The sequence below is a fragment of the Triticum urartu genome, chromosome 6A, assembly GCF_056163025.1.
Source record: "Triticum urartu cultivar PI428250 chromosome 6A, HENAU_Tu73, whole genome shotgun sequence".
NCBI classification, from domain to species: domain Eukaryota; kingdom Viridiplantae; phylum Streptophyta; class Magnoliopsida; order Poales; family Poaceae; genus Triticum; species Triticum urartu.
Window position 1 is genome coordinate 590,538,920 of NC_141878.1, and position 72,089 is coordinate 590,611,008.

The following is a 72,089-nucleotide window of genomic DNA, read 5'->3' on the forward strand; positions in this document are numbered from 1 at the left end:
GGCATGGAGGCCGCGGCGGTGTAGGGCAATAAGCCGCGGCGGCGAGCCGAGCGCGACTGGTGTGTGTTATGGGTGCGCATCGGACGCGTCGGGCGTGTCGGGACCGCGGGAGTGGACCGCGTCGAGGCGCTGGACCTGGTTGCGCAGATCGCGTACGTGCGCGGCGGGAGCGCGGGGACATGGGGAGTGCGCGCGAAGGGCACGGCGGTCGCGGAGACGAGGAGGTCGCGAAGGACCTGCGTGGTGGCGCAGAGGTCGCGACGGCTCGGCGCGACAACCGTGGAGGCTTGTGGCACGGACCCGCGGCGCTCGTGTCGGATGCGTCAGGCGCGTGTATGGGCGCGCGCCGGGCGTGTCAGGCGCGGCGGGACCGTGGTGTAGGGTGGCCGTTGACGAGCGGGGGTGTGCGCGTTGAGCTAGTGCATCGCGGGCTCGCCGCGCCCAGACATGTGCGTGCATGTCGGAGGGGGCGCGGGTAGAGCAGGCGGGACAGGCGCTTGACGTGGGCTGGGACGCGGGTGCGTGCCCGGCGCGTCCCTGGGTATAAAACCCCCCCTGTACGTTGTAATGGCAGTGCCCGGAGTTGAGTTCGAGCTCGAGGTAATCAAGGCCGTTGGTGCGCCAGGAAGAGAAGCTGCGGCATTTGTCGACGGAGATGAAGAAGGGCGTTCTCCATGGCGGTCAACGACGATCCATGTCAAGATTATGGGGGGAAATTGTCAGCATTAATCTTGATCATGTAGATGGCGGTTGGGCGCTGCGGCTGTTGGTAGCGGCCGTTGGAGTCAGTTGAAGGCAGCCGCGTCGTGCGCGCGGCCGGAGCTGCATGGAGTTTGATTGTGGGTTAGTTAGTGCCCGGGTGTGATGCGTGCATGCAATGGTTAGTGGCTGTGTGGTAGCCAGGTAATACGTGCGTGTGTGTAGTGTGTGTGCACAAGTCTGGGTATAAAAGCCCTTCGTGTATTGATGTAAACTCGAGCGCGGGTGTGTGCGTCAAGGTGTTATAGTGATGTAGCCTGAGGCTGAGTCTGTGCTCAGGGAAATACAAGCGGCCGTTCGTGCGGCCGGCGGCGTACGTGCGCCGGGCAAAACTACTTGTGTCTTTGTGTCCATCTCCTTTCCCTAGTCTTCTTCTTTCTCAAAAGCTGAGCGAGGCAGGGAGGTCGAGCTCCGGCAAGCAGGGGAGGAGGCCGGCGGCAACAACACCATAAGCTGCACACTCTTTGACAACCTGGGCACTGGAGGATCATAATCTCCATTTCATTTTATTGTGTACTTTCTATAGCGGAAGCCAACAAGTGGCTTCAACACACACGATAACTGGGGTTAACAAGTGGCTTCACACGCTCTCCGTCGATGCCAAACAACATTCTTGGAATGAGGACGGGATGGAGATGGTTCAAAAATGTGTTTGCAGAAGGGGGTTTTAACCGTGTGTGTGATGGTCCAATCTGCACTAGTACAAGAGCTAGTACAAGCTTTGACTCTATCGCACAATATGTGGATACCTAAGATTTTCCTGATTCGAATTGAATATGTCAAAAGATACACTTCAGAAAATAATTTCTTTTTATTTCATAGTAGAGACATCGTCATTACTCCATGTATTCGAAAATACACAGGTAATAGGGTTTTGTTATTATGATGTACTTTTATGATATAAAAAATCGTAACAAGGAATAAGCTTCTCACACTTCGACAATTTCGACACAGGAGGATCACCAAGAGGAAAACAATTGGTGCTTTCCATTTCATTTATTGTGTTGGTTCTATACTTCTATAGCAGTATCCAAGAAGTGTCTTCAACACACAAGATAGCAGGAGCTAAGAAGTGGCTTCGACACAAGTTGGTATGTTCTTCCTTCCTCCGCTTTCTCGTGAGATCACCTGTGCCCCTTGATCGAGTTGTAAGCCATACTTTTGCTCGAAAATTACTGTAGCCTTTGTTTTGGAAGATTCATCAGCTACTCACTCTTTGACAACCGAGACACTGGAGGATCACTAAGAGGAAACATATCTTTGAGATAGAAATGGTTTTATTTCATCCGATTCATAACTTAAAACAGATGATGAACTCCAACCTTTACAGTTTAGTTTTCTGCCCTGTTTGCTGCAAATTAACAGGACAATTCTCTCTTTTCTTAATTAATGAAAATGCAAGTCTTTTGCCTTGTTAAAACAAACTTTACAGTCAAAGGTAGAGAGAGGGAAGCTGTTAACAATATTAATGTATCTCTCCTGGCATATGAGCATGCCATTATCTTTCACAACTGTTTCCAGTTCGATGATTGTTGCACATTTTGTAAGTACTTAAGTTTATCATTTTTGCTGGTTTGGATTCCTGCACAAACAATTCACTACTGATAATTTCCATTACATGCTTCCTGGATGTTTGCTATAGCAGGATCCAAGAAGTGGCATCAACACACAAGATAGCACGAGCCAAGAAGTGGTTTCAACACACAAGTTATGCTTGACTCGGGTTGACTAAATATATGCATATCCATCACATCCTGTGTCGAAATATTGTCGAAACAAACACATATGTCATATATTCAACTCTCTCTGATCCCTAAAATTAATCCGAGCATTTGGAGATAGTCTGTTCATAACATCCATAGGCTTAGATTCCTTAGAAGTCCATCTTCTGTGCCAGCTAGAAGGGACATGAAACTCCATTAAGTAGAGCACTCATGCACAAACAAAGAACATGGCAAAGTTAACATCTGCTATGTTATATGAATAGTTTCTCACTACTACTTGCTAGAGATGTTTATCAATCCACTCACCCGTACTATCTACAGGATTGTCATTCGGCTTGGTTGGAACATGGCTCATCGGTGACTTAAAATGATGCCAGATGTGGCAAATAAATAATTTTGAGTAGAACTCAACATAAGGATGAATAGAGAGTAACACCTAAGGTGATAGAAACAAATACTCGGATAATTTCAACTGAACAGTATGTGAAGCTGGTGTAAGTAGGGAAAGCATTTAATGACGTCAATGACATGATTTTGCTTCAGAGCCTTGCTTCCATGATCATGAGCTACAAGATCTTTACATTATGCGACAATGACATCACATTGTTGTCAACCATTGCCTGGATCAAACATCAAGACAATAGAAGGTTGCAAGCAGATACATAGAAAACTAGGTTTTAAGAAATAAATTGACATCATGTTCCTGTGCAGCCAACCCAAAATCTGATGTTTGGTGCAACCATGACATGTATGACTTGTGGAATGTTACCTAGCCAGCGCTACAATCAATGGGATCGTTTTCCCTTATATCTGATTTGGGGCTTCACTTTTGGATCAACGTTTACTTTGCTTTAATTAGGAGAGTGAGTATGTCTATTGTGCTTTCAAGCATTATGCTCTTCATACTCCGTTGATGTGAAGTAAGTCTCGTGACATTAAATAGTGATGTTGAGCAGGCTATATAAATTCTAAATAGTCATAGAGGTATGTTTTTTCTTATTTGCCTTCTCGAGAGATCACTTGTCTCCTGATCAAGTTTTAAGCCTTACTTTAGCTCCAAAGTTACTGCAGCCTTGGTATTTGGAAGCTTCATGAGCCACTCACTATTGGAGGACCACAAAGTGGAAAACTATTCAAATTTCCATTTCATTTTATTCTGTTGTTGGTATAGCAGGAGCCAAGAAGTGGCTTCAACACACAAAATAGCATGAGCTATACCTGTGCTTTCTGCATTGTAAGGTTTATTACCCCACTTCTTGGTCCAGAGTCCAAGGCTCCACACTCAAGTGACATGAAACCACCATCCATGCTTCCTAGTGGTAGTGATTCGGACCGTGACGTTGTATGATTGAAAACTCGCTTCATTTTGTTCACGGTATTAGATCCACCCTGCTGCTGCAGGGAGGATTTGCAGTCCAACATTGTGCCAATTTTCCCATGTGGTACAATGTCGCTAATGCTAAGGAAAGACCAAATTGAATTAGCAGAGCTGTGTAGCGCTGCAGGTGATGAAGATCTTATCTGAGGTTACATACAAAACAAGCACAGAACTGTCAGTATAAGTGATTGCAACAATTCATGGACTATGACTGAGCTCAGCCATGTGGTACACTCACCACAACCATTAGGAGGTTGATGGGCTTCTTAGTCACCGGTGTTCCGTCTCCACCTCGTGCCCGAATCTCTCCATGACCAGCTGCTATGTCTTCCTGAAGTGATGAGGCTGGTGTTATTTGTTCGGTAGGAGTGACTTGGTTAGAACCATTTGGTGGTGCTGGTGCTGGTGGTGCTGCATTGCCATTCATCAAGATGGCAGTTATGTTGTCAACGTCCATTGAAATCATGGACATTGGAGCACAGGGTGATGTTGGTGCTACGACTCGATTTGCAACTGGTGAGGGGCTCAAGGACTCGAGCATACTGGGAGACCACGTGTTGGAAATATGCCCTAGAGGCAATAATAAAATGATTATTATATTTCCTTGTTCATGATAATTGTCTATTATTCATGCTATAAATGTGTTATCCGGAAATCGTAATACATGTGTGAATACATAGACCACAACACGTCCCTAGTGAGCCTCTCGTTGACTAGCTCGTTGATCCACAGATAGTCATGGTTTCCTGACTATGGACATTGGATGTCATTGATGTTGGGGAACGTAGTAATTTCAAAAAAATTCCTACGAACACGCAAGATCATGGTGATGCATAGCAATGAGAGGGAGAGTGTTGTCTACGTACCCTCGTAGACTGAAGCGGAAGCGTTGACGCGACGTAGAGGAAGTAGTCGTACGTCTTCCCGGTCCAACCGATCAAAGCACCGTTACTCTGGCACCTCCGAGTTCTTGGCACACGTTCAGCTCGATGACGCTCCCCGGGCTCCGATCCAGCAAAGCTTCGGGGAGGAGTTCCGTCAACACGACGGCGTGGTGACGATCTTGATGTTCAACCGTCGCAGGGCTTCGCCTAAGCACCGCTACAATATGACCGAGGTGGAATATGTTGGAGGGGGGCACCGCACACGGCTAAGGAACGATCACGAAGATCAACTTGTGTGTCATGGGGTGCCCCCCTGCCCCCGTATATAAAGGAGCAAGGGGGGAGGGGCGGCCGGCCTAGGAGGGGGCGCGCCAAGGGGAGTCCTACTCCCACCGGGGAAAGAGGGGGAGAGGAAGAAGGAAAAGGGGGCTGCGCCCCATGTCCAATTCGGACCAGAGGGGGGCACAGGCCTCCTTCCTTTTGGCCTCTCTCTTCTATTCCCGTATGGCCCAATAAGGCCCATATACTCCCTGGCGAATTCCCGTAACTCTCCGGTACTCCGAAAAATACCCGAACCACTCGGAACCTTTCCGATGTCCGAATATAGTCGTCCAATATATCGATCTTTACGTCTCGACCATTTCAAGACTCCTCGTCATATCCCCGATCTCATCCGGGACTCCGAACTCCTTCGGTACATCAAAACTCATAAACTCATATATAACTGTCATCGAAACCTTAAGCGTGCGGACCCTACGGTTCGAGAACAATGTAGACATGACCGAGACACGTCTCCGGTCAATAACCAATAGCGGAACCTGGATGCTCATATTGGCTCCTACATATTCTACGAAGATCTTTATCGGTCAGACCGCATAACATCATACGTTGTTCCCTTTGTCATCGGTATGTTACTTGCCCGAGATTCGATCGTCGGTATCACAATACCTAGTTCAATCTCATTACTGGCAAGTCTCTTTACTCGTTCCGTAATACATCATCCCGCAACTAACTCATTAGTTGCAATGCTTGCAAGGCTTAAGTGATGTGCATTACCGAGAGGGCCCAGAGATACCTCTCCGACATTCGGAGTGACAAATCCTAATCTCGAAATATGCCAACCCAACAAGTACCTTCGGAGACACCTATAGAGCACCTTTATAATCACCCAGTTACGTAGTGATGTTTGGTAGCACACAAAGTGTTCCTCCGGTAAACGGGAGTTGCATAATCTCATAGTCATAGGAACATGTATAAGTCATGAAGAAAGCAATAGCAACAAACTAAACGATCAAGTGCTCAGCTAACGGAATGGGTCAAGTCAATCAAATAACAACTCTTTGTCCATGGTTAGGAAACGTAACCATCTTTGATTAACGAGCTAGTCAAGTAGAGGCATACTAGTGACACTCTGTTTGTCTATGTATTCACACATGTATTATGTTTCCGGTTAATACAATTCTAGCATGAATAATAAACATTTATCATGAAATAAGGAAATAAATAATAACTTTATTATTGCCTCTAGGGCATATTTCCTTCAGTCTCCCACTTGCACTAGAGTCAATAATCTAGATCACATCACCATGTGATTAACATCGATAGTTCACATCGTCATGTGATTAACACCCATAGTTCACATCGCCATGTGACCAACACCCAAAGGGTTTACTCGATTCAGTAATCTAGTTCACATCGCTATGTTATTAACACCCAAAGAGTACTAAGGTGTGATCATGTTTTGCTTGTGAGAGAATCTTAGTCAACGGGTCTGCCACATTCAGATCCGTATGTATTTTGCAAATTTCTATGTCTACAATGCTCTGCATGGAGCTACTTTAGCTAATTGCTCCCACTTTCAATATGTATCTAGATTGAGACTTAGAGTCATCTAGATTAGTGTCAAAACTTGCATCGACGTAACCTTTTACGACGAACCTTTTGTCACCTCCATAATCGAGAAACATATCCTTATTCCACTAAGGATAATTTTGACCGCTGTCCAGTGATCTACTCCTAGATCACTATTGTACTCCCTTGCCAAAATCAGTGCAGGGTATACAATAGATCTGGTACATAGCATGGCATACTTTATAGAACCTATGGCCAAGGCATAGGGAATGACTTTCATTCTCTTTCTATCTTCTGCCGTGGTTGGGTTTTGAGTCTTACTCAATTTCACACCTTGTAACACAGGCAAGAAACTCTTTCTTTGACTGTTCCATTTTGAACTACTTCAAAATCTTGTCAAGGTATGTACTCATTGAAAAACTTATCAAGCGTTTTGATCTATCTCTATAGATCTTGATGCTCAATATCTAAGCAGCTTCACCGAGGTCCTTCTTGAAAAACTCTTTTCAAATACTCCTTTATGCTTTGCAGAATAATTCTACATTATTTCCGATCAACAATATGTCATTCACATATACTTATCAGAAATGCTGTAGTGCTCCCACTCACTTTCTTGTAAATACAGGCTTCACCGCAAGTCTGTATAAAACTATATGCTTTGATCAACTCATCAAAGTGTATATTCCAACTCTGAGAGGCTTGCACCAGTCCATAAATGGATCGCTGGAGCTTGCACACTTTGTTAGCTCCTTTTGGATCGACAAAACCTTCTAGTTGCATCGTATACAACTCTTCTTTGATAAATCCATTAAGGAATGCAGTTTTGTTATCCATTTGCCAGATTTCACAAAATGCGGCAATTGCTAACATGATTCGGACAGACTTAAGCATAGATATGAGTGAGAAACTCTCATCATAGTCAACATCTTGAACTTGTCGAAAACCTTTTGCGACAATTCTAGCTTTGTAGATAGTAACACTACTATCAGCGTCCGTCTTCCTCTTGAAGATCCATTTATTCTCAATTGCTTGCCGATCGTCGGGCAAGTCAACCAAAGTCCACACTTTGTTCTCATACATGGATCCCATCTCAGATTTCATGGCCTCAAGCCATTTCGCGGAATCTGGGCTCATCATCGCTTCCTCATAGTTTGTAGGTTCGTCATGGTCAAGTAACACGATCTCCAGAACAGGATTACCGTACCACTCTGGTGTGGATCTCACTCTGGTTTACCTACGAGATTCGGTAGTAACTTGATCTGAAGTTTTATGATCATCATCATTAGCTTCCTCACTAATTGGTGTAGTAGTCACAGGAACAGATTTCTGTGATGAACTACTTTCCAATAAGGGAGAAGGTACAATTTCCTCATCAAGTTCTACTTTCCTCCCACTCACTTCTTTCGAGAGAAACTCCTTCTCTAGAAAGGATCCATTATAAGCAACGAATGTCTTGCCTTAGGATCTGTGATAGAAGGTGTACCCAACAGTCTCCTTTGGGTATCCTATGAAGACATATTTTTCCGATTTGGGTTTGAGCTTATCAGGATGAAACTTTTTCATATAAACATCACAACCCCAAACTTTAAGAAATGACAACTTTGGTTTCTTGCCAAACCACAGTTCAGATTGTGTCGTCTCAACGGACTTAGATGGTGCCCTTTTTAACGTGAATGCAGTTGGCTGTAATGCATAACCCCAAAACTATAGTGGTAGATCGATAAGAAACATCATAGATTGCACTATATCCAATAAAGTACGGTTATGACGTTCGGACACACCATTATGCTATGGTGTTCCAGGTGGCGTGAGTAGTGAAACTATTTCACATTGTTTTAATTGAAGACCAAACTCGTAACTCAAATATTTGTCTCCGCGATCAGATCGTAGAAACTTTATTTTCTTGTCACGATGATTTTCCACTTCACTCTGAAATTCTTTGATCTTTTCAAATGTTTCAGACTTATGTTTCATCAAGTAGATATACCCATATCTGCTCAAATCATCTGTGAAGGTTAGAAAATAACGATACTCGCCGTGAGCCTTAACACTCATCGGATCGCATACATCAGTATGTATTATTTCCAATAAGTCAGTTGCTCGCTCCATTGTTCCGGAAAACGGAGTCTTAGTCATCTTGCCCATGAGGCATGGTTCGCAAGCATCAAGTGATTCATAATCAAGTGATTCCAAAATCCCATCAGCATGGATTTTCTTCATGCGCTTTACACCAATATGACCTAAACGACAGTGCCACAAATAAGTTGCACTATCAATATTAACTTCGCATCTTTTGGTTTCAATATTATGAATATGTGTATCACTACGATTGAGATCCAATGAACTATTTTCAATGGGTGTGTAACCATATAAGGTTTAATTCATGTAAATAGAACAACAATTTATTCTCTTACTTAAATGGATAACCGTATTGCAATAAACATGATCAAATCATATTCATGCTCAACGCAAACACCAAATAACACTTATTTAGGTTCAACACTAATCCCGAAAGTATAGGGAGTGTGCGATGATGATCATATCAATCTTGGAACTACTTGCAACACACATCGTCACTTCACCCTTAACTAGTCTCTATTTATTCTGCAACTCCCGTTTCGAGTTACTAATGTTAGCAACTGAACTAGTATCAAATACTGAGGGGTTTCTATAAACACTAGTAAAGTACACATCAATAACATGTATATCAAATATACTTATGTTCACTTTGCCATCCTTCTTATCTGCCAATCACTTGGGGTAGTTCCGCTTCCAGTGACCAGTCCCTTTGCAGTAGAAGCACTTAGTCTCAGGCTTAGGACCAGACTTGGGCTTCTTCACTTGAGAAGCAACTTTCTTGCTGTTCTTCTTGAAGTTCCCCTTTTTCCCTTTGCCCTTTTCTTGAAACTAGTGGTCTTGTTAACCATCAACACTTGATGTTTTTCTTGATTTCTACCTTCGTCGATTTTAGCATCACGAAGAGCTTGGGAATCGTTTCCGTTATCCCTTGCATATCATAGTTCATCACGAAGTTCTACTAACTTGGTGATGGTGACTAGAGAATTCTGTCAATCACTATTTTATTTGGAAGATTAACTCCCACTTGATTCAAGCGATTGTAGTACCCAGACAATCTGAGCACATGCTCACTAGTTGAGCGATTCTCCTCCATCTTTTAGCTATAGAACTTGTTAGAGACTTCATATCTCTCAACTCGGGTATTTGCTTGAAATATTAACTTCAACTTCCTGGAACATCTCATATGGTCCATGACGTTCAAAACGTCTTTGAAGTTCCGATTCTAAGCCGTTAAGCATGGTGCACTAAACTATCAAGTAGTCATCACATTGAGCTAGCCAAACGTTCATAACTTCTGCATCTGCTCCTGCAATAGGTCTGTCACCTAGCAGTGCATCAAGGACATAATTCTTCTATGCAGCAATGAGGATAAACCTCAGATCACGGATCCAATCCGCATCATTGCTACTAACATCTTTCAACACAATTTTCTCTAGGAACATATCAAAATAAACATATGAAAGCAACAACGCGAGCTATTGATCTACAACATAGATATGCTAATACTACCAGGACTAAGTTCATGATAAATTAAAATTCAATTAATCATATTACTTAAGAACTCCCACTTAGATAGACATCCCTCTAATCTTCTAAGTGATCACGTGATCCATATCAACTAAACCATGTCCGATCATCACGTGAGATGGAGTAGGTTCAATGGTGAACATCACTATGTTGATCATATCTACTATATGATTCACGCTCGACCTTTCGGTCTCCGTGTTCCGAGGCCATATCTGTATATGCTTGGCTCGTCAAGTATAACCTGAGTATTCCGCGTGTGCAACTGTTTTGCACCCGTTGTATTTGAACGTAGAGCCTATCACACCCGATCATCACGTGGTGTCTCAGCACGAAGAACTTTCGCAACGGTGCATACTCAGGACCAAAGCGGATGCCACTGTTATACTCGGGTATGACTTGTATCGCCCACAACTCACTTATGTTCTCCTCGTGCATATAACATCAACACATAAAACCTAGGCTCGGATGCCACTGTTGGGGAACGTAGTAATTTCAAAAAAATTCCTACGCACGCGCAAGATCATGGTGATGCATAGCAACGAGAGGGAGAGTGTTGTCTACGTACCATCGTAGACCAAAGCGGAAGCGTTGACGCAACGTAGAGGAAGTAGTCGTACGTCTTCCCGGTCCAACCGATCCAAGCACCGTTACTCCGACACCTCCGAGTTCTTGGCACACGTTCAGCTCGATGACGCTCCCCGGGCTCCGATCCAGCAAACCTTCGGGGAGGAGTTCCGTCAGCACGACGGCGTGGTGACGATCTTGATGTTCAACCGTCGTAGGGCTTCGCCTAAGCACCGCTACAATATGACCGAGGTGGAATATGGTGGAGGGGGGCACCGCACACGGCTAAGGAACGATCACGAAGATCAACTTGTGTGTCATGGGGTGCCCCTCTGCCCCCGTATATAAAGGAGCAAGGGGGGAGGGGCGGCCGGCCTAGGAGGGGGCGCGCCAAGTGGAGTCCTACTCCCACCGGGAGTAGGACTCCCTCCTTCCTTGTTGGAGTAGGAGAAGGGGAAAGAGGGGGAGAGGAAGAAGGAAAAGGGGGCTGCGCCCCTTGTCCAATTCGGACCAGAGGGGGGCGCATGCCTCCTTCCTTTTGGCCTCTCTCTTCTATTCCCGTATGGCCCAATAAGGCCCATATACTCCCCGGCGAATTCCCGTAACTCTCCGGTACTCCGAAAAATACCCGAACCACTCGGAACCTTTCCGATGTCCGAATATAGTCGTCCAATATATCGATCTTTACGTCTCGACCATTTCGAGACTCCTCGTCATATCCCTGATCTCATCCGGGACTCCGAACTCCTTCGGTACATCAAAACTCATAAACTCATATATAATTGTCATCGAAACCTTAAGCGTGCGGACCCTACGGTTCGAGAACAATGTAGACATGACCGAGACACGTCTCCGGTCAATAACCAATAGCGGAACCTGGATGCACATATTGGCTCCTACATATTCTACGAAGATCTTTATCGGTCAGACCGCATAACATCATACGTTGTTCCCTTTGTCATCGGTATGTTAATTGCCCGAGATTCGATCGTCGGTATCTCAATACCTAGTTCAATCTCGTTACCGGCAAGTCTCTTTACTCGTTCCGTAATACATCATCCCACAACTAACTCACTAGTTGCAATGCTTGCAAGGCTTAAGTGATGTGCATTACCGAGAGGGCCCAGAGATACCTCTCCGACATTCGGAGTGACAAATCCTAATCTCGAAATATGCCAACCCAACAAGTACCTTCGGAGACACCTGTAGAGCACCTTTATAATCACCCAGTTACGTTGTGACGTTTGGTAGCACACAAAGTGTTCCTCCGGTAAACGGGAGTTGCATAATCTCATAGTCATAGGAACATGTATAAGTCATGAAGAAAGCAATAGCAACAAACTAAACGATCAAGTGCTCAGCTAACGGAATGGGTCAAGTCAATCAGATCATTCACCTAATGATGTGATCCCGTTAATCAAATAACAACTCTTTGTCCATGGTTAGGAAACATAACCATCTTTTATTAACGAGCTAGTCAAGTAGAGGCATACTAGTGACACTCTGTTTGTCTATGTATTCACACATGTATTATGTTTCTGGTTAATACAATTCTAGCATGAATAATAAACATTTATCATGAAATAAGGAAATAAATAATAACTTTATTATTGCCTCTAGGGCATATTTCCTTCAATTGATAACGGGATCACATCATTAGGAGAATGATTTGATGGACAAGACCCAATCCTAAGCATAGCACAAAGACCGTGTAGTTCGTTTGCTAGAGCTTTTCCAATGTCAAGTATCATTTCCTTAGACCATGAGATTGTGCAACTCCCATATACCGTAGGAGTGCTTTGGGTGTGCCAAACGTCACAACGTAACTGTGTGTCTATAAAGGTGCACTACGGGTATCTCCGAAAGTGTCTGTTGGGTTGGCATGAATCGAGACTGGGATTTGTCACTCCGTATGACGGAGATGTATCTCTGGGCCCACTCGGTAATGCATCATCATGAGCTCAATGTGACCAAGTGTCTGGTCATGGGATCATGCATTACGGTACGAGTAAAGTGACTTGCCGGTAACGAGATTGAACGAGGTATTGGGATACAGACGATCGAGTCTCGGGCAAGTAACGTACCAATTGACAAGGGGAATTGTATACGGGTTTACTTGAATCCTCGACATCGTGGTTCATCCGATGAGATCATCGAGGAGCATGTTGGAGCCAACATGGGTATCCAGATCCCGCTGTTGGTTATTGACCGGAGAGTCATCTCGGTCATGTCTGCATGTCTCCCAAACCCGTAGGGTCTACACACTGAAGGTTCGGTGATGCTAGGGTTGTGGACGTCACGAGGAGTTCCGGAATGGTCCGGAGGTAAAGATTTATATATAGGAAGTCAAGTTTCGGCCATCAGGAGAGTTTCGGGGGTAATCGGTATTGTACCGGGACCACCGGAAGGGTCCCGGGGGTCCACCGGGTGGGGTCACCTATCCCGGAGGGCCCCATGGGCTGAAGTGGGAGGGGAACCAGGCCCTGGTGGGCTGGTGCGCCCCCCTTGGACCTCCCCCCGCGCCTAGGGTTGGAAACCCTAGGGGTGGGGGGCGCCCCACTTGGCTTGGGGGGCAAGCCACCCCCCTTGGCCGCCGGCCCCCTTGGAGATTGGATCTCCTAGGGCCGGCGCCCCCCAGGGGGCCTATATATAGTGGGGGGAGGGAGGGCAGCCGCACCCTAGCCCCTGGCGCCTCCCTCTCCCTCCCGTAACACCTCTCCCTCTCGCCGAGCTTGATGAAGCCCTGCCAAGATCCCCGCTGCATCCACCACCACGCCGTCATGCTGCTAGATCTCCATCAACCTCTCCCCCCCTTGCTGGAACAAGAAGGAGGAGATGTCTTCCCCAACCGTACGTGTGTTGAACGCGGAGGTGCCGTCCGTTCGGCGCTTGGTCATCGGTGATTTGGATCACGATGAGTACAACTCCATCAACCCCGTTCTCTTGAACGCTTCCGCTCGCGATCTACAAGGGTATGTAGATGCACTCCTTTCCCTCTCGTTGCTAGAAGACTCCATAGATTGATGTTGGTGATGCGTAGAAAATTTTAAATTCTGCAACGATCCCCAACAGTGGCATCATGAGCTAGGTCTATGCGTAGTTTCTATGCACGAGTAGAACACAAAGTAGTTGTGGGCATCGATATTGTCAATTTACTAGCCGTTACTAGTCTTATCTTGATTCGGCGGCATCGTGGGATGAAGCGGCCCGGACCGACCTTACACGTACGCTTACGTGAGGCAGGTTCCACCGACTGACATGCACTAGTTGCATAAGGTGGCTAGCGGGTGTCTGTCTCTCCCACTTTAGTCGGATCAGATTCGATGAAAAGGGTCCTTATGAAGGGTAAATAGAAATTGGCATATCACATTGTGGTTTTGGCATAGGTAAGAAACGTTCTTGCTAAGAAACCTATAGCAGCCACGTAAAAATTTGCAACAACAATTAGAGGACGTCTAACTTGTTTTTGCAGCATGTGCCGTGTGATGTGATATGGCCAAAAGGATGTGATGAATGATATATGTGATGTGTGAGATTGATCATGTTCTTGTAATAGGAATCACGACTTGCATGTCGATGAGTATGACAACCGGCAGGAGCCATAGGAGTTTCTTAATTTATTTATGACCTGCGTGTCAACATATAACATCATGTAATTACTTTACTTTATTGCTAAACCGTTAGCCATAGTAGTAGAAGTAATAGATGACGAGACAACTTCATGAAGACACGATGATGGAGATCATGGTGTCATGCCGGTGACGACGATGATCATGGCGCCCCGAAGATGGAGATCAAAAGGCGCAAAATGATATTGGCCATATCATGTCACTATTTGATTGCATGTGATGTTTATCATGTTTTACATCTTATTTGCTTAGAACGACGGTAGCTTAAATAAGATGATCCCTCGCGATAATTTCAAGAAAGTGTTCCCCCTAACTGTGCACCGTTGCGAAGGTTCATTGTTTCGAAGCACCACGTGATGATCGGGTGTGATAGATTCTAATATTCGAATACAACGAGTGTAAGCCAGATTTACACACGCAATACACTTAGGTTGACTTGACGAGCCTAGCATGTACAGACATGGCCTCGGAACACGGAAGACCGAAAGGTCGAGCATGAGTTGTATAGAAGATACGATCAACATGGAGATGTTCACCGATGTTGACTAGTCCGTCTCACGTGATGATCGGACACGGCCTAGTTCACTCGGATCATGTTTCACTTAGATGACTAGAGGGATGTCTATATGAGTGGGAGTTCATTGAATAATTTGATTAGATGAACTTAATTATCATGAACTTAGTCTAAAATCTTTACAATATGTCTTGTAGATCAAATGGCCCACGCTAATGTTGCCCTCAACTTCAACGCGTTCCTAGAGAAAACCAAGCTAAAAGATGATGGCAGCAACTATACGGACTGGGTCCGGAACCTGAGGATCATCCTCATAGCTGCCAAGAAAGATTATTTCCTAGAAGCACCGCTAGGTGATGCACCCATCCTAGAGAACCAAGACGTTATGAACGCTTGGCAGCAGCGTGCTGATGATTACTCCCTCGTTCAGTGCGGCATGCTTTACAGCTTAGAACCGGGGATCCAAAAGCGTTTTGAGCAACACTGAGCATATGAGATGTTCGAGGAGCTGAAAATGGTTTTCCATGCTCATGCCCGGGTCGAGAGATATGAAGTCTCCGACAAGTTCTTCAGTTGTAAGATGGAGGAAAATAGTTCTGTCAGTGAGCACATACTAAAAATGTCTGGGTTGCACAACCGCTTGACTCAGCTGGGAGTTAATTGTTGGGGAACGTAGCAATAATTCAAAATTTTCCTACGTGTCACCAAGATCAATCTATGGAGTCATCTAGCAACGAGGGAGGAGTGGATCTACATACCCTTGTAGATCGCGCGCGGAAGCGTTCAAGAGAGCGGGGTTGATGGAGTCGTACTCGTCGTGATCCAAATCACCGATGATCCTAGCGCCGAACGGACGGCACCTCCGCGTTCAACACACGTACGGAGCAGCGACGTCTCCTCCTTCTTGATCCAGCAAGGGGGGTGGAGAGGTTGATGGAGATTTAGCACCACGACGGCGTGGTGGTGGAAGTAGCGGGATTCCAATAGGGCTTCGCCAAGCGCTGCGGGAGGAGGGAGATGTGTCATGGGAGGGAGAGGGAGGCGCCAGGGCTTAGGTTGGGCTGCCCTCCCTTCCCCCCACTATATATAGGCCAAGGGAGAGGGGGGAGGCGCAGCCTTGGCCCTTCCTCCAAGGAAGGGTGCGGCCAGGGGAGGAGTCCCTCCTCCCCAAGGCACCTCGGAGGTGCCTTCCCCCTTTAGGACTCTTCCTTTCCCTCTTCTCTTGGCGCATGGGCCTCTTGGGGCTGGTGCCCTTGGCCCATATAGGCCAAGGCGCACCCCCTACAGCCCATGTGGCCCCCCGGGGCAGGTGGACCCCCGGGACCCTTCCGGTGGTCCCGGTACAATACCGGTGTCCCCGAAACTTGTCCCGATGGCCGAAATAGCACTTCCTATATATAATTCTTTACCTCCGGACCATTCCGGAACTCCTCGTGACGTCCGGGATCTCATCCGGGACTCCGAACAACTTTCGGGTTACCGCATACTAATATCTCTATAACCCTAGCCTCACCGAACCTTAAGTGTGTAGACCCTACGGGTTCGGGAGACATGCAGACATGACCGAGATGACTCTCCGGTCAATAACCAACAGCGGGATCTGGATACCCATGTTGGCTCCCACATGTTCCACGATGATCTCATCGGATGAACCACGATGTCAAGGACTTAATCAATCCCGTATACAATTCCCTTTGTCTAGCGGTATGATACTTGCCCGAGATTCGATCGTCGGTATCCCGATACCTTGTTCAATGTCATTACCGGCAAGTCTCTTTACTCGTTTCGTAACACATCATCCCGTGATCAACTCCTTGATCACATTGTGCACATTATGATGATGTCCTACCGAGTGGGCCCAGAGATACCTCTCCGTTTACACGGAGTGACAAATCCCAGTCTCGATTCGTGCCAACCCAACAGACACTTTCGGAGATACCCGTAGTGTACCTTTATAGCCACCCAGTTACGTTGTGACGTTTGGCACACCCAAAGCACTCCTACGGTATCCGGGAGTTGCACAATCTCATGGTCTAAGGAAATGATACTTGACATTAGAAAAGCTTTAGCATACGAACTACATGATCTTGTGCTAGGCTTAGGATTGGGTCTTGTCCATCACATCATTCTCCTAATGATGTGATCCCGTTATCAACGACATCCAATGTCCATGGTCAGGAAACCATGACCATCTATTGATCAACGAGCTAGTCAACTAGAGGCTTACTAGGGACATGGTGTTGTCTATGTATCCACACATGTATCTGAGTTTCCTATCAATACAATTCTAGCATGGATAATAAACGATTATCACGAACAAGGAAATATAATAATAATCAATTTACTATTGCCTCTAGGGCATATTTCCAACAGTCTCCCACTTGCGCTAGAGTCAATAATCCAGTTCACATCGCTATGTGATTAACACTCAAGGTCACATCCCCATGTGACTAACACCCAAAGAGTTTACTAGAGTCAATAATCTAGTTCACATTACCATGTGATCAACACTCGATGAGTTCTGGGTTTGATCATGTTATGCTTGTGAGAGATGTTATAGTCAACAGGTCTGAATCTTTCAGATCCGTGTGTGCTTTACAAATCTCTATGTCATCTCCTAGATGCAGCTACCACGTTCTATTTGGAGCTATTCCAAATAACTGTTCTACTATACGAATCCAGTCTACTACTCAGAATAATCTGGATTAGTGTCAAAGTTTGCATCGGCGTAACCCTTTACGACGAACTCTTTTACCACCTCCATAATCGAGAAAATTCCTTTGTCCACTAGTTACTAAGGATAACTTTGACCGCTGTCCTGTGATCCATTCTTGGATCACTCTTGTACCCCTTGACTGACTCATGGCAACGCACACTTCAGGTGCGGTACACAGCATAGCATACTGTAGAGAGCCTATGATAAAAGCATAGGGGACGACCTTCGTCCTTCCTCTTTCTTCTGCCGTGGTCGAGCTTTAAGTCTTAACTTCATACCTTACAACTCAGGCAAGAACTCCTTCTTTGACTGATCCATCTTGAACACCTTCAAGATCATGTCAAGGTATGTGCTCATTTGAAAGTACCATTAAGCGTTTTGATCTATCCTTATAGATCTTGGTGCTCAATGTTCAAGTAGCTTAATCCAGGCTTCCATTGAAAAACACTTTCCAAATAACCCTATATGCTTTCCAGAAATTCTACGTCATTTCTGATCAACAATATGTCAACAACATATATTTATCAGAAATTCTATAGTGCTCCCACTCACTTCTTTGGAAATACAAGTTTCTCATAAACTTTGTATACACCCAAAATCTTTGATCATCTCATCAAAGCATACATTCCAACTCCGAGATGCTTACTCCAGTCCTTAGAAGGATTGCTGGAGCTTTGCATACTTATTAGCATCTTTCAGGATTGACAAAACCTTCCGGTTGTATCACATACAACCTTTCCTCATGAAAATCGTCGAGGAAACAATGTTTTGACATCCTATCTGCAAGATTTCATAAATAATGCAGTAATTGCTAATATAATTCCAACAGACTCTTAGCATCGCTACGAGTGAGAAAGTCTCATCGTAGTCAACTCCTTGAACCTGTCGGAAAACATCTTAACGACAAGTCGAGCTTTCTTTAATGGTGACATTTACCATCATTGTCCGTCTTCCTTTTAAAATCCATCTGCACTCAACAGCCTTACGACCATTGAGTTGTTCTGCCAAAGTCTACACTTTGTTTTCATACATGGATCCTCTCTCGGATTTTATGGCCTCGAGCCATTTATCAGAATCCAGGCCCACCATCACTTCTCCATAGCTCGTAGGTTCATTGTTGTCTAGCAACATGACTTCCAAGACAGGATCACGTACCACTCTGAAGTAGTACGCATCCTTGTCATCCCACGAGGTTTGGTAGTGACTTGATCTGAAGTTTCATGATCACTATCATAAGCTTCCACTTCAATTGGTGTAGGTACCACAGGAACAACTCCTGTGCCCTGCCACACACTAGTTCAAGAGACGGTTCAATAACCTCATCAAGTCTCCACCATCCTCCCACTCAATTCTTTTGAGAGAAACTTTTCCTTGAGAAAGGACCTGAGTCAAGAAACAATCCCTTATTGCTTTCAGATCTGAGACAGGAGGTATACCCAACTGTTTTGGGTGTCCTATGAAGATGCATTTATCCGCTTTGGGTTCGAGCTTATCAGCCTGAAACTTTTTCACATAAGCGTCGCAGCCCCAAACTTTTAAGAAATGGCAGCTTAGGTTTCTCTAAACCATAGTTCATACGGTGTCATCTCATCGGAATTACGTGGTGCCCTATTAAAGTGAATGTGGTTGTCTCTAATGCCTAACCCATAAACTATCGTGGTAATTCGATAAGAGACATCATGGTATGCATCATATCCAATAGGGTGCAGTTATGATGTTCGGACACACCATCACACTATGGTGTTCTAGGCTGTATTAGTTGTGAAACAATTTCCACAATGTCTTATTTCTGTGCCAAACTCGTAATTCAGATATTCATCTCTATGATCATATCATAGATATTTTATCCTCTTGTCACGACGATCTTTCAACTTCACCCTGAAATTACTTGAACCTTTCAATAATTCAGACTCGCGACTCATCAAGTAAATGTACTCAACATCTACTCAAATCATCTGTGAAGTAAGAACATAACGATATCCACTACATGCCTCAGCACTCATTGGACTGCACACATCAAAATGTATTACTTCCAACAAGTTGCTTTCTAGTTCCATTTTACTGAAAATGAGGCTTTCAATCATCTTGCCCATGTGGTATGATTTGCATGTCTCAAGTGATTCAAAATCAAGTGAGTCCAAACGGTCCATTTGCATGGAGTTTCTTCATGCATATACACCAATAGACATGGTTCACATGTCTCAAACCTTTCAAAAACGAGTGAGCCCAAAGATCCATCAACATGGAGCTTCTTCATGCGTTTTATACCGATATGACATAAGTGGCAGTGCCACAAGTAGGTGGTACTATCATTACTATCTTTTGGCATGAACATGTGTATCACTACGATCGAGATTCAATAAACCATTCATTTCAGGTGTAAGACCATTTGAAGGTATTATTCAAATAAACAGAGTAACCATTATTCTCTTTAAATGAATAATCGTATTGTGATAGACATAATCCAATCATATCTATGCTCAACGCAAACACCAAATAACAATTATTTAGGTGTTAATACCAATCTCGATGGTAGAGGGAGCGTGCGATGCTTGATCATATCAACCCTGGAAACACTTCCAACACATATCGTCAGCTCACCTTTAGCTAGTCTCCGTTTATTCCGTAGCCTTTTGTTTCGAGTTACTAACACTTAGCAACCGAACCGGTATCTAATACCCTGGTGCTACTAGGAGTACTAGTAAAGTACACATCAACACAATGTATATCCAATATACTTCTATCGACCTTGCCAGCCTTCTCATCTACCAAGTATCTAGGGTAATTCTGCTCCAGTGGCTGTTCCCCTTATTACAGAAGCACTCAGTCTCGGGTTTGGGTTCAACCTTGGGTTTCTTCACTAGAGCAGCAGCTGAATTGCCGTTTCATGAAGTATCCCTTTGTTCCCTTGCCCTTCTTGAAACTAGTGGTTTCACCAACCATCAACAATTGATGCTCCTTCTTGATTTCTACTTTCGCGGTGTCAAACATCGCGAATATCTCAAGGATCATCATATATGTCCCTGATATATCATAGTTCATCACGAAGCTCTAGTAGCTTGGTGGTAATGACTTCGGAGAACCATCACTATTTCATCTGGAAGATCAACTCCCACTCGATTCAAGCGATTGTTGTACTTAGACAATCTGAGCACAAGCTCAACAATTGAGCTTTTTCTCCCTTAGTTTGTAGGCTAAGAAAATCGTCAGAGGTCTTATACCTTTTGACGTGGGCACGAGCCTGAAATCCCAATTTCAGCCCTCAAAACATCTCATATGTTTTGCGATGTTTCAAAACCGTCTTCGGTGCCTCAATTCTAAACCGTTTAACTGAACTATCACGTAGTTATCAAAATGTGTATGTCAGATGTTCGCAACATCCACAGACGACGTTCGAGGTTCAGCACACTGAGCGGTGCATTAAGGACAGAAGCCTTCTATGAAGCAATGAGGACAATCCTCAGTTTACAGACCTAGTCCGCATAATTGCTACTATCAACTTTCAACTAAATTTTCTCTAGGAACATATCTAAACAGTAGAACTGAAGCGCGAGCTACGACATAATTTGCGAAGACCTTTTGACTATGTTCAGGATAATTAAGTTCATCTTATGAACACTCAGATAGACATCCCTCTAGTCATCTAAGTGATTACATGATCCGAGTCAACTAGGCCGTGTCCGATCATCACGTGAGACGGACTAGTCATCATCGGTGAACATCTTCATGTTGATCGTATCTACCATACGACTCATGCTCGACCTTTCGGTCTCTTGTGTTCCGAGGCCATGTCTGTACATGCTAGGCTCGTCAAGTCAACCTAAGTGTTTCGCGTGTGTAAATCTGGCTTACACCCGTTGTATGTGAACGTAAGAATCTATCAGACCCGATCATCACGTGGTGCTTCGAAACGACGAACTTTCGCAACGGTGCACAATTAGGGGGAACACCTTCTTGAAATTTTAGTGAGGGATCATCTTATTTACTACCGTCGTTCTAAGTAAACAAGATGTATAAACATGATAAACATCACATGCAATCAAATAATAGTGACATGATATGGCCAATATCATATAGCTCCTTTGATCTCCATCTTGGGGCTCCATGATCATCTTGTCACCGGCATGACACCATGATCTCCATCATCATGATCTCTATCATCGTGTCTTCATGAAGTTGTCTCGTCAACTATTACTTCTACTACTATAGCTAACGGTTAGCAATAAGGTAAAGTAATTACATGACGTTTATGTTGACACGCAGGTCATAAATAAATTAAGACAACTCCTATGGCTCCTGCCGGTTGTCATACTCATCGACATGCAAGTCGTGATTCCTATTACAAGAACATGATCAATCTCATACATCACATATATCATTCATCACATCCTTTTGGCCATATCACATCACATAGCATACCCTGCAAAAACAAGTTAGACGTCCTCTAATTGTTGTTTGCATGTTTTATGTGGCTGCTATGGGTTTCTAGCAAGAACGTTTCTTACCTACGCAAAAACCACAACGTGATATGCCAATTGCTATTTACCCTTCATAAGGACCCTTTTCATCGAATCCGATCCGACTAAAGTGGGAGAGACAGACACCCGCTAGCCACCTTTATGCAACTAGTGCATGTCAGTCGGTGGAACCAGTCTCACGTAAGAGTACGTGTAAGGTCGGTCCGGGCCGCTTCATCCCACAATGCCACCGAATCAAGATTGGACTAGTAACGGTAAGCATATTGAACAAAATCAATGCCCACAACTACTTTGTGTTCTACTCGTGCATAGAAACTACGCATAGACCTAGCTCATGATGCCACTGTTGGGGAACGTAGCAATAATTCAAAATTTTCCTACGTGTCACCAAGATCAATCTATGGAGTCATCTAGCAATGAGGGAGGAGTGGATCTACATATCCTTGTAGATCGCGCGCGGAAGCGTTCAAGAGAACGGGGTTGATGGAGTCGTACTCGTCGTGATCCAAATCACCGATGATCCTAGCGCCGAACGGACGGCACCTCCGCGTTCAACACACGTACGGAGCAGCGACGTCTCCTCCTTCTTGATCCAGCAAGGGGGGAGGAGAGGTTGATGGAGATTTAGCAGCACGACGGCGTGGTGGTGGAAGTAGCGGGATTCCAACAGGGCTTCGCCAAGCGCTGCGGGAGGAGGGAGATGTGTCATGGGAGGGAGAGGGAGGCGCCAGGGCTTAGGTTGGGCTGCCCTCCCTTCCCCCCACTATATATAGGCCAAGGGAGAGGGGGGAGGCGCAGCCTTGGCCCTTCCTCCAAGGAAGGGTGCGGCCAAGGGAGGAGTCCCTCCTCCCCAAGGCACCTCGGAGGTGCCTTCCCCCTTTAGGACTCTTCCTTTCCCTCTTCTCTTGGCGCATGGGCCTCTTGGGGCTGGTGCCCTTGGCCCATATAGGCCAAGGCGCACCCCCTACAGCCCATGGGCCCCCCCGGGGCAGGTGGCCCCACCCGGTGGTCCCGGTACAATACCGGTGACCCCGAAACTTGTCCCGATGGCCGAAATAGCACTTCCTATATATAATTCTTTACCTCCGGACCATTCCGGAACTCCTCGTGACGTCCGGGATCTCATCCGGGACTCCGAACAACTTTCGGGTTACCGCATACTAATATCTCTATAACCCTAGCGTCACCGAACCTTAAGTGTGTAGACCCTACGGGTTCGGGAGACATGCAGACATGACCGAGATGACTCTCCGGTCAATAACCAACAGCGGGATCTGGATACCCATGTTGGCTCCCACATGTTCCACGATGATCTCATCGGATGAACCACGATGTCAAGGACTTAATCAATCCCGTATACATTTCCCTTTGTCTAGCGGTACGATACTTGCCCGAGATTCGATCGTCGGTATCCCGATACCTTGTTCAATCTCATTAGCGGCAAGTCTCTTTACTCATTTCGTAACACATCATCCTGTGATCAACTCCTTGATCACATTGTGCACATTATGATGATGTCCTACCGAGTGGGCCCAGAGATACCTCTCCGTTTACACGGAGTGACAAATCCCAGTATCGATTCGTGCCAACCCAACAGACACTTTCGGAGATACCCGTAGGGTACCTTTATAGCCACCCAGTTACGTTGTGACGTTTGGCACACCCAAAGCACTCCTACGGTATCCGGGAGTTGCACAATCTCATGGTCTAAGGAAATGATACTTGACATTAGAAAAGCTTTAGCATACGAACTACATGATCTTGTGCTAGGCTTAGGATTGGGTCTTGTCCATCACATCATTCTCCTAATGATGTGATCCCGTTATCAACGACATCCATTGTCCATGGTCAGGAAACCGTGAGCATCTATTGATCAACGAGCTAGTCAACTAGAGGCTTACTAGGGACATGGTGTTGTCTATGTATCCACACATGTATCTGAGTTTCCTATCAATACAATTCTAGCATGGATAATAAACGATTATCACGAACAAGGAAATATAATAATAATCAATTTATTATTGCCTCTAGGGCATATTTCCAACATTAATCTCCCGGATGACGCGGTCATTGACAGAATCCTTCAGTCGCTTCCACCGAGCTACAAGAGATTTGTGATGTACTTCAATATGCAGGGGATGGAAAAGACCATTCCCGAGGTATATTCAATGTTGAAATCAGCGGAGGTGGAGATCAAAAAGGAACATCAAGTGTTGATGATGAATAAAACCACTAAGTTCAAGAAAGGCAAGGGTAAGAAGAACTTCAAGAAGGACGGCAAGGGAGTTGCCGCATCTGGTAAGCCAGTTGCCGGGAAGAAGCCAAAGAATGGACCCAAGCATGAGACTGAGTGCTTTTATTGCAAGGGAAGTGGTCACTAGAAGCGGAACTGCCCCAAGTACTTAGCGGACAAGAAGGCCGGCAACACCAAAGGTATATGTGATATACATGTCATTGATGTGTACCTTACCAGCACTCGTAGTAGCTCCTGGGTATTTGATACCGGTGAAGTTGCTCATATTTGTAACTCAAAGCAGGAGCTGCGGAATAAGCGGAGACTGGCGAAGGACGAGGTGACGATGCGCGTCGGGAATGGTTCCAAGGTCGATGTGATCGTCGTCGGCACGCTACCTTTGCATTTACCTACGGGATTAGTTTTAAACCTCAATAATTGTTATTTAGTGCCAGCTTTGAGCATGAACATTGTATCAGGATCTCGTTTAATTAAAGATGGCTACTCATTTAAATCCAAGAATAATGGTTGTTCTATTTATATGAGAGATATGTTTTATGGTCATGCCCCGCTGGTGAATGGTTTATTCTTAATGAATCTCGAGCGTAATGTTACACATATTCATAGTGTGAATACCAAAAGATGTAAGGTTGATAATGATAGTCCCACATATTTGTGGCACTGCCGCCTTGGTCACATAGGTGCCAAACGCATGAAGAAGCTCCATGCAGATGGACTTTTGGAGTCTCTTGATTACGAATCATTTGACACGTGCGAACCATGCCTCATGGGTAAAATGACCAAGACTCCGTTCTCCGGAACAATGGAGCGAGCAACCAACTTATTGGAAATCATACATACTGATGTGTGCGGTCCAATGAGCGTTGAGGCTCGCGGTCGCTATCGTTATGTTCTCACTCTCACTGATGACTTGAGTAGATATGGGTATGTCTACTTAATGAAACACAAGTCTGAGACCTTTGAAAAGTTCAAGGAATTTCAGAGTGAGGTTGAGAATCAACGTGACAGGAAAATCAAGTTCCTACGATCAGATCGTGGTAGGGAATATTTGAGTCACGAATTTGGCACACACTTAAGGAAATGTGGAATAGTTTCACAACTCACGCCGCCTGGAACACCTCAGCGAAATGCTGTGTCCGAACGTCGTAATGGCACTTTATTTGATATGTTGCGATCTATGATGTCTCTTACCGATCCACCGCTCTCATTTTGGGGCTATGCTTTAGAGACTGCCGTATTCACTTTAAATAGGGCTCCGTCGAAATCCGTTGAGACGACACCATATGAATTATGGTTTGGGAAGAAACCTAAGCTGTCGTTTATAAAATTTTGGGGATGTGATGCTTATGTCAAGAAACTTCAACCTGAAAAGCTCGAACCCAAGTCGGAAAAATGCGTCTTCATAGGATACCCTAAAGAAACTATTGGGTATACTTTCTACCTCAGATCCGAAGGCAAGATCTTTGTTGCCAAGAATGGATCCTTTCTAGAGAAAGAGTTTCTCTCGAAAGAAGTAAGTGGGAGGAAATTAGAGCTTGATGAAGTACTGCGTCTTGAAGTAGAGAGTAGCGCAGCTCAGGAAAATGTTCCTGTGGTGCCTGCACCGATTAGAGAGGAAGTTAATGATGATGATCAAGATACTTCGGATCAATCTCCTACTGAACTTCGTAGGTCCACAAGGACACGTTCCGCACCAGAGTGGTACGGCAACCCTGTCTTGGAAATCATGTTGTTAGACAACGGTGAACCTTCGAACTATGAAGAAGCAATGGCGGGCCCAGATTCTGAAAAATGGCTAGAAGCCATGAAATCCGAGATAGAATCCATGTATGAAAACGAAGTATGGACTTTGAGTGACTTGCCCGATGATCGGCGTGCCATAGAAAATAAATGGATCTTTAAGAAGAAGACAGACGCGGATGGTAATGTGACCATCTATAAGGCTCGACTTGTCACTAAGGGTTATCGACAAGTTCAAGGGGTTGACTACGATGAGACTTTCTCACCCGTAGCAAAGTTGAAGTCCGTCCGAATCATGTTAGCAGTTGCCGCATTCTATGATTATGAGATATGGCAAATGGACGTCAAAACGGCATTCCTTAACGGCTTTCTTAAGGAAGAATTGTATATGATGCAGCCGGAAGGTTTTGTCGATCCTAAGAATGCTAACAAGGTGTGCAAGCTCCAACACTCAATCTATGGGCTGGTGCAAGCATCTTGGAGTTGGAACATTCGATTTGATGAGATGATCAAAGTGTTTGGGTTTACCCAGACTTATGGAGAAGCCTGTGTTTACAAGAAAGTGAGTGGGAGCTCTGTAGCATTTCTCATATTATATGTGGATGACATACTGTTGATGGGAAATGATATAGTATTCTTGGAAAGCATAAAGGCCTACTTGAACAAGTGTTTTTCAATGAAGGACCTTGGAGAAGCTGCTTATATATTAGGCATCAAGATCTATAGAGATAGATCGAGACGCCTCATTGGTCTTTCACAAAGTACATACCTTGACAAGATATTGAAGAAGTTCAATATGGATCAGTCCAAGAAGGGGTTCTTGCCTGTATTGCAAGGTGTGCGATTGAGCACGGCTCAATGCCCGACCACGGCAGAAGATAGAGAAAAGATGAGTGTCGTCCCCTATGCCTCGGCCATAGGGTCTATTATGTATGCCATGCTGTGTACCAGACCTAATGTAAACCTTGCCGTAAGTTTGGTAGGAAGGTACCAAAGTAATCTCGGCATGGAACACTAGACAGCGGTAAAGAATATGCTGAAGTACCTGAAGAGGACTAAGGATATGTTTCTCATTTATGGAGGTGACGAAGAGCTTGTCGTAAAGGGTTAGGTCGATGCTAGCTTCGACACAGATATGGATGACTCTAAGTCACAAACCGGATACGTGTATATTTTGAATGGTGGGGCAGTAAGCTGGTGCAGTTGCAAGCAAAGCGTTGTGGCGGGATTTACATGTGTAGCGGAATACATGGCGGCCTCGGAGGCAGCACAAGAAGCAATCTGGGTGAAGGAGTTCATTACCGACCTAGGAGTCATACCCAATGCGTCGGGCCCGATGAGTCTCTTCTGTGACAACACTAGAGCTATTGCCCTTACCAAGGAGCCCAGGTTTCACAGGAAGACCAGGCATATCAAGCGTCGCTTCAACTCCATTCGTGGAAGTGTTCAAAATGGAGACATAGATATTTGTAAAGTACATATGGACGTGAATGTAGCAGATCCGTTGACTAAACCTCTCCCTAGAGCAAAACATGATCAACACCAGAACTCTATGGATGTTCGATTCATCACAATGTAACTAGATTATTGACTCTAGTGCAAGTGGGAGACTGTTGGAAATATGCCCTAGATGCAATAATAAAATGATTATTATATTTCCTTGTTCATGATAATTGTCTATTATTCATGCTATAGTTGTGTTATGCGGAAATCGTAATACATGTGTGAATACATAGACCACAACACGTCCCTAGTGAGCCTCTAGTTGACTAGCTCGTTGATCAACTTATAGTCATGGTTTCCTGACTATGGACATTGGATGTCATTGATAACGGGATCACATCATTAGGAGAATGATGTGATGGACAAGACCCAATCCTAAGCATAGCACAAAGATCGTGTAGTTCGTTTGCTAGAGCTTTTCCAATGTCAAGTATCATTTCCTTAGACCATGAGATTTTGCAACTCTTGAATACCGTAGGAGTGCTTTGGGTGTGCCAAACGTCACAATGTAACTAGGTGGCTATAAAGGTGCACTACGGGTATCTCCGAAAGTGTCTGTTGGGTTGGCACGAATCGAGACTGGGATTTGTCACTCCGTATGACGGAGAGGTATCTCTGGGCCCACGCGGTAATGCATCATCATGAGCTCAATGTGACCAAGTGTCTGGTCACGGGATCATGCATAATGGTATGAGTAAAGTGACTTGCCAGTAACGAGATTGAACGAGGTATTGGGATACCGACGGTCGAGTCTCGGGCAAGTAACGTACCGATTGACAAAGGGAATTGTATACGGGGTTACTTGAATCCTCGACATCGTGGTTCATCCGATGAGATCATCGAGGACCATGTGGGAGCCAACATGGGTATCCAGATCCCGCTGTTGGTTATTGACCGGAGAGTCATCTTGGTCATGTCTGCATGTCTCCCGAACCCGTAGGGTCTACACACTTAAGGTTCGGTGACGCTAGGGTTGTAGAGATATTAGTATGCAGTAACCCGAAAGTTGTTCGGAGTCCCGGATGAGATCCCAGACGTCACGAGGAGTTCCGGAATGGTCCGGAGGTAAAGATTTATATATAGGAAGTCAAGTTTCGGTCATCGGGAGAGTTTCGGGGGTAATCGGTATTGTACCGGGACCACCGGAAGGGTCCCGGGGGTCCACCGGGTGGGGCCACCTATCCCGGAGGGCACCATGGGCTTAAGTGGGAGGGGAACCAGCCCCTGGTGGGCTGGTGCGCCCCCCTTGGGCCTCCCCCTGCGCCTAGGGTTGGAAACCCTAGGGGTGGGAGGCGCCCCACTTGGCTTGGGGGGCAAGCCACCCCCCTTGGCCGCCGCCCCCCTTGGAGATTGGATCTCCTAGGGCCGGCGCCCCCAGGGGGCCTATATATAGTGGGGGGGAGGGAGGGCAGCCGCACCCTAGCCCCTGGCGCCTCCCTCTCCCTCCCGTAACACCTCTCCCTCTCGCTGAGCTTGGCGAAGCCCTGCCTAGATCCCCGCTGCATCCACCGCCACGCCATTGTGCTGCTGGATCTCCATCAACCTCTCCTTCCCCCTTGCTGGATCAAGAAGGAGGAGACGTCTTCCCCAACCATACGTGTGTTGAACGTGGAGGTGCCGTCCGTTCAGCGCTCGGTCATCGGTGATTTGGATCACGACGAGTACGACTCCATCAACCCCGTTCTCTTGAACGCTTCCGCTCGCGATCTACAAGGGTATGTAGATGCACTCCTTTCCCTCTCGTTGCTAGAAGACTCCATAGATTGATCTTGGTGATGCGTAGAAAATTTTAAATTCTGCAACGATCGCCAACACCACGACTGCATGATCCTGGTGAAGAGACGGAAGGACTTGGCATTCCTACGAAGTGGTTGACATTGCTCTGCTAATGAAGGGGTCGTGTTCTAGCCATAGTTGTCTGCCTTGACTGGAAAATGCTTGCATCTGTAGGTTGCTTTTTTCGTCTACCGCAAGTGAAAAAGGCTAAACACAGTAACTAAATTGTGTAAGGGTAAGTAGAATTGCTACTCCCTCCGTCTAGGTGTGTAAGTCATCTTACGAAAACCAAATAATCCCAAAACACTTAGGCGCGGTGCATTAACTTCTACCTCGTTTCTTGTTTCTTGACATATCAACCAATAAGAGATGAGGGGTGTGCATGTTTTTAATGACTAGAGACTACCAAAAACGACATGCAGTGGCTAGTTCATTGCATGCAATGCTACTAATTAGCAAATAAACATTAAGGTCTCTCGTTTTCCCCTCCTCCTTGGTCACGGTGCACAACCGAAGATGACTTACTCACCTAGACGGATGGAGTAATGACGTTGGTTACTTTGCAATGTTATAAACAAAAAGAAAGTACTCTTTGAGCTATTAAGTGTGACATGTTTTGTTGACAGTTTTAGCTATTCAATATATCTTGGCGTTCTATTATGATATCTCAAAACAAATACATAGAATTGCAGCAAAAGGAATAGTTCATCTTAATATCGCTTCTACCTACCTTTTATTACCACCACTAGTTGGTGATGCTGAAGGAAATATGCCCTAGAAGCAATAATAAAGTTATTATTTATTTCCTTATATCATGATAAATGTTTATTATTCATGCTATAATTGTATTAACCGGAAACATAATACATGTGTGAATACATAGACAAACAATATGTCACTAGTATGCCTCTACTAGACTAGCTCGTTAATCAAAGATGGTTATGTTTCCTAACCATAGACATGAGTTGTCATTTGATTAGCGGGATCACATCATTAGGAGAATGATGTGATTGACATGACCCATTCCATTAGCTTAGCACACGATCGTTTAGTATCTTGCTATTGCTTTCTTCATGACTTATACATGTTCCTATGACTATGAGATTATGCAACTCCCGTTTACCGGAGGAACACTTTATGTGCTACCAAATGTCACAACGTAACTGGGTGATTATAAAGGTGCTCTACATGTGTCTCCAAAGGTACATGTTGGGTTGGCGTATTTTGAGATTAGGATTTGTCACTCCAATTGTCGGAGAGGTATCTCTGGGCCCTCTTGGTAATGCACATCACCTAAGCCTTGCAAGCATTGCAACTAATAAGTTAGTTGCGGGATGATGTATTATGGAACGAGTAAAGAGACTTGTCGGTAACGAGATTGAACTAGGTATTAAGATACCGACGATCGAATCTCGGGCAAGTAACATACCGATGACAAAGGGAACAACATATGTTGTTATGCGGTCCGACCGATAAAGATCTTCGTAGAATATGTGGGAGCCAATATGAGCATCCAGGTTCCGCTATTGGTTATTGACCGGAGACGTCTCTCGGTCATGTCTACATTGTTCTCGAACCCGTAGGGTCCGCACGCTTAACGTTACGCTGACAGTTTCATTATGAGTTTATATGTTTTGATGTACCGAAGCTTGTTCAGATTCCCGGATGTGATCACGGACATGACGAGGAGTCTCGAAATTGTCAAGACATAAAGATTGATATATTGGACGACTATATTCGGACACCGGAAGTGTTCCGGGTGATTTCGGAGAAAACCGGAGTGCCGTAGGGTTACCGGAACCCCCCCCCCCCCGGGAGAAGTAATGGGCCTTATGGGCCTTAGTGGAGAGAGAGAGGGGCGGCCAGGGTGGGCCGCGCTTCCCCTCCCCCTCTGATCCAAATTGGACTAGGAGAGGGGGGCGGCGCCCCCCTTTCCTTCTCCCTCTCCCCCTTCCTTTCCCCCTCCTAGTAGGAGTAGGAAAGATGGGAGTCCTACTCCTACTAGGAGGAGGACTCCTCCTCCTGGCGCACCCTGCAAGGGCCGGCCAGCCTCCCCCCTTGCTCCTTTATATACGGGGGCAGGGGGGCACCCTAGAGACACAACAATTGATCATTGATCTCTTAGCCGTGTGCGGTGCCCCCCTCCACCATAATCCTCAATAATATTGTAGCGGTGCTTAGGCGAAGCCCTGCGACTGTGGAACATCAAGATCGTCACCACGCCGTCGTGCTGACAGAACTCTTCGCCGATATTCTGCTGGATCAGAGTCCGGGGATCGTCATCGAGCTGAACGTGTGCTAGAACTCGGAGGTGCCGTAGTTTCGGTGCTTGATCGGTCGGGCCGTGAAGACGTATGACTACATCAACCGCGTTGTTATAACGCTTCCGCTTTCGGTCTACGAGGGTACGTGGACAACACTCTCCCCTCTCGTTGCTATGCATCACCATGATCTTGCGTGTGCGTAGGATTTTTTTTGAAATTACTACGTTCCCCAACAGATGCATTGCTAGTAAAATTGATGACTTTAGTTTGCTCTTCACAATTTCTACAACTGATATCATGTATTCATCTTTGCTTGGCACGTTTTATTCCTCTCAAGAATAGCCAGGAAATGATGTATTAATTTTTCATACTTGGGGAGGTCCACGTTCAAACCCTCGTGCACATCACTCTTCTGCAACAACATTAAATTCAGTATCCTTCTGATTGATTTCTTGAAATCTGCTTTGCGTTTGTATTGATTAGCTCTTGCTTTAGGTAGTGATGAGAATTGTTCCCGTATGGAGATGGAACCAAGGGTTTAAGTGACAAAGATGCTCAAAATCATCAATGAATGAAGATTTATCTCTAGGAAAAGGTCAAGTGACCTTTGTTAGTGTTGGAAGAATGACCCTGCATTGAAACTGAGGAAAATAAGCATCTTTCCAAGAGTTTATCTGCAATGAAATATTGCAGCAATACAATTAGCCGAGCTGTACAAATTTAACAAGACAACCATCAACAACTCATCTACTTGATTTGGTCATTCAGCTAGTAAGGCTTCTGCATTGAAATACAAGTTCAAGTAAACACAATATCCCAGTACATATACAAGAACCTTAATTACTAAATTGGGTTTACTAAAGCAACTGTGCATAACTACCACGTATTAGGAGTATACCTATAGATATAAGAACAGATAATACACACATACTCCCTCATACAAACAAATATAGGACTTTTTTGTAGGCTAAACTAGTCTACAAAAACGTTATTTTGATGCAGAGGGAGTAGAAAATGAAGGATTCTCTCACCGTACAAAATATTTCCTCCTTGAGATCATATTCTCTGGCACACCCCATCGTAGCTGAAATATCAGACACTGTAACTTGAGAAAAACAAACAAAATCAAAGGAAAACAATGATTGAAGTTATATGGCATTCACATTTTTTGTTAAATAAAGCAGCTTAAGTACCTGGAATCTGAGAGTTCTGATAAAGCGAAGTGCTTTGCTGAGCACCAGGAATCTCTTGTCCAGGTGGAGTCATGGGCTCAGGTTCACATGCCTTGAATGGCGGATATAATAGACCTGTTTGCCTAGCAACCTGCTGATTATTCCATCTTGTAAGCTGACCAGGCTGCATCTTGGAGACATCAGCTTGTTGTGCTCCAAGCATTTGGTACCTTTGCATGCCCATCTCTTGTTGGTTGGCTCTCAAAATTTGATTCAACCTTGTCATATGCGCCTGTCGCACTCCTATGGCACTATCATTTTCGCCAAGTAGGTGATTTGTTGAGAATTTGGACGAATAAGCGGCTTCAACAAACGGCGGTATGTTCGTGCGCGGATTTTTGGAGGCCTAGGTCCACGGAGCTTTGTATTTTGAAAATATCAAAAAGCATATTTAGAAGTTTCAAAAATCTGAAAAAAAATCCATGGAAACATATATGTATTCCGCAACAACGTGTTAAATTTCTTTTAAAAATGTTGTGATTTGTAGGCTGTACAAAAAAAAATTCCAGCCCAACAACAAAAATAAAAGGCCCGTTTGAAAATGTGAATTTGCCTTTTTTTGTATGCCACATGTTAAAGTATAATGCCGTGAAATTTTGCACATGCGTATGTGTGTTCACAAATAAATTCAAAAATATTTGCACTCTGGAAAAATGAAATTTGAAAACGAGCTCCCTGGAGCTCAGCTTCCGTTCGCATCTTCCATGGTATGTTCTTCCTTCCTCGCCTTCTCGAGAGATTACTTGTGTACTGATCCTACCGCTATTGAATTTCTATACCTATATTCTGGAAAAAAGACAGATCTTCGTGAAGACCTCCTATTTTTTAATAAGATCAGACATTTCCACATTGATATGAAATGACATTGAGGAAAATAATACTGAGTTGAGCGTCTAGGCTGTAATACCAGACGTGGTGTCCTCTAGTCATGCATTATGTTTGCTATAGCCAAGGGTTGATGCGGACAAGGATTAATGATCGAAGAGAGCTTGAAGAAGAAAAAGGGACAAAAAGATAGATATTTCCCTTCACGCGGGCCCAACAACGTGCACACGACTAACGAACAAGGAAACGCCATGCCGGTGGCCCAAGCACAGGCTACACAAACTTAGAAGGACCTGCATCCCTGAAATGCTACAGAAGGGCTCTGTCTAACTTACGTGTTACACCAACTTAGACAACACAGAAGTGAGAAGCAGCCAAAGATCCACTGTCGAGTATGATTGAAAACTCGCTTCATTTTGTTAACAATATTAGATCCACCCTGCTGCTGCAGGGAGGATTTGCAATCCAACTTTGTGCCGATTTTCCCATGTGGTACAATGTCACTCATGCTGAGGAAAGACCAAATTGAATTAGCAGGGCTGCGTATCACAGTAGGTGATGAAGATCTTATCTGAGGATACATATCAAACAAGCACAAAACTGTGTAGAAGTGATTGCAACAATTCATGAACTGTGACTAAGCTCAGCATGTGGTACAATTCACCGCATCCATTAGGCGGTCGATGGGCTTCTTAGTCACCGGTGTTCCGTCTCCACCTCGCGTCTGAACCTCTCCATGACCAGCTTCTATGTCTTCCTGAAGTGATGAGGCTGGTGTTATTGGTTCAGTAGGAGTGACTTGGTTAGAACCATTTGCTTTTTGTGGTCGTGGTGGTGGTGTTGCCGTGTTGCCATTCATCAAGAAGGCAGTTATGCTGTCAACGTCCATTGAGATCATGGGCACTGGAGCACGGGGTGATGCTACCACTGGATTTGCAATTGGTGAGGGGCTCAAGGACTCGAGCATACTGGAGGACCAAGACTGCAATGATCCAGGTGAAGAGAAGGAAGGACTTGGCATTCCGAGCAAGTGGGTTGACATTGTTCTGCTCATGAGGTGGTGGTGTTCTACTGTCTTCTTTCTATAATTGGTCTCTAAGTGGTACTCTCCTGGTCTATGGACTATCACCTGCTTCAAGGTATCCTGCTTTAGCCATAGTTGTTTGCCCTGACTGCAAAATGCTTGCATCTGCAGGTTTCTTTTGTTGTCTACTGCAAGTGAAAAAGGCTAAACACAGTAAATAAATTCTGTAAGGGTAAGCAGAATTGCTAATGAAGCTGGTTACTTTACAATTTTATCAACAAAAAGGAAGTATTGTTTGAGCTATTAAGGATGACATGTTTTGTTGACAGTTTTAGCTATTCAATATATCTTAGCGTTCTATTTCGACATCTCAAAAAAATACATAGAATTGCAGCCAAAGGAAGACACTAGTAGAAAATAGGGCTTTGGTCACAGCTCAATCTACACATTAGTCCCGGTTGCATTATGAACCGGGACTAATGTGAGCATTAGTCCCGGTTCGAGGGGCTAAAGGCATTAGTTCCGGTTCAAATGAGACCTTTAGTCCCGGTTTGAGACACGAACCGGGACTAAAGGGTGCGATGCCCTTTAGACCCGGTTCGTATCTCAAACCAGGTCTAAAGATTAGACCTTTAGTCCCGGTTTGAGATACGAACCGGGACTAAAGGGTGCGATGCCCTTTAGCGGTTCGTGTCTCAAACCGGGACTAAAGGGGTTCGTGTCTCAAACTCTACCCCCCCCCCCCCCGGTGTATCGCCATTTCAGTTTTGAAAAAAAAGAAAATGATAAAAACTTCAAAAAATAAAATCCTTCGAGATGTAGTTATATTACTACATCTACTAGTTAGGAAAATTAAAAAAAAATAAATTTGGACATGTTTTGCAAAAAAATGTTATGAAAAAGTAAAACGGCTATAACTTTTGCATACGATGTCGAAAAAAAACTTATAATATATCAAAATGTTCAGCACGAAAATCCACATACGAATTTGACCGCCGTGGGCCGTTTTGCCAATTTTTAGAATCCTCAAATTCTAAAAGGAGAAAAATTTATGCTCAAATTTCAGTTTTTTTGAATTTTGGTTAAATCTGGTCAAACTGTGGTCAAACTACTTATTCAAGAAGTATTTGTGTTACTAAATAATTATTCAAGAATATTAGTGTTACTAAATAATTATTTCAGTTTTTTTTAATTTTGGTCAAATCTGGTCAAACTGTGGTGAAAGTACTTATTCAAGAAATATTAGTGTTACTAAATAATTATTGTTTTTTAGAATAATAGTTTCAAAATCAAACAGTGCAACATGTGACTTCATGCTCAAGCTAAACTCCTAAGGGTTATTAGGATTGACATCTTACTATTGTCAGAAAAACAACAAGTGCAGACTTGGAAACTAGGGGGAATAGAACTCGGAGGTTATGCGTGCTCAGGCTGGAGTAGTGACGGGATGGGTGACCGGCCGGGAAGTTAGATGATTTGGAATGATGAGGGGTGATTAGAGAATAGAGATTATAGATTAAATTGAGCAGAGGGGTGATTAGAGAATAGAGATTATAGATTAAATTAGAGAATAGAGATTATGGATTAAATTGGTGTTACCAACCGGGACTAAAGGTGGAGCTCCAGATAGCGGCCACGTGGAGGGCCTTTAGTCGGGACTAAAGGGGGGGGGGGAGCTTTAGTCCCGACCCTTTAGTCCCGGTTCCAAATCCGGGACTAAAGGCCCTCTAGAACCGGGACTAAAGGCCCGTTTTCTACTAGTGACAGTTGATCTTAATATCGCTTTTACCAACCTTTTATTACCACCACTGGTTGGGGATGCATTGCCAGTAAAATTGACGACTTTAGTCTGCTCTTCACAATTCTGCAACTGATATCCTGTATTCATCCTGGCTTGGCAAGTTTTATTCCTCTCAAGAAGAGGCAGGAAATGATGTATGTATTTTTCATACTTGGGGAGATCCTCCTTCAAACCCTCGTGCACATCACTCTTCTGCAGCAACATTAAATTTAGTATCCTTCTGATTGATTTCTTGAAATCTGCTTTGCGTTTGTATTGATTAGCTTTTGTTTCAGATAGTGATGAGAATTGTTCCTGTATGGAGATGGAACCAAGGGTTTAAGTGACAGAGATGCGCAAAATCATCATTGAATGAAGATTTATCTCTAGGAAAAGGACAAGTGACCTCTGTTAGTGCTGGAAGAACGACTCTACGATCTTGTTTGCCTAGCACCCTGCTGATTAGTCCATCTTGTAAGCTGACGAGGCTGCATCTTGGAGACATCAGCTTGTTGTGCTCCAAGCATTTGGTACCTTTGCATGCCCATCTCTTGTTGGTTGGCTCTCAAAATTTGATTCAACCTTGTCATATGGGCCTGTCGCACTCCTATATCACTATCATTTTCGCCAAGTAGGTGATTTGTTGAGAATTTGGACGAATAAGTGGCTTCAACAAATGGCGGTATGTTCGTGTGCTGTTTTTTGGAGGCTGAGGTCCACGAAGCTTTGTATTTTGAAAATATCAAAAAGCATATTTAGAAGTTTCAAAAATATGAAAAAAAATCCAAGGAAACATATATGTATTCCGCAAGAACGTGTTAAATTTCTTTTAAAAATGTTGTGATTTGTAGGCTGTAAAAAAAATTTTCCAGCCCAACAACAAAAATAAAAGGCCCGTTTGAAAATGTGAATTTGTCTTTTTTCTGTACGCCACATGTTAAAGTATAATGCTGTGAAATTTTGCACATGCGTAGTATACATGTGTATGTGTGTTCACAAATAAATTCAAAAATATTTGCACTCTGGAAAAATGAAATTTGAAAATGAGCTCCCTGGAGCTCAGCTTCCGTTCGCATCTTCCATGGTATGTTCTTCCTTCCTTGCCTTCTCTAGAGATTACTTGTGTACTGATCGTAACGCTATTGAATTTCTATACCTATATTCTGGAAAAAAGACAGATCTTCGTGAAGACATCCTATTTTTTTTAATAAGATCGGACATTTCCACATTGATATGAAATGACATTGAGGAAAATAATACTGAGTTGAGCGTCTAGGCTCTAATACCAGATGTGGTGTCCTCTAGTCATGCATTATGTTTTCTATAGCCAAGGGTTGATGCGGAGATGGATTAATGATCGGAGGGAGCTTGGGAAAAAAAAGGGACAAAAATGTTGAGTATAATGTTTATTAGGAAACACGAGATAGACTAGGATTTGTTCTGGCTTGTATTGTACTCTAAGTAGATGATTGTACTCATATATATATGCCCACGAGGCTCAAGCAATACATTAAAACTATTCCACCAATTCTCTCTCTCCCTTCTAACATGGTATCAGCCTAATCACGATCCAAACCCTAGCCGCCGCCGCTTCCGCACCCGCGCGCCGCCCCCGGGGCGGTCGGTCTCCATGACCGCCGCCATGGGCCACGCTGTCCGTACCTAGGGTTCGTCTGCCGGCCGTATTGGCCGGATGCCCTGAAGAGTCTTTTTTCCCGAGCCTCCTAACCTAGCAGCCGCCGCCGCCGCTCTTCTTTGGCCGCCGCCGCAGCCCGTCCACCCCCTTCGTCTTCGTCCAAGCACCAGCCCATTGCCAGCGTCGCCGTCATCTACCCCGACCACTTCGTCTACTCCGACCACCGTTGGTGACGTTGGCCCCGCGTCGATGGACGCCGCAATCGTCGTCGAGTTCTTCTCTGCTGGCCCCTCCGACTTCTCCGACATGGTATACAGCTTGTGCAGGTCCCTCGTCTACGCATGCCCGGGGCTGGCAACACCGATGCGTGCCTTCATCCACGACGTGTCCCCGGGCCTGGCAAGCCTGGTCGGCGCTTCGTCTTCGTCCATCTACGCATGCCCGGTGCTGGCAACACCGGTGCGTGCCTTCGTCCATGATGTGTCCCCGGGCTTGGCAAACCCGCCGCGATGCGTCGTCAACAACATTTTCTTCCCGACGCACCCCTACTTCGACACCACTGCGCCTATGCTAACTCGGTGCCCCCTTGCGCCCGCGGCTCCACGGCGACTTCCTCGACACCGGCCACCCCGACTCGACATCGACCCTGGCATTCTTCGCACGGCTACCTCGACCACGGCTCCACCATACACGCTCTCGCCTACCTCGACAAACGGCACAAAGGGCTACCGCCTTGCTTGAGCAACTTCGTCGGTTGCCACTCCAGCCACGACTCCGCGATGCGTCGACCGTTACGACTATGGGGGGTGTCCATCGACTTGCCTTTGGATTCTTTTTCAGTCTCACCTTCTGCGTCGCTACTGTTGTGACTGCGGGGGATGTTGAGTATAATGTTTATTAGGAAAGACGAGATAAACTAGGATTTGTTCTGGCTTGTCTTGTACTCCAAGTAGATGATTTTACTCATATATATATGCCCACGAGGCTGAAGCAATACATTAAACCTATTCCACCAATTCTTTCTCTCCCTTCTAACAAAAAAGATAGATATTTCCCTTCACGGGCCCAACAACGTGCACACGACTAACGAACAAGGAAACGCCATGCCGGTGGCCCAAACACAGGCTACACAAACCAAATTTTGACAAAGAAAGGACATGCATCCCTGAAACGCTACAAAAGGGCTCTGTCTAACTTACGTGTTGCACCAACTTAGCCAACACAGAAGTGGTTCGCCCATAAATTTGCGTGAAATTGAACTAAGGCTGGTCGTAATGGTAGTATCATAGCTAGTATCATGCATGCCAACTAGGCAATTTTGATGATGTGTCATAGCATTAAATGAAGAAAAAGAGGGTGTAGTATCATATCATGATACCGTATCATATTAAATGCTATGCTACTTTGTGTCATGCATGGCAATAAATAGAGTACTACATGATACTAATATATGATACTATGCATTAGGGAGGTAGTATCATACACTAGTATTATATGCATGATACTAGTATCACTCCCCATTACAACCAGCCTAACAGTGCTAATGCGGGCAGGGTGAGCTAAATTATTGGCCGTCGTCCAAACATGCGCCCAGTAAGAACAACTCCAACGCGGCGACCCAAACGGACGCGTGTTTTGTACGCTTTTCGTCCGTTCGGATCGGTCAGGTGGGGTGGACGGGTGCGTCCTATTTTCGATTTGGGTTGGCTGGTGCGTCCAATGAGAGGCAAACCAAAATTGCCCGCATCCAAAGAAAAATATAAATGATAAACATGTGGCTGGAATGAAAACTTAATAAAACATAATTAAACATAAACAGCCTGTCAACCATCGGTCAAAGTCCATATAAACATTAACTAAACACTAAAAAGAATTCGGGCACACACTGCCCTAGGCGTCCGCCTTGCCCTTGCTATCGTCGTTGCGGGCGGTGAGGTCGATGAAGAGGGGAGGCAGCCCAGCCCACCCGAAAGCCGCTTGATATGCCGCCAGGGCAGGCTCCTCCGGCGTCTACTGCTATGGTGACATTGTGGCGAGGTGGGCACGCTCCTCCTCCTCTTCCTCAAGGCGCAGTGCCTCCTCATTGTGGCGCAGCTCCTGCTCCTAGCACATCTGTCGCTCGATGTCGGCCTCCTCCTCGGCGAGCCAATGCGTCTTCCAGAGCTCAAGGTGGGCTGCCTCCTCATTCGGTGTCGCGGCGTTGTGGACGAGAGCCGCTCACCCACTCACAGAACTGGCCGGTCCACGAGTAGGACTCCTCGGGCCAAGTGGGTGGCGGCTGCGACCACTTCCGTGTGGGCGTGGGCTCGGGCTCGGGCTCCTCCTCTAGCTTGGCCTTGGGTTCGGCGAAGGGTGGCGGTGGCGGGACAAACAACGAAGCATGGACGGAATCCCCTGCCGCCGACAAGGCGAGTACCTGGTCAAGCCCATCCCAATGGGCGTCCTCCTCGAGCCGGCTTCCCCTCCAGCGCGCGCTCCAGGGCCTCCTCGAGGGCGTCTTGGTACGCCACCTCCGCCTCCTCCTCTGGTGAAACCTCTAGGGGCGGCAGGAGAACGTCATGGTCGATGTGGACGCCGCAGCGCTCCTCATCGTGCTCTAGCGCAAACCAGCGCTCCCATTTGGGGGAGTCTGCCACGTAGGCACGCATCGCGCGCTACTCCGGCGTAAGGAGCTCGCGACGCTGGTGAACCTCCTCGGCGTGCACCCACGCCGTGCGCGGCACCGCTAGAATGGGGATTCGGTGCGGGTCTAGATGCCAGCCGCTTGGCAGGTTGACATCCAGATACTGTAGGGGCCAGCAGTACTGCCAGTGCCACTGTGCCTGATAGACTGGTATGTACAGCCGCTCCCGCTCCTGCAGTGGTGAGTCGCGTCTGGCCGGCGGAGGAGGAAGCACGGGGGAAAAGCTCGCACCGGAGCTAAACCTCCCCTTCCCCTTCCTGTTGAAGAAGCCGATGGCTAGTGGCTGGCTGGCTAGGGTTTTCTGGTCGCCGGTGAGGGAGCAAGTGTGGCCTCATGTGGACGGGGAGATGGAAGAAGATGAGGCCGGTCGGCCGCACACTTCCATTAAAAAGGACGACATGCATCCCTTCCACACACTGCTAGGCAGGCCCGAGGTACTGGCGTTAAATACGACCACTGCATTGGTTAGCCAGCCGACATGTGAGGCTGCAGCGGACATCGAGGGGACGCGCGGCGCGTCCGCTTCGTGTCCGCGCCGAGCCGCCGACCCAAACATGGGCCTGAAATGCATCGACGTGGACACGAAGCGGACACATTTTGAGTTTGTGTCGGCGTGTTGGGCTGGCGTTTTTATCTGTGGCGACCCAAACAAACATGGGCAGATGAAATGGGTCGCCTAGTTGGAGTTGCTCTAAGTGTTTTGAATATTGGCCGAATTTCGGCCATCTCGGATGGGCCCGGAAAATGCTGTTGTCGGCCTAATATTTAGGCCCAATTTGAGTTTGGCTGGCCCGATCCAACTTCTGGCCCGATCCAATTTTGAGTTTGACAAACCGGGACCAATAGGCCTCGCTCCTGGCCCACAGCCATTGGTCTCGGTTCGTGGCTCGAACCAGGACAGAAGGGGGAGCTTTAGTCCCGGTTCCAGCCACGAACCGGGACGAATGAGTTGCCTATATATACCCCATCACCGCAGCAGAGCACTCCACAGTGCTCTGGTTTTTGCTGGCCGGGGAGAGGAGGATATTTGGGTGCTCTAGCTCACCTCCTATGCACATGAGGTGTTCGATAAAATGCCCGAGCCACACTAGTTAAGCTTCCGGACACCTCCGAGCTCCATTTTTCCCGAGATTTGTCTAGGTTTAGCGGTCCTTCATGCCCCGCCCCCGTCTTCACCGCCGTCGATCGCCCGCGCCGATCTCATCGCCGGCACCACCGTGGCGAGCCTCTTGTTCTTATCTTCTTTCTGAAAGAAAAAAATTGTTACTTTAGATAGATACTTGTCTAATTTTCTTACTTTCGACACACATAATTTATATAATGCACGCAGATGAACCGGCAATGTATGTACGGTGACAGACACACCTCCGAGTACATTAAGGGCATGCATAATTTTCTCGAAGTGGCTGAGGCAAACAAGCAGAATGGTTTTATGTGTTGTCCATGCCCTAATTGTGGAAATACGAAGTCTTACTCTGACAAGAAAATCCTTCACACGCACCTTCTTTATAAGGGTTTCATGCCACACTATAATTTTTGGACGAAGCACGGAGAAATAGGGGTTTCGATGGAAGACAACGAAGAAGAAGAGGACAATGACAACTATGTGCCCCCTGAATATGGTGATGCTGCAACGGGGGAAGTTGTTGGAGATCAAGAAGAACCAAACGATGTGCCCGATGATGATGATCTGCACCGGGTCATTGTCATTGCAAGGACACAATGCGAAAGTCAAAAGGAGAAGCTGATGTTCGATCGCATGTTAGAGGATCACAAAAAAGGGTTGTACCCCAATTGCGAAGATGGCAACACAAAGCTTGATACCGTACTGGAATTGCTGCAGTGGAATCCAGAGAATGTTGTGCCTGACATAGGATTTGAGAAGCTACTGAAAATGTTGAAGAAGAAGCTTCCAAAGGATAACGAATTGCCCGACAGTATGTACGCAACAAAGAATGTCGTAAGCCCTCTAGGATTTGAGGTGCAGAAGATATATGCGAGCCCTAATGACTGCATCCTCTACCGCGGTGCGTACAAGGATTTGGACGCATGCCCGGTATGCGGTGCATTGCGGTATAAGATCAGACGAGTTGACCCTGGTGATGTTGACGGCGAGCCCCGCAGGAAGAGGGTTCCTGCGAAGGTGATGTGGTATGCTCCTATAATACCACGATTGAAACGACTGTTCAGAAACAAAGAGCATGCCAAGTTGATGCGATGGCACAGTGAGGACCGTAAGAAAGATGGGAAGTTGAGAGCACCCGCTGACGGGTCACAGTGGAGAAGAATCAAGAGAAAGTACTGGGCTGAGTTTGCAGGTGAACCAAGGAACGTATGGTTTGGTTTAAGCGCGGATGGCATTAATCCTTTCGGGGAGTAGAGCAGCAATCACAACACATGGCCCGTGACTCTATGTATGTATAACCTTCCTCCTTGGATGTGCATGAAGCGGAAGTTCATTATGATGCCAGTTCTCATCCAAGGCCCTAAGCAACCCGGCAACGACATTGATGTGTACCTAAGGCCATTTGTTGAAGAACTTTTACAGCTATGGAATGGAAACAGTCTACATGTGTGGGATGAGCACAAACAGGAGGAATTTAGCCTGCACGCGTTGTTGTTTGTAACCATCAATGATTGGCCCGCTCTCAGTAATCATTCAGGACAGACAAACAAGGGATACCACGCATGCACACACTGTTTAGCTGACACGGAAAGTATATACCTGGACAAATGCAGGAAGAATGTGTACCTAGGCCATCATCGATTTCTTCCGACCAACCATCAATGTCGAAAGAAAGGCAAGCATTTCAAAGGCGAGGCAGATCACCGAAAGAAGCCCGCCATGCGTACCGGTGATCACGTACTTGCTATGGTCAATGATTTATACGTAATCTTTGGAAAGGGTCCCGGCGGACTAACTGTTCCGTATGACGCTGAGGGACGCGCACCCATGTGGACGAAGAAATCTATATTTTGGGACCTACCCTACTGGGAATACCTAGAGGTCCACTCTTCAATCGACGTGATGCACGTGACGAAGAACCTTTGCGTGAACCTGCTAGGCTTCTTGGGTGTTTTTGGGAAGACAAAAGATACACCTGAGGCACGGGAGGACCTGCAACGTTTGCACAAAAAAGACGGCATGCCTCCAAAGCAGTATGAAGGTCCTTCCAGCTATGCTCTTACCAAAGAAGAGAAGGAAATCTTCTTTGAATGCCTACTCAGTATGAAGGTCCCGACTGGCTTCTCGTCGAATATAAAGGGAATAATAAATATGCGAGAGAAAAAGTTCCAGAACCTAAAGTCTCATGACTGCCACATGATTATGACGCAACTGCTTCCGGTTGCATTAAGGGGGCTTCTACCGGAAAACGTCTGATTTGCCATTGTGAAGCTATGTGCATTCCTCAATGCAATCTCTCAAAAGGTGATCGATCCAGAAATCATACCAAGGCTAAGGAGTGATTTGGCGCAATGTCTTGTCAGTTTCGAGCTGGTGTTCCCACCATCCTTCTTCAATATCATGACGCACGTCCTAGTTCATCTAGTCGACGAGATTGTCATTCTGGGCCCCGTATTTCTACACAATATGTACCCCTTTGAGAGGTTCATGGGAGTCCTAAAGAAATATGTCCATAACCACGCTAGGCCAGAAGGAAGCATCTCCATGGGCCATCAAACAGAGGATGTCATTGGGTTTTGTGTTGACTTCATTCCTGGCCTTAAGAAGATAGGTCTCCCTAAATCGCGGTATGAGGGGAGACTGACTGGAAAAGGAACGCTTGGAGGGGACTCAATAATATGCAAGGACGGGCATTCTTGGTCTCAACCACACTACACAGTTCTACAGAACTCTACCTTGGTGACCCCGTATGTCGATGAACACAAGAACAGTCTGCGCTCCAAACACCCAGAGCAGTGTGACGACTGGATTACATGTGAACACATCAGGACTTTCAGCAGTTGGTTGGAAACACGTCTCAGAGGTGACAACACTGTTTGCGATGAGCTGTACTCGTTGTCTAGGGGACCATCTTCGACTGTATTGACTTACAAAGGATACGAGATAAATGGGAATACATTTTACACGATCACCCAAGATCAAAAGAGCACCAACCAAAACAGCGGTGTCCGCTTTGATGCAGCAACCAAGAGGGGAAATGACACATATTATGGTTACATAGTGGACATATGGGAAGTTGACCACGAACATGATTTTAAGGTCCCTTTGTTTAAGTGCAAATGGGTCAATCTGTCAGGAGGCGGGGTACAGGTAGACCCACAGTACGGAATGACTACAGTGGATCTGAACAATCGTGGGTACACTGATGAACCGTTTGTCCTAGCCAATGATGTGGCACAGGTTATCTATGTGAAGGACATGTCTACCAAACCGAGAAAAAGAAAATATAAGGAAGCGAATACATCATACGATGAGCCAAAGCGCCACATAGTTCTTTCAGGAAAAATGGACATCGTGGGAGTGGAGGACAAGACAGACATGTCTGAAGATTATGAAAAGTTTCATGAAATTCCTCCCTTCAAAGTCAAGGCTGACCCAAGCATCCTGATAAACGATGAAGATTATCCATGGTTACAGCGCAATAAGCAAAGGACACAAGGGAAGAAAAAGTGAAGACTTTCTCTCCACAACTATTATGATGATACCATGCCAACTTTCAACATTTTTGTAGTTCATTTGAAATGCCTGTTGTAACAGACGAGTTTCCATATGAAACCCTGATATCTCGAAACAGAATGTGCATTTTGTATACGAAGTGCATGCAGTTTTTGCCGTAACCCTCTCAACTTTTCAGCACATGCTATGTGGGTGAAATGATAATACCATGCCAACTTTCAACCTTTTCTTAGTTCATTTGAAATTCTTTTCAATTTCAGGGACTTATAGCTCAAAAAAAAAATCAGTAAATGCATGAAAAATAACAAATGAAGACATAAAGGGTTGAAAATTATATAGAATTTATGCAACTAAAATTATTAAAATATTTTCTGTTCAAAACATTAAAAGCAAAAAGAATTTTCATAAAATAAATACAAAAAGCAAAAAAGAAAATAAAATAAATAAGTATAAACAAAATAAACTTTTATAAATAAGTAGAAACAAAATAAAATAAAATAAAATAAATAAGTAGAAACAAAATAAAATAAACTTTTATAAAATAAATAAGTACTACTTTATTTTATTTATAGTAAGTGCTTAGTAGTTGAACTAGTTGATTCAATAAAACTACTTTATTTTACTATAGAAGTAGTTTATTTTAGCAAGAAAATTAATAGAACTAGTTTATTTTTTTAGTTCAAGCAATTATTCCCGCATCGACGTCGACGATGCCTATCCCGCATCCTCATCATCGACTCGGCGGAGGAGGCCTGCTTGATCAGAGGGGCCATGTCCGGGACTGGGCTCCGCCGTGCTTGTATTGGGAGGTGCTACCTTCCGGGGGGCGTAGGTTGGTGAGGAGCCAGCCCGTTGCTGACCCAATCCTTGTTTGTTGGCGGTCGCGTGGGCCAGTGACGGTGCTGAGTCTTCCGGACACCGCGAAGGTGGTACGTCACCGTTTCAGCGAGGAGGACGAGCACGTCCGTCGCTACATGGTTGCGTTGGAGGGCAGGTTCGACAATACCTGGCAGGTTCTTCAAGGCTCTCACTGGAGCTATGATCCTGTGATGGTTCCTTCTCTTTTTGGGTGTCCACCGCCCGCGCCGGTACCCGTCGGATGCTACAGTTCTAGCTGTATTAGGGCATCTCCAGCCGCGCCCCTGGGAAGGCCTCCCCAGGCGTTTTTCTTGCGCCGACGCCGAAAAATCGGCCCAGTCGCACCCCCAGGAGCCCGATTTTCGCCGGCCTGGGCCGAAAACAACGCCGGCGGACCCAGGCCGAACCCGACGCGCTTGGGGGCGCCCGGGGGCGCCGGGCAATCTTTTTTGGCGCGAAAAAGCCGCGGGCCCGCCGCGTTAGCGACACGGCTCTCTTCTCGCCCCTTCGTCGTCCTCATCGCCTCGTTTCCTGTGGCGAATCAATGCCAAAGCTGCCGTGCCGGTCAGCCTGCGCCATTGATGCCTCACGGGCGGCGCAGTGAAGGCCGGACGATGCGCTTCCCTCGCCCTCCCTCGCCCGCCACGCGTACACATGGCGGCCACGCGTACGGGCGGCGTCTCGGCCTATATAAGACGCCCACAAGCATGCTCGGCGATCACACTCTCTCGCCGTCGTCCCTCCCTCTCCTCTCTCTCGCCGTCGTCGTTCCTCCCTCTCCTCTATCTCGCCGTCTCCACCGATGGCCGAGTGCTTCCCTGGTGACGGCGCAGCGGCGAACGGCTTCGGCCGCCGCCATCTTCACGAAGACGAGGCTCGCCTCCTTTACGAGGCCAGGTACCCGGTCCCGCCGGACATGCGGGTGCCCGGCGCGTGGAGGATCAGCGTCGGCGGCGTGCCGGTGCCACCACCACCCACCGGGGCAACGCGGCGTGCGGAGATCACACGCATCCGCGCGTCCCTGCCGCGGGCGGCGAGGGAGGGGCCACGGTACGTCCCCGACAGCCCGCTCTGGGAGCCCTACTTCCGCCGCCGTCATGCCGAGCAGCTCGAGGCCACCAACGTCATCGTGCCGTCCGGAAGGTCAACTCCAATGGCTGGCGCCGGTGGTGGGGCGTGCGCGGGCGAACGTTGGAGGCCGTCCTCGAGTACATTGAGGGCGGCAACACGCCGCGCCTCGAGTACCCCGATCCCCCGTCCTTCTCACGCCGCCGGGGAAGCTCCTGGACCCCGAGGCGCATGGAGACCGGGGGGTCCTCCTCGTCGTCCGGCGGCTCGCCCTGCCTTCGCCCCGCCAAGCCGGAGCCCCAGGGCACGCCGGTCAGTGCCCGCATGCGCAGCTCCGGCGTCCGCATCGGTGCCAACGCCTCCCCACCCACCGACCGCTTCGTCCTCGTCAAGCCCAAGCCGGAGCGCGGCCTCCCCGCGGAGTACGAGGAGATAGCCCGGCGCGGCATCTCCGACGAGGACGCCCTACGGTGGGCGCGGGACGACTACCTCCGCGACGAGATGGTCTGGCAGCGCCGGGCCCTGGAGGAGATCGCCGCCCGCAAGCGTGGGCGCGAGGACGAGCACGGCGTCGTGGTCCTCGACAGCGACGACGACGACGACGCCGCCGGACCGTCCAACCCGCCGCGCCAACCGGGGGAGGGATGCAGCAGGGACGGCGGAGGCGCAGGCGGGGCCGACGACGACGACGACGACGACGGCGGCGACTACACGGTTCTACCGCCTCCTCGGCATGTAGGCGGCGAGGCGGGCGGTGAGGTAGACGGCGGGGGTAGCCCGCCGAAGTTTTTTCCTTCTTTTGTAAAATATGTTTAAGTTTGAACGAACTCGCTGATGTTTGTGTCAAGTTTCAGTCGTGTTTGCGCCGTATTTGAATTTTAAAAAAAACGTGGCGCCATGACTGGGGGGCATCACGCCCCAAGTGCGCGGTTTAGCGCCGGCGCGCCCCTAGGGGGCGATTTTTTGCCCCTCCTGGGGGGCCAACGGCTGGAGATGCCCTTAGCAATGCTATATGTATGATAGTATTTGAGGTGAATTAGTAATAATATTCGACGATGTACGGATGCAAGAGATGATGTAGTTTTGCTTATAATTGAATGCATGCTAATTTGAATACTACTTTATTTTACGATTTGGTTTTGCTTATTGAATGCTCAAATTGGAAAACTTCTCCTACTTTGAATGCTAAAATTGGAGAGCACTATGCAAGGCGTATGCATTTGATTAGTTGATAGCTTATAGGGTTTTTGTTTTTGCAGAAATCTAGGAGCCCCGTCCATTACCCCCCCACCCCCCCACCCCCGTCGTCCCCGTCACCGACCCCCCTCCGACCTCGAGGTGAGACCAGCCAAATCTCCATGTCAATATGAGTCCTATAAGATATTTTGAAATGTTTTTGCTCATATTTTTAACCATTGAAATGTAATTGCCATCAAGTTTGAATGCTCATATGATGTAGATAAAAACATGTATATGTCCGTTCCAGCAAATTTCAGGCACTCGATATGTCCTTTTTTAGAAAGATAATTAAACGGTATTTCAGGTTGACTTTAAGTCTGTCGAGTCTCCACCATATATGAGAGGACGAAGAATCCCAACTGTTGTCGTGGGGGTAGCTTCTCCTTCATTCCCGTGTGCTAGACAATTTGGTGTAATGCACTCGGGAACGAATGGAGGAGCTACCATCACCGACGGTCGCAAATGTCAGAGAGGAATTAGTGACGGAGAGTCTCCACCATATATATATGAGAGGACGAAGAATCCCGACTGTTGTCGTGGGGGTAGCTTCTCCTTCATTCCCGTGTGCTAGACAATTTGGTGTAATGCACTCGGGAATGAAAGGAGGAGCTACCATCACCGACGGTCGAATATGTACACCACGTGAGCTGAGAGTTTTCAAGAAAAGACTCGACAGACCGATAGTCAACCCATGATGAATAATAATGATCTAATTTATGTTTTTAGTACATATATTTAATTGTACAAGTTTAATATTTGATTTATGAACATAGGAAATGTCGTACTTGGACGACAAAAGTCTCCCGAGGGAGTGCGACTGGTGCCACGACGACCGAGGTCTGTGCGACAGGCCTCACCTAGACGAAGATCGGCGCTTCAGCATTAAGCTCGAGAAGACCTTCGACATTGAAACGGTATGCAACAACGACAAGTGTTTTTTTCGTAATTAAGCATGACTTCAACTATTTCAACGTGTAATTTTAAACTTTTACAATTCGACTAGCTTATCCCATGCCATGCAAGACGCTATGTCTTGGAGAGGATGGGTTTTGAAGACCATGAAAGTATGGAAACAAAGAAAATTCACCTAAGGACCCATCATGGTATGGATTTCGAAGTAAATCTGTACTATTCTGAGAGCGTAACCCATTTTGGTTGCAAAAAAAGGGAAGCACTTTGCAAGATGTATGGTTTTCATGAGGATATGCTTATCACCATGGATCTTGGTGATCCTGAAATCGAGCAAGACAATATGGACATTTGGGTCCTTGTTGATACGCCTCCAATTCTACCGCTATGTGAGTTTCTCAAACGTAGTTATGAACTAATTTATATTGTTTATTTCAAAATAGTTAATAGCTTATTTCCATTGACAGCTTATTTTCATTCTTTAAAGAATGTGCGGAAGATGGTAGACAAAACCCACTACACCAATGGCTCCGAATTAACTTATCAGGAGAAAAATCATCTGATCGCATTTGGTACTGATCTTGAGAATTACAATATCTACAATCAAACTCCTCAACATTATGGTCAATACGTGCCACTAGTGCACGTGTTGAACTACGGTAACTACCATGGAGATACCCTGGTAAGATTTTTTACTATTACGACATCCGTGCATATTTTGCATACTTCTAAAACTAGTACATCATTGCTAACTATGAAGTTAGTAATATGTTTTTCAATAGAGAATCCCGATGGATTGTGTGCCTCATTTGATGTATCAGAATGGTAACCTTGATGTTTTGAACATACAGCCAGGTCATCCTACGAATCTCAACTGTCCATACCGGATTTCTAAAAGAAGTGGAGACATGCTAATCAAAGAATGGAAAAAATGTATGGACAGTCGTAAGGAGGTTCTTGGAAGCAAAAGGAAGCGAAGCGCAAGAATTGGAGACAGGATGATCTCCATTCTGCATAATGGAGAGTCAGGGTCTATATTGTTTTATGCTATTTTACCTTAAGGAGGGTATTTAGGTCCTACCTAATACTGATGATCATGTGCTAAGAACAATTAAGTAGGGTTGGTTCGATGACTATGAGGATGATGATCGTATGACTTGTTATTAATAACGAGTAGAAGTTGTATGATGATGATCTCCATTCTCCATAATGGAGAGTCAGGGTCTATATTGTTTTATGCTATTTTACCTTAAGGAGGGTATTTAGGTCCTACCTAATACTGATGATCATGTGCTAAGAACAATTAAGTAGGGTTCGTTTGATGACTATGAGGATGATGATCGTATGACTTGTTATTAATAACGAGTAGAAGTTGTATGATGATGATTAGTAGGACTTGTTATTATGATGATGCATGATGCGAGCATGAAGAGTTATTATATATCAGTGGGTGAAATGAACATGGATTAGATTGAAGTGAAGGCAACATGCATGTGCTGCATGTCGAGAGTAGTGCAGTCCAAACTTGATCAAGTTAGGATTAGTATTACTTTCGACATGCACCACGTGTTGCCTTCACTTCAATCTAAGCCATGTTTAGGCATAGCAGTAGTGTTGGTGAACCAAGCACGGAGATAAGAGAGGACACTTCTCTCTATTAGCTAGCTAACAACCTAAATTAACCCCCAAAACCCCTAAACCACCCCCTTTAAAAAAATCTCAGCTCCTGCCAGCTGCTGACGCGTGGATGTCTTTTGGTCCAGGTTGGTGCCACCAACCGGGACCAAAGGCCCCCCTGCCTGGGCTCGCCGCAGCGGCCACGTGGAGGCCCATCTGTCCCAGTTCGTGTAAGAACCGGGACTAAAGGCCTAGGGCTTTAGTAACGACCCTTTAGTCCCGGGTCCGAAACCGGGACAGATGGGCCTTACGAACCGGGACAAATGGCCCTTTTTCTACTAGTGTAGACACGACCCGACAACGTCCCACTTCCCCGCCTCACCTTGGGATAGCCCATAGGAAATCAGTGATTCTGTGCCTATCGTCCCCATGGTGCCTCCCGTTTTAGCTACACGCTGCGAGTGGAAAAATCCTATAAGGTGTTCCTGTACTAGTGTCCCCACTACGATAACCAGGCGAATATCAACTTTCCACTGGCAGTCACGAGGCCTCCGAGTTTGTCGCAATTGATCCTGAATGGCCTCCCTCCATGTGGTGCAGGGGAATGGGGGGGGCATCAAGCGGCACGAGGCCGCGTGCGCAGATGAATAGTACATGGCCGAGCTCCAAAGGAATCATCCGGAGCTTGTTGATGGGGAGCATCAGCAACTCGAGTTGTACAAGAAGGGGGCTACAGAAGAGACCAGACAGTCCGATGGGGAAGTTATCGACCATTGCTCCAGCAACTCTGACTCCGACGACGGCATAGGTTGGGAGACACTCCTGAAGGAAGAAGATGAGGTTTTTCAGTTTCCATTTCGTTCGAATCATTTAGTTTACATTCATATTATGCAATGTACTTTTAATCGAATTGTGCTATCTATGTTTAAGTTGTTTTGCCATGTAGTTGGAATCACATTGTGCTATCTAGGTTTAAATTTGCGTGAAACAAAGTTTTAGTGAGTTAAATTTAAGAGTGCGGCTAGGAATTACATCTTTTTAACTCCTCAAAAAAGGCTTCAGCTAGAGATGCTCTTCGTCCATTAAATACAAGCCTTAAATATCTAGCAAATTTTATTATGGTCACTTCTTAACATGGCCCCGATATTGCCCTTGTAGAGCTTTTGGGCAGTTCTTCCATCCCCAATGCATGCAATCGACATACCTCTCGGTGTCCTTCACAATTAATTCTCTCAAATACTGAGGTCCAAGCATCTCGACCACCGTAGTAGCAAATCTGACCAATGTGTGTCCGTATGTACTCTTAGACATCCGTAGGTACTCGTCCCACGAATCTTCGGCCATGCCATAAGCAACCATCCACAATGCAGTTCTGCACTTCTAGTAACCAGAAAATCAAATCCTTCCTATGTCATCCTTCTTCATGATGAAGTAGTCATTGTAGGACCGGACTCCATTGTACAGGTGATCGAAGACATTTTTTGAATCCTAAAGAGCTGGCGAAAATTTTCCGGGGATAGGGCATCAGAGGCAAAGTAGTCGCCCATCTGCATGAAATGCCCCCATGCCTTGTTCCCATTTAGCACTCGATTTACCTTGATCGATCCCTTGAAATTGAGACCATTCTCTTTCGCATGCTCCGCGTCTGCAAGGACCGTCTGCATCATCATATTTCATCCTCATAATCCTCCTCATCAGATGACTCAATTTAATGCTCATATATGTATTCCATGTCTGAATCCATTGCTTTAAAGAAGGGACAAAGAAATCAGCATGGGTATTTCACCAAACACTTATCGGGCGTGGTAACCCCCGTAGGGGTGGATGGTACATGCGTGGTGGATGGATGAGAGGTGTGGGCCGGCACGGTAAGACAAGCGGCGTGGCAACCGGGTGGGGCGCTGGACGTCGAGGAGATCCGGGAATGGCTTGGCTGGCGTCTGGGGTGTTAGAGCAGCCCGTTTCGCAAGGGAGGAAGCGGATTTAGAGAAAGTGAGAAGGGGTGGAGACGCAGAGTCGAGGAGGGGTTTTGGATGGGCCAGGGGTGTCGGAGTCCTACGTGGCAGCGGTCCGGAGTCTCAAAGGCTCCTAGTTTGCTTCGGTTTGTGGGAAAATGGACAATCGGACTGGTCCAAAGACCTAGGCGGGACGGTGTTGGATTGCAAATTGTGTCCGAATAAAGTGACCATAAAATTGGTCGAAACATCTACTCCCTCTGTTCCTAAATGTAAGGCTTTTTAGAGATTCCAGTGCGGACTATGTAAGAAGCAAAATAAGTGGATCTACACTCAAAAATATGTCTATATACATCCGTACGTAGTCTGTATTGAAAAATCTAGAAAGTCTTATCTCTAGCTCCAAACTTTCCATTGCCGCTGGGAAGCCCTTTTCCGATCCCTCCAAATACCGCAGTCTTGCCGGAGCTCTCTGGTACCTCACGCTCACTCGGCAAGATCTCACATATGCCGTCCAGCAGATTTGCTTGTTCATGCATGCACCCCTCGACACACATTACCAAATGATTAAGCGAGTCTTACGCTATCTCCGCGGCACTACACATTTAGGCATTCAGCTCTATCGCTCCTCCCAGCACGACCTTGTGTCTTATAGCGATGCCGATTGGGCCGGGTGTCCCGATACTCGCAAATCCACCTCAGGCTGCTGTGTGTTCTTGGTCTCTTGGTCGTCTAAACGCCAGAACACAGTATCCCGCTCCAGCGCGGAAGCCGAGTACCGTGCTGTGTGGACATCTGCTTCGCCGAGTCTTGTTGCCTGCGACAACTCCTCACTGAGCTCTGGCGTCCACCGGCGCGCACAACAGTTGTTTATTGCGACAATGTGAGCGCGGTGTATCTTTCTTCTAACCCGCTGCAGCATCAACGGACGAAGCATGTGGATATTAATCTTCACTTCGTGCGCGATCGTGTGGCTCTTGGGGAAGCCAAGGTACTTGACGTACCGACGGCACATCTTCACCAAGGGGCTGCCATCGGCTAGCCTGAACGTCTTACCGGGCCATGTTCGGACTGGGGGGGGGGGGGGGGGGGGGGGATGGGGTGGTGTTGAGTTGTATTGTGACACTTGTTTAACTAGACCTAGTCACACGTCATGTACCGAGTCTCACCCCTGCATGTAGGGAGCGTGGGCTACTACTCTCTCTCTGTATATGTAACAGCCTATGGCAATGGAATACAATAGCGGCTCACATCTACTGTTCTACTAAAACATGGCTGTATCGGACCAAATTTCCACATGATATGTCACCAAGTTCTAAATAATTCACGAGCAACCGCCTCGGGACCCTTCTCTCTAGAATTTGTAGAATGAGACTGTGCTTCTCATCCTTCCGCTAGTCAAGCCAATGGTTTCCATCGCCTCCAAACCTTGGATGTAGGTTTGGCACGTCGATATGTTGGGACGGCTTGGGACGCATCGTCGCGTCGACTTTGGGCTTTTCCAGTGCTGACACCACGACCTGTAAGGAGTAAGATGTTGTGTGGAAATAAGGGTCTCCCGACCCTCGCTCTATCTCGTCGAAGCCTTAGCCGACACAACAGATGGCATGTAGAGTTTGACTTTTTAGCAACAGTTGACCGATGATTTGGCATGTTGCGGTTGCGACGGCAAGCCACTGGGGAGGACATCGGCAATCATCATTGCAGGCTAGAGGATGAGGCAGAAAAATATTGCCGCCTCTTTGCGGTGGTTTAGCTTCGTCCACAAATCCAGCGCTGAAGAGGCTTGGGAAGCAAGTCCGAAGCCTTTGGCCGATATTTTCAATCGATCAAGATCCAGTTCTTCTGATCTCGTGGCTGCTGCGGTTCACTAATGCTTCTAGGCAAGGTGTTTCAGTACATCCAAGGGCTCAGTTCGGCCAGCGGTGCTCTCCTTCTTCAGGGACCCTTTTGTGTTTTCTATTTTCGATGGGTCTTGGCTACTGTGTTGTTACTATTCAATAGTGTCATTGCTTGTATCCTTCTCAGGTTTCTCTACTTCTATGCGTATTTGCAATATTCCTTACTCATATTAATACAAGTAACTTATGCCTATGGTTGTACGTGCTGAAAAGAAGACCTCAAAGCTTCATCCTCTTTCCACGTGCACCCAACTCACTTGCTTCTATATCTCTCGGCAAAATAAAATTGACATGTCTATTTTATATAATACTTTTATTGTGACCACAGGTCAGCCTAGAATTACCGCAAAATAATTTCAAAAAGGAGAAAGAATGAGCAGAGTAGATCTGCAGCGACCTGTCTGCTTTGTGTTTTTTTTCCGGGAAGTCTGATTTGTGGTTTAAACTACCAATATTTGCCATTTCCTATTCATATAAATGTGTTATCCATATATAAATTAATTGGGCACCGCCAACACAATGTCCAAGGCCAAGTTGCTCTGAATTAATAAAATTGCTAAAACAGCAATGTATCAAGGGTATGCAAATGAAATGAACATAAATAAAATGACAGTAGGTAGTATGCAATTGAAACTATGCTTAGTGGTACATTTTTTACTTTTGACATCTTTCATTCAGACACTTGTTAGTGTTCTGCTCTAGTTTGAAATTATGCTTCATCTGCTATGAGCATCTTTGAATGGACTTGGGTCATAGAAATTCCGAGTTCAGAAGCAAACTATGCAGCTCTAAGTCTAACCACCGAATGCCCACATCATCAAATCTGCTTAAAGTGGAGATGCCAAGGCGCGAAGCTAATGATAACCCTGTATGTCCATCAATCATGATTAGTAATATTGAACAGAGATAAAATGACAGTAGGTAGTATGCAAATTGAACTATGCTGAATAATGTGACAGCAGTACGTACCGGGTGATCATGTAAACACTAGCTTTTGGTACGCACTGAACTCACTGACCAAGATATGGGAATCAAATGTACACTTTTTAATCTGTGAATAGAACTGGACCTTGTTGTTCTCCATGTCGACACGAACCAAATACTGGCGTAGTTTGGACCTGCCAGTGTACTGTAACGTATCATTTGCCACCCTGATCAGATCGGTCAAGACTAGGTAGATGACGCCGTCTTCATGGATGCTCAGGACAGGGAACAACGGAGGAATCTTTGGCATGCCGGTAGAATGGTAGGACTCGTTTGCCCATATGTTTTCAACATTGTACTCGCTGCTTATTTTCCAGTCTGACAGGTCAGGCGAGAGAGCATAGACAGTGAGATCAAAGCCTTTGCCCGGCACCTGTTCAACATTGCCGTCCATGCAGACGAGCTTGATGGTGTCGCCAACACATGCCATGGAACGGAACTTCTCGGGGCAGAGGTGGTACCGATTCCAGGGGCTGCTAGTATCATAGGATGGACAATCTGCGGGCAACGCGACCAAACGGAGCTCCGGGCCGCCCGAGTTGCTGCACTCTTTGCCCAGATCACACACCACCATGCCACCGAGCAGATCCACCCAGCAGAGGGTTGATCCCCGATAAGAGAAACACAAGTGAGAGCAGAAGGCCGACGGAAGGTGCAGGCGCGCGGGCTGTAAGGCCCATCCTGATTCTGGGGCGGACGACTTCCACATCCAGATCGCTGCTTGGGAGAGTTCTGGCCTAACCCAGACGAGTTCCGCAAGAAAATAGCCGCCGTCGTCCCCGTTGCACATGACGACGGCCGACTGGCACCCGATGGCCGCATGAAAGTCGTGGTCGAGAAGCTTGGGGACCACGGAGAGGGAGTCCTTACTAGCGTCGTAGACCAGGTAGCCTCCTATCTCTATCATACGGGTGCCAGGGCGGCAATCGCCGGCGCAGATGGCGACCAGGTTCTTGTCCGCGCTGGAGATGAAGGCCGAGTGCATGTCCTGGAGTTGCGGTGGGAGCCCGACGTATTCCGTCGGCACCAGTATGTGGAGGGAGGAGAGTTCCGGCGGGTCGGCGATGACTGCGCGGGCCTTGAAGGTCCCCGTGTACTCGGTGACTGCGTCACGAAGCTCTTGCTGGCTCTGTAGCCCGTTTATTCCTACCCACGCGGAGCGGATTGACTCTCCGCCGCCTCCGCCGGTTGCCGCCTCGTGGAAGGAGAAATCAACGTCGCGGTCGAGCAGGACGAACGAATGGGCCATGGCGGCTTGCTAGCTAGCTAGGGTTAGGATTGGGTGGAGGTAGAAGTGATTTGGGGATCGAGGATGGCAGCTCGGCTATGGTTAGGGTTGGGTTCGGTGGAGGAAGCAGGAATCGATCTGGGGATCGAGGAAGGATAAGGGGGTTTTGCCTGGTAGATGGAAAATAGCACGGAAACGGCGTGAAGGAGAAGAGGAGTGGACGGTGCATACGATTAGGTCAACTCCAACGACCAACGTATTTTGTCCGCTCGCGTCTGTTTTTGTCTGCACAGATAAAAATCACCATCTAAGAGCAACTCCAATGCAACCACCCAAACGAACACATATTTTATTCGCTTTTTATCCGTTTGGGTCATCTGTCTATCTAGCAGACATGCGGCGGACACGTGCGGATGGTAGATGCACCCAACGTGCAACACATGAAACGGACAGGACAACAACAACAACAACAACAACAACAACACCAGGCGAGCGCACGGCAACAACACTAGGCATGCCGGCCCTGTGCACGACAGGCAGTGCCCGGGCATCGCGCCCCCGCCAGCGGCGGCCCTCAGGCAGTCCGGCACTGCATCCGCATCTCATCATCTGCCTCCGACGCGACCCCTCTTAAAGGTATCCATGATAGACCGTATGCTCTGCACTGCTAGTTTGTCGCCTGCGTCAGGCAGCACCATGGTGCACCACGTCTGATACGATACCAGTCGCCCGAGCTCCCCCGACTCCACGGATGCATCGACGATGCTGACCGACAGCATGTCCATGGCCGCCGAGACGGATCCAAGACACAACCTGAGCTCATACGCTATCAATTCAGCGTTGACGAGCACACATAAGCGCGCTCGTCAACACGTGCAGTCCGTGAGCAGGAACCTCATCTTCTGCATGCCGACGTGTAGCTCCACGAGACCGACCACAACGGAGATGCCGACGCCACCGTGACATTCGCCACGGCCTGTTGCTTCATCGCGTCGTCCGCTGCAGAGCCAAACTCCCCCAGCCCTCCCAGCTTGAGGTCGGCGGAGCACTCGGGAAGGCCAAGTGGCCCCCGCGCGGCCGCGACAGCGATGCCGCCACGTCGGGAGCGGCCATGGCTGACAACCCGCCGTGCTCCAGGGTGCATCCTTCGATGAGATCTGCATTTCCCCGGGTCTCCCGAGCCCCGTGCCACCCGCCTGCAGTTCCCTGACCCAGCCAAGCTCCAGTGGCCCGGCCTCGTGCCGCCCTGCTGCTTGGCTCGGCTCAGAACAGGAGGCGCCGGCTAGCCCAGTGGCCTCGCCGGTGAGCGCGGTTGCGACCTGCGCAGGTGGCCTCGTCGGCGAGCGTGGAGGCGGCCTGCGTTGGTGGCCTCGCTAGTGCGGCGGTCCTCGCTCGTGAGCGGTCACTGATAAGTGGGTCCACCGCAGACACGAGTGGACAAGAGAGCGCGACGGGAGCGTCCGCTTTTGTCCTTCGCGGACCCATTTGTAACTCAAATTTGGGCTCAGTTTGGGTCGAGGTGGACAAAAAACGGACAACAGGCGGACGCTTTGTTCGTTTGGGTTGCTCCTTTGGGCCAACTTCTCTGTCCGGATGAGCCAAACGGACAAAATGGGTCGCTAGGTTGGAGTTGCTCTAACACGTAGACCCAAATGAACCGATGTCAGTTTTGTTGTCCTTGGTGACCCATTTCCAGCGCAAATTTGGATAGGATTTGCGTCCGCATGGACTTGCTGCGGACACATGCATTGTCCTCAAATGGCTCGTCCACCCGTGGCACACAATCTCGGCTCCACCTTTTTCTCTCCCAAATCCCACGTCGGCCCTAGAAAATTTTCATTACTGACGGCGTTTTGTGCGCATCCCCGTTGTGCCTGCCGGCACCACGGCCTGGTGAAGCCGACGAAAAATCTCATCCTGAAATAGAGAGCCGCCGAGACAATGAAATGAGCCAACTAGAGGGAGGTCAAGACAAAATAAGAAGCCGCCGCCGCTCAGGCACGGGCCACCGCTGTGGACGCTGAGGCCATCGCCAGCAAAGTTTCTCAAGCCACCCTTCTCATGCTAGGGACCGTCCGCATGCCGGCCCTTGTCGTAGCCGCCACCATGACGACCTGCTCGACCTCAGCAATACCCGGACTGCCCAGGCTTCCGGAGTTACCCTCCATATCAACATGGCCATTAACATATGGGTACCAACCCATACATGACCCGACAACGTCCCACTTCTCCACCTCACCTCGGGACAACTCACTGGAAATTGGTGATTCATTGTCGATCGTCCATGTGGTGCCTGCCATTTTCGCTAAACGTCACTAGTAGAAAAATCCTATAAGGGATGCCTATACTCGTGTCGCCTCGATGCCAACTACGCGAAGATCAACTTTCCCTAGCAGCCGCGAGGTCTTAGAGTTTGTTGCAATTGACCCCGTGTGGTCTCCTGCCACAAGGTGTGGGAGAATCAGGGGGCCTTCAAGCAGTCGATGCTGCACGCACCGATGATGAGTACATGGCCGAGCTCCACCGGAATTATCCGGAGCTCGTCGTCGAGGAGCGTCGTTAGCTCGAACTGTACAAGAAGGGGGCTACCGACGAGGTCGGTCCATCCGATGTGGAGGTCAACAACCTTTGCTCCGGCCACTCTGACTACGACGATGGCGTGGATTGGAAGACACTTGTGAGGGAATAGGATGAGGTTTTTGAGTTTCCATTTAGTTTGAATCATTCAGTTTAAATTCGTGTTATGCAATATAGGTTTAAATTTGGTTGAATGAAGTTTAGGGAGTTAACACTACAGGAATCAGCTATTTTGCCGTAGGCAGACGGCAAAGGACCACAAAGCTGACGGCAAAACTCTTTGCCGTCAGCCGCGGATGGCAAACGTGTCCGGCGCTGTAAGCACTGGCAAAGAGTTTATTTACCATCTGTCTTGTGACAGTGGATGGCAAAGAACCTTTGTCGTCGGTGACGGACGGCAAAGAAGATAGACGGCAAAGGCTAACTTGGCTAACGTCAGTTCTTGGTCGTCAGCCAGCAGACAGCAAAACGTGCTTCGACACGTCACCACGTACACTTCACCCACGTACCCGGTGTGACGTCCAGTCAAACTGCCGCGCGTCGCCCCGGGGAAAGCGCGTCGTGGGAAAGTACGTCGTCTACCACCCCGACGCCCAGTCCCATCGACGGCCGCCTCGCCTTCCACACCCGCCGCCCCGTCTCGTCGTCCCGTCCCGAGGCGCTGGCATTAATGAGCAGTAATGCCGGCTGTCAGCCCGGCCGCCCCCTCCCATCGCCCGAACATCTATTAGAACCCGCCCCACTGCCGGCCCCCACACCCGACCTCACACCCGCCACCGATGAGAAATCCAGCCCAGCGTCGGTGTCGGTGTCAAAACCGGCGGATCTCGGGAAGGGGGGTCCCGAACTGTGCGTCTAGGCGGATGGTAACAGGAGATGAGGGACACGATGTTTTTACCCAGGTTTGGGCCCTCTCGATGGAGGTAAAACCCTACTCCTGCTTGATTAATATTGATAATATGGGTAGTACAAGAGTGGATCTACCACGAGATCGGAGAGGCTAAACCCTAGAAGCTAGCCTATGGTCTGATTGTTGTTCGTCCTATGGACTAAAACTCTCCGGTTTATATAGACACCGGAGAGGGCTAGGGTTACACAGAGTCGGTTACAATGGGAGGAGATCTACATATCCGTATCGCCAAGCTTGCCTTCCATGCCATGGAAAGTCCCATCCAGACACGGGACGGAGTCTTCAATCTTGTATCTTCATAGTCCAAGAGTCCGGCCAAAGGTTATAGTCCGGCCATCCGGACACCCCCTAATCCAGGACTCCCTCAGTAGCCCCTGAACCAGGCTTCAATGACGACGAGTCCGGCGCGCAGATTGTCTTCGGCATTGCAAGGCGGGTTCCTCCTCCGAATACTTCATAGAAGATTTTGAACACAAGGATAGTGTCCGGCTCTGCAAAATAAGTTCCACATACTGCCATAGAGAGAATAGTATTTACACAAATCTTAATCTGCTGACGTATTCCGTAGCGTGACATTACACCACGGCCAAGCCTTTATTCGAATCGTTTTTACTGTCCCACCTCAGCGCGTTTAGCGAGGCGGTTTCCTTGGCCCGTCTTGTCGAAGCAGAGATCGTGTCCCCTTATTCTGGGATTCTCATCAATACGGGCGTGGGTAACCCAACCGTGCCATTGATTACGGCGCTTGGGAGATGAGCGAGTTTTACCAGGCTGGTGGGGACACGCAGTTTCGTCCGCCCATATAAGGGGATAAGGATCCACCTTTTCACCCACGCCTTCTTCCTCCTTTGCTCATCCGTTTTCGTGCACTCGAGCTCCAGCGCCCAAGTCCGCATTCCCCACCTCAACCTTCTCCAGCCATGTCCGGAGCGGGAGGCAAGTAGATGGTCTCCTCCGTCACGGAGGGACACATCGAGAAGCAGAGGAAAGCCAGATACTTGTCCGATGACATCGCGCACCGGCTCCCAGACGAGGGGCGGCTCATCCCCACCCCCTGGCCCCATGAGAGGGTGGTGTTCCTCACCCATTTCCTCCGCGGACTAGGCTTCCCTCTCCACCCATTTGTCTGGGGGATCATGTTCTACTACGGCCTGGACTTCCACGATCTGGCCCCGAACTTTATCCTCAACATCTCGGCGTTCATCGTCGTGTGTGAGGCCTTCCTCTACATCCAGCCCCACTTCGGCTTATGGCTGAAGACCTTCAATGTCAAGCCAAAGGTAGTGGGCGGCCGCCAGGCGGAGTGCGGAGGCGCCATGGTGGGAAAGATGCCCAACGTCCTATGGATCGAGGGCTCCTTCGTTGAGACCATAAAGGGGTGGCAATCGGGGTGATTCTACATCACCGAGCCGCGCGACCCTGCATGGTCAACGATTTATACGTAATCTTTGGAAAGGGTCCCAGCGGACTAGCTGTTCCGTATGACGCTGAGGGACGCGCACCCATGTGGAAGAAGAAATCTATATTTTGGGACCTACCCTACTGGGAAGACCTAGAGGTCCGCTCTTCAATCGACGTGATGCACGTGACGAAGAATCTTTGTGTGAACCTGCTAGGCTTCTTGGGCGTTTATGGGAAGACAAAAGATACACCTGAGGGACGGGAGGACCTGCAACGTTTGCACGAAAAAGACGGCATGCCTCCAAAGCAGTATGAAGGTCCTTCCAGCTATGCTCTTACCAAAGAAGAGAAGGAAATCTTCTTTGAATGCCTACTCAGTATGAAGGTCCCGACTGGCTTCTCGTCGAATATAAAGGGAATAATAAATATGCGAGAGAAAAAGTTCCAGAACCTAAAGTCTCATGACTGCCACGTGATTATATATGACGCAACTGCTTCCGGTTGCATTAAGGGGGCTTCTACCGAAAAACGTCTGATTTGCCATTGTGAAGCTATGTGCATTCCTCAATGCAATCTCTCCAAAGGTGATCGATCCAGAAATCATACCAAGGCTAAGGAGTGATGTGGCGCAATGTCTTGTCAGTTTCGAGCTGGTGTTCCCACCATCCTTCTTCAATATCATGATGCACGTCCTAGTTCATCTAGTCGACGAGATTGTCATTCTGGGCCCCGTATTTCTACACAATATGTACCCCTTTGAGAGGTTCATGGGAATCCTAAAGAAATATGTCCGTAACCGCGCTAGGCCAGAAGGAAGCATCTCCATGGGCCATCAAACAGAGGATGTCATTGGGTTTTGTGTTGACTTCATTCCTGGCCTTAAGAAGATAGGTCTCCCTAAATCGCGGTATGAGGGGAGACTGACTGGAAAAGGCACGCTTGGAGGGGACTCAATAATATGCAGGGACGGGCATTCTTGGTCTCAACCACACTGCACAGTTCTACAGAACTCTACCTTGGTGACCCCGTATGTCGATGAACACAAGAACAGTCTGCGCTCCAAACACCTGGAGCAGTGTGACGACTGGATTACATGTGAACACATCAGGACTTTCAGCAGTTGGTTGGTAACACGTCTCAGAGGTGACAACACTGTTTGCGATGAGCTGTACTCGTTGTCCAGGGGACCATCTTCGACTGTATTGACTTACAAAGGATACGAGATAAATGGGAATACATTTTACACGATCACCCAAGATCAAGAGAGCACCAACCAAAACAGCGGTGTCCGCTTTGATGCAGCAACCAAGAGGGGAAATGACACATATTATGGTTACATAGTGGACATATGGGAAGTTGACCACGAACATGATTTTAAGGTCCCTTTGTTTAAGTGCAAATGGGTCAATCTGTCAGGAGGCGGGGTACAGGTAGACCCACAGTACGGAATGACAACAGTGGGTCTGAACAATCGTGGGTACACTGACGAACCGTTCGTCCTAACCAATGATGTGGCACAGGTTATCTATGTGAAGGACATGTCTACCAAACCGAGAAAAAGAAAAGATAAGGAAGCGAATACATCATACGATGAGCCAAAGCGCCACATAGTTCTTTCAGGAAAAACGGACATCATGGGAGTGGAGGGCAAGACAGACAGGGCAAGACAGACATGTCTGAAGATTATGAAAAGTTTCATGAAATTCCTCCCTTCAAAGTCAAGGCTGACCCAAGCATCCTGATAAACGATGAAGATTATCCATGGTTACGGCGCAATAAGCAAAGGACACAAGCGAAGAAAAAGTGAAGACTTTCTCTCCACAACTATTATGATGATACCATGCCAACTTTCAACATTTTTGTAGTTCATTTGAAATGCCTGTTGTAACAGACGAGTTTCCATATGAAACCCTGATATCTTGAAACAGAATGTGCATTTTGTATACGAAGTGCATCCAGTTTTTGCCGTAACCCTCTCAACTTTTCAGCACATGCTATGTGGGTGAAATGATAATACCATGCCAACTTTCAACCTTTTCTTAGTTCATTTGAAATTCTTTTCAATTTCAGGGTCTTATAGCTCAAAAAAAAATCAGTAAATGCATGAAAAATAACAAATGAAGACAGAAAGGGTTGAAAATTATATAGAATTTATGCAACTAAAATTATTAAAATATTTTCTGTTCAAAACATTAAAAGCAAAAAGAATTTTCATAAAATAAATACAAAAAGCAAAAAAGAAAAGAAAATAAATAAGTATATACAAAATAAACTTTTATAAATAAGTAGAAACAAAATAAAATAAAATAAAATAAATAAGTAGAAACAAAATAAAATAAACTTTTATAAAATAAATAAGTACTACTTTATTTTATTTATAGTAAGTGCTTAGTAGTTGAACTAGTTGATTCAATAAAACTACTTTATTTTACTATAGAAGTAGTTTATTTTAGCAAGAAAATTAATAGAACTAGTTTATTTTTTTAGTTCAAGCAATTATTCCCGCATCGACGTCGACGATGCCTATCCCGCATCCTCGTCATCGACTCGGCGGAGGAGGCCTGCTTGATCAGAGGGGCCATGTCCGGGACTGGGCTCCGCCGTGCTTGTATTGGGAGGTGCTACCTTCCGGGGGCCGTAGGTTGGTGAGGAGCCAGCCCGTGGCTGACCCAATCCTTGTTTGGTGGCGGTCGCGTGGGCCAGTGACAGTGCTGAGGCTTCCGGACACCGCGGAGGTGGTACGTCACCGTGTCAGCGAGGAGGACGAGCACGTCCGTCGCTACATGGTTGCGTTGGAGGGCAGGTTCGACAATACCTGGCAGGTTCTTCAAGGCTCTCATTGGAGCTATGATCCTGTGATGGTTCCTTCTCTTTTTGGGTGTCCACCGCCCGCGCCGATACCCATCGGATGCTACAGTTCTAGCTGTATTAGGGCATCTCCAGCCGCGGCCCCGGGAAGGCCTCCCCAGGCGTTTTTCTTGCGCCGACGCCGAAAAATAGGCCCAGTCGCGCCCCCAGGAGCCCGATTTTCGCCGGCCTGGGCAGAAAACAACGCCGGCGGACCCAGGCCGAACCCGGCGCGCTGGGGGAGGCCCGGGGGCGCCGGGCGAACTTTTTTGGCGCGAAAAAGCCGTGGGCCCGCCGCGTTAGCGACACGGCTCTCTTCTCGCCCCTTCGTCGTCCTCATCGCCTCGTTTCCCGTGGCGAATCAATGCCAAAGCTGCCGCGCCGGTCAGCCTGCGCCATTGATGCCTCACGGGCGGCGCAATGAAGGCCGGACGACGCGCGTCCCTCGCCCTCCCTCGCCCTCCACGCGTACACACGGCGGCCACGCGTACGGGCGGCGTCTCGGCCTATATAAGACGCCCACAAGCGTGCTCGACGATCACACTCTCTTGCCGTCGTCCCTCCCTCTCCTCTCTCTCGCCGTCGTCGTTCCTCCCTCTCCTCTCTCTCGCCGTCTCCACCCATGGCCGAGCGCTTCCCTGGTGACGGCGCGGCGGCGAACGGCTTCGGCCGCCGCCATCTCCACGAAGACGAGGCTCGCCTCCTTTACGAGGCCGGGTACCGGGTCCCGCCGGACATGCGGGTGCCCGGCGCGTGGAGGATCAGCGCCGGCGGCGTTCCGGTGCCACCACCACCCACCGGGGCGGCGTGGCGTGCGGAGATCACACGCATCCGCGCGTCCCTGCCGCGGGCGGCGAGGGAGGGGCCATGGTACGTCCCCGACAGCCCGCTCTGGGAGCCCTACTTCCGCCGCCGTCATGCCGAGCAGATCGAGGCCACCAACGGCATCGTGCCCTCCGGCAGGCTCAACTCCAATGGCCGGCGCCGGTGGTGGGGCGTGCGCGGGCGAACGTTGGAGGCCGTCCTCGAGTACATTGAGGGCGGCAACACGCCGCGCCTCGAGTACCCCGATCCCCCGTCCTTCTCACGCCGTCGTGGAAGCTCCTGGACCCTGAGGCACATGGAGACCGGGGGGTCCTCCTCGTCGTCCGGCGGCTCGCCCTGCCTTCGCCCCACCAAGCCGGAGCCCCAGGGCACGCCGGTCAGTGCCCGCACGCGCAGCTCCGGCGTCCGCATCGGCGCCAACGCCTCCCCACCCACCGGCCGCTTCGTCCTCGTCAAGCCCAAGCCGGAGCACGGCCTCCCCGCGGAGTACGAGGAGATATCCCGGCGCGGCATCTCCGACGAGGACACCCTACGGTGGGCGCGGGACGACTATCTCCGCGACGAGATCGTCCAGCAGCGCCGGGCCCTGGAGGAGATCACCGCCCGCAAGCGTGGGCGCGAGGACGAGCACGACGTCATGGTCCTCGACAGCGACGACGACGACGACGCCGCCGGACCGTCCAACCCGCCGCTCCAACCAGGGGAGGGATGCAGCAGGGACGGCGGAGGCGCAGGCGGGGCCGGCGACGACGACGACGACGACGACGGCGGCGACTACACGGTTCTACCGCCTCCTCGGCATGTAGGCGGCGAGGCGGGCGGCGAGGGAGACGGCGGGGGTAGCCCGCCGAAGTTTTTTCCTTCTTTTGTAAAATATGTTTAAGTTTGAACGAACTCGCTGATGTTTGTGTCAAATTTCAGTCGTGTTTGCGCCGTATTTGAATTTTAAAAAAGAACGTGGGCGCCGCGACTGGGGGGCATCACGCCCCGAGTGCGCGGTTTAGCGCCGGCGCGCCCCCAGGGGGCGATTTTTTGCCCCTCCTGGGGGGCCAACGGCTGGAGATGCCCTTAGCAGTGCTATATGTATGATAGTATTTGAGGTGAATTAGTAATAATATTCGACGATGTACGGACGCAAGAGATGATGTAGTTTTGCTTATAATTGAATGCATGCTAATTTGAATACTACTTTATTTTACGATTTGGTTTTGCTTATTGAATGCTCAAATTGGAAAACTGCTCCTACTTTGAATGCTAAAATTGGAGAGCACTATGCAAGGCGTATGCATTTGATTAGTTGATAGCTTATAGGGTTTTTGTTTTTGTAGAAATCTAGGAGCCCCGTCCATCACCCCCCACCCCCCCACACCCGTCGTCACCGTCACCGACCCCTCTCCGACCTTGAGGTGAGACCAGCCAAATCTCCATGTCAATATGAGTCCTATAAGATATTTTGAAATGTTTTTGCTCATATTTTTAACCATTGAAATGTAATTGCCGTCAAGTTTGAATGCTCATATGATGTAGATAAAAACATGTATCTTTCCGTTCCGGCAAATTTCAGGCGCTTGATATGTCCTTTTTTAGAAAGATAATTAAACGGTATTTCAGTTGACTTTAAGTCTGTCGAGTCTCCACCATATATGAGAGGACGAAGAATCCCAACTGTTGTCGTGGGGGTAGCTTCTCCTTCGTTCCCGTGTGCTAGACAATTTGGTGTAATGCACTCGGGAACGAATGGAGGAGCTACCATCACCGACGGTCGCAAATGTCAGAGAGGAATTAGTGACGAAGAGTCTCCACCATATATATATGAGAGGACGAAGAATCCCGACTGTTGTCGTGGGGGTAGCTTCTCCTTCATTCCCGTGTGCTAGACAATTTGGTGTAATGCACTCGGGAATGAAAGGAGGAGCTACCATCACCGACGGTCGAATATGTACACCACGTGAGCTGAGAGTTTTCAAGAAAAGACTCGACAGACCGATAGTCAACCCGTGATGAATAACAATGATCTAATTTAGCTTTTTTAGTACATATATTTAATTGTACAAGTTTAATATTTGATTTATGAACATAGGAAATGTCGTACTCGGACGACAAAAGTCTCCCGGGGGAGTGCGACTGGTGCCACGACGACCGAGGTCTGTGCGATAGGCCTCACCTAGACGAAGATCGGCGCTTCAGCATTAAGCTCGAGAAGACCTTCGACGTTGAAACGGTATGCAACAACGACAAGTGTTTTTTTCGTAATTAAGCATGACTTCAACTATTTCAACGTGTAATTTTCAACTTTTACAATTCGACTAGCTTATCCCATGCCATGCAAGACGCTATGTCTTGGAGAGGATGGGTTTTGAAGACCATGAAAGTATGGAAACAAAGAAAATTCACCTAAGGACCCATCATGGTATGGATTTCGAAGTAAATCTGTACTATTCTGAGAGCGTAACCCATTTTGGTTGCAAAAAAGGGAAGCACTTTGCAAGATGTATGGTTTTCATGAGGATATGCTTATCACCATGGATCTTGGTGATCCTGAAATCGAGCAAGACAATATGGACATTTGGGTCCTTGTTGATACGCCTCCAATTCTACCGCTATGTGAGTTTCTCAAACATAGTTATGAACTAATTTATATTGTTTATTTCAAAATAGTTAATAGCTTATTTCCATTGACAGCTTATTTTCATTCTTTAAAGAATGTGCGGAAGATGGTAGACAAAACCCACTACACCGATGGCTCCGAATTAACTTATCAGGAGAAAAATCATCTGATCGCATTTGGTACTGATCTTGAGAATTACAATATCTACAATCAAACTCCTCAACATTATGGTCAATACGTGCCACTAGTGCACGTGTTGAACTACGATAACTACCATGGAGATACCCTGGTAAGATTTTTTACTATTACGACATCCGTGCATATTTTGCATACTTCTAAAACTAGTACATCATTGCTAACTATGAAGTTAGTACTATGTTTTTGAATAGACAATACCGATGGATTGTCTGCCTCATTTGATGTATCAGAATGGTAGCCTTGATGTTTTGAACATACAGCCAGGTCATCCTACGAATGTCAACTGTCCATACCGGATTTCTGAAAGAAGTGGAGACATGCTAATCAAAGAATGGAAAAAATGTATGGACAGTCGTAAGGAGGTTCTTGGAAGCAAAAGGAAGCGAAGCGCAAGAATTGGAGACAGGATGATCTCCATTCTGCATAATGGAGAGTCAGGGTCTATATTGTTTTATGCTATTTTACCTTAAGGAGGGTATTTAGGTCCTACCTAATACTGATGATCATGTGCTAAGAACAATTAAGTAGGGTTGGTTCGATGACTATGAGGATGATGATCGTATGACTTGTTATTAATAACGAGTAGAAGTTGTATGATGATGATCTCCATTCTCCATAATGGAGAGTCAGGGTCTATATTGTTTTATGCTATTTTACCTTAAGGAGGGTATTTAGGTCCTACCTAATACTGATGATCATGTGCTAAGAACAATTAAGTAGGGTTCGTTTGATGACTATGAGGATGATGATCGTATGACTTGTTATTAATAACGAGTATAAGTTGTATGATGATGATTAGTAGGACTTGTTATTATGATGATGCATGATGCGAGCATGAAGAGTTATTATATATCAGTGGGTGAAATGAATATGGATTGGATTGAAGTGAAGGCAACATGCATGTGCTGCATGTCGAGAGTAGTACAGTCCATACTTGATCAAGTTAGGATTAGTATTACTTTCGACATGCACCACATGTTGCCTTCACTTCAATCGTCCGCATGTTTAGGCATTGCAGTAGCGTTGGTGAACCATGCACGGAGATAAGAGAGGACACTTCTCTCTATTAGGTAGCTAACAACCTAAATTAACCCCCAAAACCCCTAAACCACCCCCTTTAAAAAAAACCTTAGCTCCTGCCAGCTGCTGACGCATAGATGTCTTTTGGTCCAGGTTGGTGCCACCAACCGGGACCAAAGGCCCTCCTGCCTGGGCTCGCCGCAGCGGCCACGTGGAGGCCCATCTGTCCCAGTTCGTGTAAGAACCGGGACTAAAGGCCTAGGGCTTTAGTAACGACCCTTTAGTCCCGGGTCCGAAACCGGGACAGATGGGCCTTACGAACCGGGACAAATGGCCCTTTTTCTACTAGTGTAGACACGACCTGACAACGTCCCACTTCCCCGCCTCACCTCGGGATAGCCCATAGGAAATTAGTGATTCTGTGCCGATCGTCCCCATGGTGCCTCCCGTTTTAGCTACACGCTGCGAGTGGAAAAATCCTATAAGGTGTTCCTGTACTAGTGTCCCCACTACGATAACCAAGCGAATATCAACTTTCCACTGGCAATCACGAGGCCTCCGAGTTTGTCGCAATTGATCCTGAATGGCCTCCCGCCATGTGGTGCAGGGGAATCGGGGGGGCATCAAGCGGCACGAGGCCGCGTGCACAGATGAATAGTACATGGCCGAGCTCCAAAGGAATCATCCGGAGCTTGTTGATGGGGAGCATCAGCAACTCGAGTTGTACAAGAAGGGGGCTACAGAAGAGACCAGACAGTCCAATGGGGAAGTTATCGACCATTGCTCCAGCAACTCTGACTCCGACGACGGCATAGGTTGGGAGACACTCGTGAAGGAAGAAGATGAGGTTTTTCAGTTTCCATTTCGTTCGAATCATTTAGTTTAAATTCATATTATGCAATGTACTTTGAATCGAATTGTGCTATCTATGTTTAAGTTGTTTTGCCATGTAGTTGGAATCACATTGTGCTATCTAGGTTTAAATTTGCGTGAAACAGAGTTTTAGGGAGTTAAATTTAAGAGTGCGGCTAGGAATCACATCTTTTTAACTCCTCAAAAAAGGCTTCAGCTAGAGATGCTCTTCGTCCATTAAATACAAGCCTTAAATATCTAGCAAATTTTATTATGGTCACTTCTTAACATGGCCCCGATATTGCCCTTGTAGAGCTTTTGGGCAGTTCTTCCATCTCCAATGCATGGAATCGACATACCTCTCGGTGTCCTTCACAATTAATTCTCTCAAATACTGAGGTCCAAGCATCTCGACCACCGTAGTAGCAAATCTGACCAATGCGTGTCCGTATGTACTCTTAGACATCCGGAGGTACTCGTCCCACGAATCTTCGGCCATGCCATAAGCAACCATCCACAATGCAGTTCTGCACTTCTAGTAACCAGAAAATCAAATCCTTCCTATGTCATCCTTCTTCATGATGAAGTAGTCATTGTAGGACCGGACTCCATTGTACAGGTGATCGAAGACATTTTTTGAATCCTAAAGAGCTGGCGAAAATTTTCCGGGGATAGGGCATCAGAGGCAAAGTAGTCGCCCATCTGCATGAAATGCCCCCATGCCTTGTTCCCATTTAGCACTCGATTTACCTTGATCGATCCCTTGAAATTGAGACCATTCTCTTTCGCATGCTCCGCGTCTGCAAGGATCGCCTGCATCATCATATTTCATCCTCATAATCCTCCTCATCAGATGACTCAATTTAATGCTCATATATGTATTCCATGTCTGAATCCATTGCTTTAAAGAAGGGACAAAGAAATCAGCGTGGGTATTTCACCAAACACTTATCGGGCGTGGTAACCCCCGTAGGGGTGGATGGTACATGCGTGGTGGATGGATGAGAGGTGTGGGCCGGCACGGTAAGACAAGCGGCGTGGCAACCGGGTGGGGCGCTGGACGTCGAGGAGATCCGGGAATGGCTTGGCTGGCGTCTGGGGTGTTAGAGCAGCCAGTTTCGCAAGGGAGGAAGCGGATTTAGAGAAAGTGAGAAGGGGTGGAGACGCAGAGTCGAGGAGGGGTTTTGGATGGGCCAGGGGTGTCGGAGTCCTACGTGGCAGCGGTCCGGAGTCTCAAAGGTTCGGTTTTTGGGAAAATGGACAATCGGACTGGTCCAAAGACCTAGGCGGGACGGTGTTGGATTGCAAATTGCGTCTGAATAAAGTGACCATCAAATTGGTCGAAACATCTACTCCCTCTATTCCTAAATGTAAGGCTTTTTAGAGATTCCAGTGCGGACTATGTAAGAAGCAAAATAAGTGGATCTACACTCCAAAATATGTCTATATACATCCGTACGTAGTCTGTATTGAAAAATCTAGAAAGTCTTATCTCTAGCTCCAAACTTTCCATTGCCGCTGGGAAGCCCTTTTCCGATCCCTCCAAATACCGCAGTCTTGCCGGAACTCTCGGGTACCTCACGCTCACTCGGCAAGATCTCACATATGTCGTCCAGCAGATTTGCTTGTT

General features: G+C 47.2%; 1 protein-coding gene and 2 pseudogenes across 1 annotated transcript; all 3 read right to left on the reverse strand.

The window, feature by feature from the left end:
• Nucleotides 1–3,049: 3,049 nt before the first annotated feature.
• Nucleotides 3,050–33,996, reverse strand: LOC125517091 (uncharacterized; annotated as a pseudogene).
• A 32-nt stretch (nucleotides 33,997–34,028) lies between these two features.
• Nucleotides 34,029–38,145, reverse strand: LOC125517092 (uncharacterized; annotated as a pseudogene).
• Nucleotides 38,146–55,985: 17,840 nt separating this feature from the next.
• Nucleotides 55,986–57,242, reverse strand: LOC147966775 (uncharacterized). Its single transcript, XM_087530952.1, has one exon. It carries the CDS (start codon nucleotides 57,240–57,242, stop codon nucleotides 55,986–55,988), a length of 1,257 nt encoding a protein of 418 aa, XP_087387078.1.
• Nucleotides 57,243–72,089: the final 14,847 nt, after the last annotated feature.

What these genes read in the sequence shown, in the direction of transcription:
- LOC147966775 (XM_087530952.1), bottom strand. Translation starts at nt 57,242, where the DNA reads ATGGCCCATTCGTTCGTCCTGCTCGACCGCGACGTTGATTTCTCCTTC.